At 43.2% G+C, this 72,089-nt stretch overlaps 1 protein-coding gene across 1 annotated transcript; it reads right to left on the minus strand.

Moving 5' to 3' along the window:
* Positions 1 to 1,372: 1,372 nt before the first annotated feature.
* On the minus strand, positions 1,373 to 32,295 carry MYADM (myeloid associated differentiation marker). Its single transcript, XM_088457394.1, has 2 exons — positions 32,223 to 32,295; positions 1,373 to 2,577 (listed from the first exon to the last, which is right to left on the minus strand). Exon 2 carries the CDS (start codon positions 2,564 to 2,566, stop codon positions 1,643 to 1,645), a length of 924 nt encoding a protein of 307 aa, XP_088313520.1. The 5' UTR covers positions 2,567 to 2,577; positions 32,223 to 32,295; the 3' UTR covers positions 1,373 to 1,642.
* Between the last annotated feature and the right edge of the window lie 39,794 nt (positions 32,296 to 72,089).

The following is a 72,089-nucleotide window of genomic DNA, read 5'->3' on the forward strand; positions in this document are numbered from 1 at the left end:
CAGATATAAAAGTGTACATAAAAGTTTAAAAATAAAACATCTTAAAACATTTTTCGTCCAATGTCAACTAACACTTTGCTCGCAATTCTGTGTAAGAAACTTTATATTTGACATATCATGGTAATACTTCAATTATAGACATAACATAATAAATAGCATTATATTATGTGCATTTCATGTTTGCTATAACAATTATAAAGGACAAATAAACCTATAATACAAGTCACTTTGTAGAAACAATTAGTAACAATACCAAAAACATGTATTTTAGTTTAAAGATCTTCCAAGAACTGAAGGTGTTTGGGAGTTTTTTATTCTATTGGGGGGATAACCAAACATAATGACTCTATCGCAAGGCAGGTGCCACTACAGATTTCTCACATCTCACATTACCTCACTGTACGGCTAGTTCTAGGTATATACCTGCAAATGGTAATAGTTATAGGAAAAAATATATTTCTTTGGCTCTTTAATGGCAATTATTTAAGAGTAAATATAAGCAAATATACCCTAACGGCCATGTGTGTGGTGATATTCACAAACAGGATTTTCCTAACTTGGACATTTGCATTTTGGGCCTGATTTAGAGACGGACAGTAGTGCAATGGCAACTGCATTCTCTCACAAATCTAAAACATGCTAATGCCTTCCAAAGCCCAGCCGAGCATAGGAACGCCCACTGCTGCCTACTCATATCTTATACTACGACGTGCGACAACATAAACATTGGTACCATCGACACATAACGGGCAGCCATGTTAAGAACGCAATGACTAATTTATGCACGCCCATGTAACGGCGTTTAAACAGTCAGACGCGCTTGCATTCTTCTAACCACATTACCACCCCCAAACGCTACCTGTCCCTCACTATGCGAACGGTTCCTCTATACAAACGTAGACTCAAAACATTCGCTGTGCTTGCGCAATGTGGCATTCGTGCATGTGCATTAGCAAACAGTCTCTTGTGCTGCGTAAATATTGGCATTGCGTCCGTCTCTGAATCAGGCCCTTTGTTTTTACTGTTGCGTTAACCGAGATGTCTGGAAAACCAATCCTTGAGCACCAGATTTTAAAAAAATATAACTATAACCATTTGGTGACATTTATAAAACTGTTGCGATGGGAAACTGTGCAAAAAAGATGTTGGAACTCATAGAAACCTGATTCAAAAATGTAATATTTCTAAAAGTTTAAGGGGTCTATTTACTATGCAGTGTTAGGAGACAGAGTGAAAAGTGATAAGAAAGTGATAAGGTGCCAGCCAATCAGCTCCCAACTGTCATCTCACAGGCTGTGTTTGAAAAATGACAGTTGGGAGCTGATTGGCTGGCACCTTATCACTTTCTTATCACTTTTCACTCTGTCTCCTAACACTGCTTAGTAAATAGACCCCTAAGAATTGAAAGCAATTGCCCTACTGGGAGATATGGACTGCAGCACCTTTTTTATATGGTTACCAGTGCAGGATGCCGTTAGTTCTGAATAAAAACTTCATAAAAGCTGGACATAGTCCAGAAATGTAATGTTATGTAAATAAATATGCATAGAACTCTCCACTGGAAATGTTCTCTGACTATTGGAATCAATTCTATTTTGGTCAAATAGCAAGCAGACAATGTTTGAATCCAAACCCTAAGCTATCAGTATACACTGATGAAAATCAGTCTTGCTGAATAAACCAGATCTATAATGTAAGCTATAAGATTGACAGCTGTCAGAACAGCAATGGCTACTAATTTATCCCAATCACACAATCCAGACCTAGCAGGACGATTTCTGCAGAAATTTGGACGTGTTGGGGTACCATTGTGCTTTGAGTCAAATTGGAAGATCGGCCAGATGATCAAGGCAGAAATATAAAACACGACAGCAAGGAGGACGTAAGCACTGAGGAACTTCTCAAAAGTACAGGGTAACCAGCCAGTGCACTCCCCGACACATAAAATAATCACCACAACAGACAGGATAAAACAAATACAGTAAACAGACAAGCACCATTTAAGTGCATCATGTTTCACATACAAAGGTGGATCTGAAATGAAGACGAAAATGATGCAGGCAATGAAGCTTTCTATAACTTTCAGAAGTCCAGGAACAGTAGCCATGTATCCAGTAACTTCACCAGGCTGGGCTCTGGTTAAAGACACTTCAATTATATATGCCAGTGTGGTGAGGCAGGAAAACACAATAGCCACAATCTGGTAAGTGCGCCTCTCACTGTTGTAGCTTTTGTCTTCCAGGTGGTACATTGGATACATAACGGTGGCAGATAGGCACATCAGTACAGCAAACATAGCAAAAGTGATGGGGAAATTTTTCCAGGACACTGGCATCCGGTTTTGCACCCCTGCAAATTCCACCACAAGGATAATTATAGTGACTGCGAAACAGAAGCACCAGGAGAACATGCACAGATCTCCGGCTCGACCATTCCAATCTCCTTTGTGCACAACCAAGCTGAACGTAACACAGGCAAAGACGATGGCCAGCATCCGCACAATCCCAACAGGAGACTTTAAGACGAGAGTGTTGCCCTCCACGATTTTCCTGCGTTGGACTGGCATGGTTGCTGTACCTTTGAAAAGAAAGCAAGATGATTTTAAACACAGCAATATCTTATAGTCAATGCTATAAGGTTTTCGAAGGTTATAAAAAAAGAACAGACTTTAATGTAGCAATAAAGCAAAACTTACCCTAAATCTCCTGTTAAATTCATTATCATAATAATTACCTTTATAAAAAAAATAAACTACATTAGTGGCCTATTCATCATCACTTAATTTTTACAAAAGCAGGTGAAAATGAACATTTTCACCTGAAATTGTAAAATTTAAGCTATCGGGCCATTCATCAAGCAGGTAAAGCAGGAGATATCACAGATATCTACTGCTTACCCTCTTCTGGCAGAATGGCTCGCTGTCCCCATACACTAGTATCACAGATATCTCCTACTTACCTTCCTCTGGCGGAATGGCCCGCTGTCCCCATACACTAGTATCACAGCTATCTCCTACTTACCTTCCTCTGGCGGAATGGGCCGTTGTCCCCATACACTAGTATCACAGATATCTACTGCTTACCCTCCAGTGGCAGAATGGCCCGCTGTCCCCATACAAAAACTATCACAGATATCTCCTACTTTCCTTCCTCTGGCGGAATGGCAAGCTGTCCCCATACACTACTATCACAGATATCTCCTACTTACCTTCCTCTGGCGGAATGGCAAGCTGTCCCCATACACTAGTATCACAGATATCTCCTGCTTACTTTCCTCTGGCGGAATGACACGCTGTCCCCATACACTAGTATCACAGATATCTCCTGCTTACCTTCCTCTGGCAGAATGACATGCTGTCCCCATACACTAGTATCACAGATATCTCCTGCTTACCTTCCTCTGGCGGAATGACACGCTGTCCCCATACACTAGTATCACAGATATCTCCTACTTACCTTCCTCTGGCGGAATGACACGCTGTCCCTATACATTAGTATCACAGATATCTCCTGCTTACCTACCTCTGGCGTAATGGCCCGCTGTCCCCATACACTAGTATCACAGATATCTCCTGCTTATCTTCCTCTGGCGGAATGGCCCGCTGTCCCCATACACTAGTATCACAGATATCTCCTGCTTACCTTCCTCTGGCGGAATGGCCCGCTGTCCCCATACACTAGTATCACAGATATCTCCTGCTTACCTTCCTCTGGCGGAATGGCCAGCTGTCCCCATACACTAGTATCACAGATATCTCCCGCTTACCTTCCTCTGGCGGAATGACACGCTGTCCCCATACACTAGTATCACATATATCTCCTGCTTACCTTCCTCTGGCGGAATGGCCCGCTGTCCCCATACACTAGTATCACAGATATCTCCCGCTTACCTTCCTCTGGCGGAATGACACGCTGTCCCCATACACTAGTATCACAGATATCTCCTGCTTACCTTCCTCTGGCAGAATAGCACGCTGTCACCATACTTTAGTATCACAGATATCACTTTCTGAGTTAAAACGATGAACGATTATCGTTCATGCGTGTTCACGTTTGTAGCTTGTAGTTCAGTCAGACTGACCAACTGAACGATTTTCATTATGGGAATATGCAAAAATCGTTTGTAGTTCAAAAAAATCATTCATTACACTTTAAAAAATCTGACAGATAATCTGACAGAAAATCGTTCATAAAATCATTAATAAAATCGTTGGTAACAAAATCGTTGTGTGTGTATGCAGATTATCTGTCAGATTTTTTAAAGTGTAATGAACAATTTTTTTGAACTACAAATGATTTTTGCATATTCCCTTGATGAAAATCGTTCAGTTGGTCAATCTGACTGAACTACAAACTACCAACATGAATGCGCATGAATGATAATCGTTCATCGTTTTAACTTAGAAAGTGAACGATTTTTTCAATGATTGAACAATAAACGATATCGTTATCGATAATCGTTAACAAAATCGTTATGTGTGTATGCACCTTTAGAGTTTGCCAGTTGTGAGATTTCACTTTTTGCAGGTATATTCATTACTGCTCTAACTGATGCACCAGAACATGCCTACCCCAGCCTTATGAAGAACAGCATTCCCATAAAACATACAAATAAACTAGGGGTGAGCGGGTTCGGATTTCTGAAATCCGAACCCCCCCGAGCCCCCCCGATCCGAGTCCGATCCGAGTCAGGCTCGACTTTTCCCGCCTGACTCGGATCTGAAATCGAGGCAAAACGTTATCATCCCACCTTCCGAGTCTCGCGGGTTTTGGATCCTATATAAGGTACCCGCGTCGGCGCCATTTTCTCACTCGGCTGTGGACAGTGAAGAGGGAGGGTGGGAGTTAGGGCTGGCTGGGCTGTGTAGTGTAGTGCTGCTGTTGTCCACTACTTCAAAGTCCATAGGGGCTGGCTGTGTTGTGCTGCTGTTGTTAATAGGGGCTGTGTCCACTACTTCAAAGTCCATAGGGGCTGGCTGGACTGTGTTGTGCAGTCAGTTCTCCATAGGGGCTGTGTCCACTCCAAAGTCCTGTGCAGTGTCCCAGTCCTAAAGGGGTGCTGTAGTGTTGTCCAGGGGGTGCTCTGTCCATCAGGGGTGCTCCCCCCAAGTGCTAAAAAAATAATATATTTTCTGTGTTTGCGAATTGTGTGCGCAGTAACCGCACGTGCATCAACAAAGTAGTGCCAAGCGTGCGCCTGTGTCATAAGTAAAGGGCCGGCTGGCTTGACCATTAAAGGGTACTGTAACCCCCAAAGTACACTCCAGTCCAAACCAAAAAAAAAAATATTTTCTGTGTTTGTGAATTGTGTGCGCAGTAGCCGCACGTGCATCAACAAAGTAGTGCCAAGTGTGCGCCTGTGTCATAAGTAAAGGGCCGGCTGGCTTGACCGTTAAAGGGTGCTGTAACCCCCAAAGTACACTCCAGTCCAAACCAAAAAAAAAAATATTTTCTGTGTTTGTGAATTGTGTGCGCAGTAGCCGCACGTGCATCAACAAAGTAGTGCCAAGCGTGCGCCTGTGTCATAAGTAAAGGGCCGGCTGGCTTGACCGTTAAAGGGTGCTGTAACCCCCAAAGTACACTCCAGTCCAAACCAAAAAAAAAATTATTTTCTGTGTTTGTGAATTGTGTGCGCAGTAGCCGCACGTGCATCAACAAAGTAGTGCCAAGCGTGCGCCTGTGTCATAAGTAAAGGGCCGGCTGGCTTGAACGTTAAAGGGCGCTGTAACCCCCAAAGTACACTCCAGTCCAAACCAAAAAAAAAAATATTTTCTGTGTTTGTGAATTGTGTGCGCAGTAGCCGCACGTGCATCAACAAAGTAGTGCCAAGCGTGCGCCTGTGTCATAAGTAAAGGGCCGGCTGGCTTGACCATTAAAGGGTGCTGTAACCCCCAAAGTACACTCCAGTCCAAACCAAAAAAAAAATTATTTTCTGTGTTTGTGAATTGTGTGCGCAGTAGCCGCACGTGCATCAACAAAGTAGTGCCAAGCCTGCGCCTGTGTCATAAGTAAAGGGCCGGCTGGCTTGACCGTTAAAGGGTGCTGTAACCCCCAAAGTACACTCCAAACCAAAAAAATATATATTTTCTGTGTTTGTGACTTGGGTGCACTGTGGCTGCACGTGCATCAACAAAGGAGGAGCGCCAAGCGTGCGCCTGTGTCCCATAAGTAAAGAGCCGGCTGGCTCATTTCTTAAAGGGTGGTGTAACCCACAAAGTGCACTACTCTCCAGCAAAAATAAAAAAATATTTTCTGTGTTTGTGTGCGCTTTAGCCGCACGTATATATCAATATAACATAAATGGAGGACCAAACTTTCTCCAATAAAAATAAAATAGGGAAAGATCAAGAACCACTTCCTCCTAGTGCTATTGCTGCTGCTGCTGGGAGTTGTTCATCATCCCAGAGAGGAAGTAGGAACATCACTACTTTTACTAAACAATTGACCCTCCAACAGTCCCTAGCGATGAGGATGAAGTACGACAGCAGTCATCCTGAAGCAAAACGTATAACTGAGGCCTTGACTGCTATGTTGGTGTTAGACGTGCGTCCGGTATCCGCCATTAGTGAAGTGGGATTTTGATAATTGATGGAGGTAGTATGTCCCCGGTTCCAAATCCCGTCTAGATTCCACCTGCATCCTCAAAGCAGCAGCGACAAGCACCTGTTAAAAGGTGGTGACTCCCTCAAAGTGTGCTACACAAACAATAAAAATATTGTTCTTTTTTTTTCGGTCTTTGTGAACTGTGTGGGCTGTAGCCGCACCTGCATCCTTAAAGCAGCAGCGACAAGCGTGCGTCTGTCCGTTAAAGGGTGGTGACACCCGCAAAGTGTGCTACACAAACAATTAAAATATTGTTCTTTTTTTTTCTGTCTTTGTGAATTGTGTGGGCTGTAGCCGCACTTGCATCCTCAAAGCAGCAGCGACAAGCGTGCGTCTGTCTGTTAAAGGGTGGTGACACCCTCAAAGTGTGCTACACAAACAATAAAAATATTGTTCTTTTTTTTTCTGTCTTTGTGAATTGTGTGGGCTGTAGCCGCACTTGCATCCTCAAAGCAGCAGCGACAAGCGTGCGTCTGTCTGTTAAAGGGTGGTGTAACCCTCAAAGTGCTCCAAAATATAAAAAACAATTTTTTTAATGTGTTTGTGACTTGTGTGCGATGTAGCCGCACGTGCATCAACATAGTAGCAGCGCCAAGCGTGCGCCTGTGTCATAAGTCAAGGGCTGGTTTGGACATCTGGTCCGGACTGAAGGACGTGCCAACAATTTCTGACAAGTCTACTGTCACTGCATATGATACTGTCCTCAAAGCAGCAGCGACAAGCGTGCGTCTGTCTGTTAAAGGGTGGTGACACCCTCAAAGTGTGCTACACAAACAATAAAAATATTGTTCTTTTTTTATCTGTCTTTGAGAATTGTGTGGGCTGTAGCCGCACTTGCATCCTCAAAGCAGCAGCGACAAGCGTGCGTCTGTCTGTTAAAGGGTGGTGTAACTCTCAAAGTGCTCCAAAAAATAAAAAACTATTTTTTTAATGTGTTTGTGACTTGTGTGCGATGTAGCCGCACTTGCATCCTCAAAGCAGCAGCAACAAGCGTGCGTCTGTCTGTTAAAGGGTGGTGACACCCTCAAAGTGTGCTACACAAACAATAAAAATATTCTTCTTTTTTCTGTCTTTGTGAATTGTGTGGGCTGTAGCCGCACCTGCATCCTTAAAGCAGCAGCGACAAGCGTGCGTCTGTCTGTTAAAGGGTGGTGACACCCTCAAAGTGTGCTACACAAACAATAAAAATATTGTTCTTTTTTTTTTGTCTTTGTGAATTGTGTGGGCTGTAGCCGCACTTGCATCCTCAAAGCAGCAGCGACAAGCGTGCGTCTGTCTGTTAAAGGGTGGTGTAACTCTCAAAGTGTGCTACACAAACAATTAAAATATTGTTCTTTTTTTTTCTGTCTTTGTGAAATGTGTGGGCTGTAGCCGCACCTGCATCCTTAAAGCAGCAGCGACAAGCGTGCGTCTGTCTGTTAAAGGGTGGTGACACTCTCAAAGTGTGCTACACAAACAATTAAAATATTGTTCTTTTTTTTTCTGTCTTTGTGAATTGTGTGGGCTGTAGCCGCACTTGCATCCTCAAAGCAGCAGCGACAAGCGTGCGTCTGTCTGTTAAAGGGTGGTGACACCCTCAAAGTGTGCTACACAAACAATAAAAATATTGTTCTTTTTTTTTCTGTCTTTGTGAATTGTGTGGGCTGTAGCCGCACTTGCATCCTCAAAGCAGCAGCGACAAGTGTGCGTCTGTCTGTTAAAGGGTGGTGTAACCCTCAAAGTGCTCCAAAAAATAAAAAACAATTTTTTTATTGTGTTTGTGACTTGTGTGCGATGTAGCCGCACGTGCATCAACATAGTAGCAGCGCCAAGCGTGCGCCTGTGTCATAAGTCAAGGGCTGGTTTGGACATCTGGTCCGGACGGAAGGACGTGCCAACAATTTCTGACAAGTCTACTGTCACTGCATATGATACTGTCCTCAAAGCAGCAGCGACAAGCGTGCGTCTGTCTGTTAAAGGGTGGTGACACCCTCAAAGTGTGCTACACAAACAATAAAAATATTGTTCTTTTTTTTTCTGTCTTTGTGAATTGTGTGGGCTGTAGCCGCACTTGCATCCTCAAAGCAGCAGCGACAAGCGTGCGTCTGTCTGTTAAAGGGTGGTGTAACTCTCAAAGTGCTCCAAAAAATAAAAAACTATTTTTTAATGTGTTTGTGACTTGTGTGCGATGTAGCCGCACTTGCATCCTCAAAGCAGCAGCAACAAGCGTGCGTCTGTCTGTTAAAGGGTGGTGACACCCTCAAAGTGTGCTACACAAACAATAAAAATATTCTTCTTCTTTTTTCTGTCTTTGTGAATTGTGTGGGCTGTAGCCGCACTTGCATCCTCAAAGCAGCAGCGACAAGCGTGCGTCTGTCTGTTAAAGGGTGGTGACACCCTCAAAGTGTGCTACACAAACAATTAAAATATTGTTCTTTTTTTTCGGTCTTTGTGAAATGTGTGGGCTGTAGCCGCACCTGCATCCTTAAAGCAGCAGCGACAAGCGTGCGTCTGTCTGTTAAAGGGTGGTGACACCCTCAAAGTGTGCTACACAAACAATAAAAATATTCTTCTTCTTTTTTCTGTCTTTGTGAATTGTGTGGGCTGTAGCCGCACTTGCATCCTCAAAGCAGCAGCGACAAGCGTGCGTCTGTCTGTTAAAGGGTGGTGTAACCCTCAAAGTGCGCTCCACAAACAATAAAAATATTCTTTTTTTTTCTGTCTTTGTGAATTGTGTGGGCTGTAGCCAGACTTGCATCCTCAAAGCAGCAGCGACAAGCGTGCGTCTGTCTGTTAAAGGATTACATCGGTGACAGCATCCAAGTAGGCATGTCAGACAGTCCGTACCTGTACTGGCAGGAAAAAGAAGCAATTTGGAGGTCCCTGTACAAACTGGCTCTATTTTACCTGAGTTGCCCCCCCTCCAGTGTGTACTCCGAAAGAGTGTTTAGTGCAGCCGGGAACCTTGTCAGCGAAAGGTGTAGGAGGTTGCTTCCACAAAATGTGGAGAAGATGATGTTCATAAAATGAATTATCAACTCTTCCAGGGAGACCAGCCTCCAGAACGTACAGAGGGACCTGTGGTTCCAGCGGGGACGAATTAATACTCTGTGAGGATGAGGATGTACACACTGAAGAGGGTGAGGAATCGGTGGATGAGGATGACATCTTGCCTCCGTAGAGCCAGTTTGTGCAGGGACAGATTAATTGCCAGCTTGTTTTGTGGGGGCCCAAACGTACCAATCATTTCAGCCACAGTCGTGTGGCAGACCCTGGCGCTGAAATGATTGGTTTGTTAAAGTGTGCATGTCCTGTTTATACAACATAAGGGTGGGTGGGAGGGCCCAAGGACAATTCCATCTTGCACCTCTTTTTTTTCTTTGCATTATGTACAGTTTGGGGCCTAGTTTTTCAAACTGCCATCCTGTCTGCCACTGCAGTTTCACGCCTAGATGGGTCACGTGTTTGTGCCGCCCACTCGTGTCGCTTAGCATAGTCATCCAGCTACCTCGGTGCAACCTTTTGGACATAAAAACACTATTGTGAGGTGTGAGGTGTTCAGAATAGACTGGAAATGAGTGGAAATTAAGGTTATTGAGGTTAATAATAGCATAGGAGCAGAAAAACCTACAAATTCTGTGATTTTAGCTGTTTTTATGCTTTTTTTCAAAAAAATACAGATCCAAAACACAAAACCCAGAACCCAAAGCACGGAAGGGTGGTTTTGGCAAAACCAATCCAGATCCAAAACACGAAGAAAGATCCAGATCCAAAACCAAAACACAAAACACGAAAAGTGGCCGGTGCACACCCCTAAAATAAACAGAGTGTACATACTAAAATCATTCACTTGGAATTGTTGCTATATATATATATATATATATATATATATATATATATATATATAAATAACATGTCACATTAAACTTTTATTTTAGGTCTCCCTAACCTAAACAGATACTAAACATTTGGGCAAGATAACTATTAAGATAAAAAAAGAAATAGCTTTGTATTTGTTGCATGGTAATGTTTAGCGATTAATACAATGGTTCCCAAGCTTTCTTGAATCATGGCTCCCTAGAGTATTGGGGTCATTCCATGTCAAGTGGACCAGGAGTCTCCATCTGACCATCTCCAATTGTGATAAAATGTTATGGTGCATACACACGGTCAGATCTGTCAGATGAACGATGAACGATTGAACGATTTTACAAATGATTTGAACGATTTCAGGCAGTATTACAAAATTAATGAAACCGTCCAAATCTGACTGCAAACACATCAGATGTCAATATCGTTATCTGACATGCGGGAACGCGCATCATTCATCGTTGCAGGCTCACATGTCAGATTTTATTTCAGATATGAACGATTGAACGATTTTTAAAATCGTTATCATTCAGATCTGGCACAAAATCTGACCGTGTGTATGCACCATTACATGAAGGTTGGCATATACAGTATGTCAGACTAACTTTTGGAAATTTTTAGTTCACAATATGCAATAGTAGCAAGATTATGGCCTTCAATGTGGGGGTTGGTGCAATGGTTACTGATTTTGCAGTGCACAATTAGCAGGGAGGATGATCTTCAAAATTGGTGCACTGGATATGGAATGACCGTCTGTATCAGCATTTTATCACCCCAAGGCCAAAAGTTTCTTATTGAGAAATTCAGCAAAATGAAGTAGATTGTGCTTATCTGTCTTGCTTAGTTTCAGGTATGTGGTGGTGGACAGGGTTGTGCTGCTGCTTTTCCACATATTGTATGATTGGAGGCCACCAGCACTGGTTTGCCTATCACATTAACTATAAATGGTTTGATTTGGTACTGGACCGCCAACCCATAGCACCCCTGCAGGTGATCCACTGGATTAATGAATAATATAGTACTATATAGAAAAATAACCTAAAACAATGTCTCTAGCTTACTGTATGCTTTCCTCTGTATTAGGCAAACTATGGCCCTGATTCAGACCCACTCGCAATTGGGCGTACGTACGTTCGGCGTACGTAAAAAAATATTTAAATTCAAGGCCTCGCTCGTATTTTCGAACGCATATAAAAATCCGCCCCAAACTCAGACGACCCCTCCTCTAACTTACGAGCGTGCCAAATAGCGAGCGTACATCCCAGAAATGGCTTGAAGGGAACGCACGCACAAGTACAAACCGGAAGTGGGACTGTCAGATGTCGATTTACCTGCTCCTTTATTCTGCCTACCTCCCTCAATCGTATCATGTCAATCAATGTATCAATTAGCTTCATTGTTTTGTTTTTTTCAACACAATGCAATAAACTTTAATCTTGTCCGTGTTTGTATTTGCTCGCAGAATACGTACGGCTGAAACCTTCGCTTTTATTGTTCAAAAGACATGTTAGCCCCAATTAAACAATTGTTCTATTTGTTTGTCTCCCCACAATTTTTCTGTGGTTCATTTCTTTATTTAAATTTGCTTACGCATGTCACTGCATCAAGCCAATCATAACTCTCAAGAGATTTGTGGCCCTGTCGAACACATGACTCATACACTAACCAATAGAATTTGTCCTGTTAATTTCCCAAATACATTAGCCAATCAAATTTTTTTGGGGTGCTTTATTAAAAATATTTTGCCAAAAAAACACCATTGCCATCATGAGATCCGCCGCATTCACCAGGCGCGAACTGCTGGTGCTGACGGAGGTGATGGACAGGCGGATCACCAGTCAGCCTCCACCCATCTCCAATAGGCGAAAGCGTTCCGCATATGCGGAGGTACGTCGACGCCTGCGCTCCTTCGGCTCACGCCAACATATTGGCCAGCTGGAGCGCAGGTGGTCGGACCTGCACCGGCGGACGCCCCGCTTGCTGGCATGCTTTCGCATGCAGATTGCGGAAAGTACGTTTTCTGGACTGTGGTTTTCAAGTTTATCTTGTGGGCCCTAACTGCGTGTGCATGTTTTCATGTCTGTCCTATTGAGTCATTGTAGTCATATCTGCATGTGCATGTTTTCATGTCTGTCCTATTGAGTCATTGTAGTCATATCTGCATGTGCATGTTTTCATGTCTGTCCTATTGAGTCATTGTAGTCATATCTGCATGTGCATGTTTTCATGTCTGTCCTATTGAGTCATTGTAGTCATATCTGCATGTGCATTTTTTCATCTGTCCTATTGAGTCATTGTAGTCATATCTGCATGTGCATGTTTTCATGTCTGTCCTATTGAGTCATTGTAGTCATATCTGCATGTGCATGTTTTCATGTCTGTCCTATTTAGTAATTTTTTTTTTTTTTTATTATTTTTTTTGGATTCCTGTTGAAACTAACCACAATATTTTTTTCATTTTTTAGGGGCACAGCAAACACTACGGCGGCATCGCCAGACAAGACGCCGGTCCCGGCCCCTCTCTCCAACCCCCAATTCGTCAATTACCCCCTCCTCCCCAGACCCTGTGGCCGAAATTTCAGGCCTACTTCCCCTCCAGCCCAATTCCCCCTCTCCTCCATCCGTCCCTCCTCCAAATACCCCCTCCCAGGATTCCTCAGACACCTTGCCCCTAGGTTTGGGGAATGTAGCCACCTCCGAGGTGGTCCAGGGAGTGGTTTCTGGCTCTGTCGTTTTTGAGAACGGTATGTTTTTAAATTTTATTTTGGACACCACAAACTGTTTGTATGTAATCATGTGTCGCCCCCATTTTTTTTGCCTTTCTGTCGCCTTAGGGTATTTTTGGGGGTTGTCTTTACCTGTTCCTGCTGATGTCACCATACACATATCACACCTGTGTGCCTTTTTTTAGGGCCCTTGTATTTTTGGCCTACGACATTTTGGGGTGCTGGGTTTTATCCGTGTAATGTTTTTTTGGCCCACAAGCTTGTAAGTTTTGGTTTGCTTGTTTTGTGTTTTTTTAGAATGTTGCTTCATTATCGATTTATTAATCCCCAAACTTTTGTCACCCACAGAGGAACAGAGGCGTCGGGAAGAAATATTTAATTGTGTGGGCCGTATGCGGGAGCAGGTCACCGGGCTTATGCAGGGCCTTGACCATCTGTTGGTCCTCCTTAGGAATTATTATTATTATTTTTTTTTTTTCTAATTGTTTCATAATAAATCAGTTTTAAATCAAGCTCTGTCTCATGCGTTTGGAGTAAATCCAAGATTCTTTACACTGACATAAGTAGACTCTTCAAGCAAGGATTGCCACAGAATCTCACTACAGATTGTGTGTTGTATTTTGAATGCAAACAGGCACAAGAAACACCTCCCAGTACCAATGTCATTTTCCTTTTTTGTGGTGGTCAACATGATAGTTTACACCATTTTTCAGGTTCCTATTTGGTGGCCAAACTGCTTAGGACAATCTTACGAAGGCAACTGATTGTACAGGATTCCTTGTTGTGTTGGTTAGTACCCCGAAAACATATTACATTTTAGCTCCACTTGCTTCATTACTGGGTTACCCCTTTGGTAAAATTAACATTTGGGAGTTTGTTTACACTTGCTTCTAACGTGCCCAAAAAGGAAACAAATTACACTCTCCAAATATTTATTCACAACAGAAATCAAAATACAAAGTGGTCACTCACAAACAAAACACACAGTGATAATCAGAAATACACCACATACCAAAAACACGAAACAAACACACAACAAATCAAGAACTGGTTGACGAAGGTCCATGCCCACATGATTTCAAAAATATGGCGTTGCAATATTGGTGTCAGAATATATTCCCGAAGTTTCCACATAAAGGTTTTTGAAGGGTAGCAGGAAGTAGTCATCGTGGGAGTGCCAAAGATTATGCAAACAAACAGAAGATGGTGCAAGAATTAATATCAAAAAAGATGAACGCTAAAAAACCGTAACACATTGGGTATACACACTGTTGTTTGGTCAATAATTACCTAAAATATCGGGCCACCACATCATCGCGTATGGCCCCCCCACATACTGACCTCCGACCAACCTCGGGGGGGCCATCCTCAGGTAAGGCATCCTCTGGCTGCATTGGAACACCACTCCTTATGGCGATGTTGTGAAAGATCCCACACAGGACCACAATTTTCGAAACCATATCCGGCAAATACATGAGCTCGCCACCAGAGCGGTGGAGGCATCTGAATCGGCCTTTTAAAAGGCCGATACAGCGCTCCACCACTTGCCTGGTGGCTGTAAGTGCGGTATTAAACTCACTTTGTGGACCTGGTGTGGGAGCCAAATAAGGAGTGAGCAGCCAGGGCATGCAAGGGTATCCACTGTCTCCTGTGAAAAAGAATAGACAACATCAGGATCACTGTGTATCAAGCTTAACATTGTTATGTACTAAAGGTCTACACTTACCCAGAAGCCACGCATCACCAGCTTGTAGGTTGGTTAATTTGTGCCATATCCCTGATTGCCGGATGACGAAGGAGTCATGTGCACTTCCTGGTAATTTTGCATTCAGGGACAGGATCTGGAGGGAGGCATCACATACCACCATTACATTCAGGGAGTGATAGTGTTTCCTGTTTCGAAATATGGCCTCCAGCCGTGCTGGAGGCTGAAGTGGTATGTGAGTACCATCCACAACCCCTATGATGTGTGGGAAGCCAGCTATTTGGTAAAAATTGGCCTTGGCCACACTAAGGGCACCCATATCCAAAGGCATTTGAATAAAATGATGGAGGTGCTTGAAAAGTGCCTCCATCACTGCCCTCAGGATCCGGGAAAAGGAGGATTGTGAGATGCCCGCCACTATTCCCACCGCAAATACAAGTCACAATAGTAAGTAGTAAAAATGCGCTAATTAGTTTGCAAATACAAGTCACAATAGTAAGTAGTAAAAATGCGCTAATTAGTTCGCAAATACAAGTCACTATACAAACAGAGAAAAATGCGCTAATTAGTTCACAAATACAAGATAAAAAATGGACTTACCAAGAGCAAATATATAAGATTCCAAATCAAAAGGTCTTTGGGTCCGAAATTAATAAAAAGCTAAAAGATATGAAATTATGGATCCAAAAATTAAAAACAAGAAGAAACACAATGAGACACCAATTGAACCAAAGTTAGACTTCACAAAACTTACCAAATCAAGAAACGAGGCAAAAAAAAAATATACCAAAAAAGAGAACGGAAAATAAAAACGCAAATCTAGCAAACAAAATAAACTCCAAACGCCAACTCCTTTATCCGCAAACAAGAAACTCCAACCAAGGTAACCTCCAACAATCCAAAAACGCCACCTCGACTCGAGACACACCAAGCCATAAATAGTGTTTCGTTTCCCGCACAAATTAAGGAGGGATCATAGGAACGCACAATCAATGATGCGGCCGCAAAATAAGGACGCATGTATAAATACGTCACGATAACACATTTAAATTCTGGTGTATTTCTTGTTTGGACCTCAGACATGGCGACAGACCAGGGAAACAATGCCCAAGAGTCAGGCGGTAAGTCTTTTTTATGCATTTTGTATCAATGATTAATTTGAAACATAAGATTGGGCAAGTTGTGAATTTGAGAAATCTGAATATTTACACAAATAGGTGAGGAGGATGACATGGAAGAGGCTGCTGGGCCCAGTATTCCGGCCAAAGCTGCAAAAAAAAAAAGGCAGCCACATTTCACAAGAAAGGAGATGGAGGTTTTGATTCAGAAGTGTGTGGACAGGCAGACAGGAATATGAGTCAGAGGTAGCCGTTGCTGTCAATAGGGTGGGTGATTATGTCCGTCTAGCCCGGGATGTCAAACGGCGGTAAGTAAACACTTGCCCCCCCTAAAAACAAACACCATTTTAAACAAAAGGATAATGGCTTCCATTTTTTCCCACAGATGGGCCGACTTCAAATATCGCCTAAAGCAAAAACTCGCGGACAGGGCTAGGCATGCAAGGGGGACAGGTGGGGGTCCCACCCCCGTGTCATTGGAGTTGACAGATTTAGAAGAGCTGGCCCAGGGGTGTGTGCAGCCTGTGGAGGTGTTTGGCGTGTCCAACATGGATACGGACATGCCAGACTTTGCGGCTCCTCATGTTGTCCCAGGTAAATCTTTTGATGTCACCAACTCTGAAATGTTAGTGGGCCAATATGTAGATTCTAATGTGAGTCTTTTCTCATTTTTCCGAACAGAGACACAGGCGGATGAGTCTGCTCCAGAGGGGAGCCTTGGCCGCCGAATTTCTGCTGGTTCGGCAGGGGAGGAACCAGTACATCCGGCTGAGGACCCTGCAGAAGCCAGTCCAGGGCAATCCCCCTCGCAGGCAGTGTCCCTCCTCACAGAACTCAATTTCAAATCGGATTTCCATACGGAGATTCTGCAGAGGATGGACGCCAGTCTGGTACGGGTGGCTGAGGCCCTGGAGCAAAATGCTGCGGCCAACGTGACCATTGGTCAGGCCCTGGCGGAAAATACCAGGGCCAACATCCGCATCGCCAATGCCCTGGAGCAGCTCGTTCGCCAGCACATGGTGGAGCCGACCTCCCTTCCTGCCGGAACATCAGGATCCTCCACCTCTGGCACAACATCAGCCAATCCTCCAAATGTGCCTAGCCCTGTGCCTAGTCCAGAGGCCACAACATCTGCCTCTGGACAGGCCAGCCCGATGACATCCCGGACCCGGTCTGGCGCCCTCCCTCCCCCATCCAAACGGTTGAAAAAACGGTGACAGCAATGGCGACTTTTCCCACATTCCTTCTGTGCTTGGCTCATATTCCTTTCTGGTCAAAACTTCCCTCTCCTTTCTTGTGAAATGTTTTTAATTTTTTGTTGTACGTTTATGTCTACAGTTATGTTGGGCCAATTTGTTTGATTTTGGGAATGATCTTTGCCAAAAAAAGATGTCCCCAAATTTTTTATTATTTTAGTTTTGGTTTGACCAATAAATTGACGCCAAAAATCTGACATTGTATTGTGACATTATTGTACAAATGGGTTACATTTAATCCTGGCCCAAAAGGCAAAAACTTGCAAAAAACAAACAAACAATTTTTTTAAAAAAAGGGCTCTTTAAGGAACGTTTAAAAATTTACATAACGAGGCAAATTCAACAGGCAAAAATAAAAAGGTGAGAAAATTAAAACATGATGACATTATTGTTACAATAGGCCCTAACCACCAAATTGAGGCCAAAATAAACCCCCACAAATGTACGCAAATTGATTGTGTCATCCTGACATTAGCAGCTCTGATTTCCACCTGCGTACGGTTTTGTGCTATCCCAAAAAACTGATTTCAAAACACATACCAAGCCGGTTTTCAATCCAACACTAATTGCTTTTCAGACCACCCGCGATTAATCGCAACAACATTGTGGAGTCCCGGGACGGAGGAGAAGGCCATCGCCAATGTGGTCGAGTAATCCAGACCCTAAGCTGTGCGAGCATTTTGAAGGGAAAGAGGATCATCCAGTGACGTATGAGTCGGTCCAAACACATTTTACGCTCGCATCTGCTAATGTATGTACACCCCAAAAACGCCTCGCCACGCCTGCGTTTTTCCATCTCCACCCCCGTCAACACCCAAAAACGCCCTGTTCTGTCAATCACATTTGACATGTCACTTCCTGTACGCTATTTGACGAACGAGACCAAAAAAAGCTCGCAATCTGCCGTACGCACATGCGCAGTGTTACACCGACGCATGCGCGGTTAGTCAACATCGGAACGCAACGAGCGAACTGCTGTTTGCGAGTGGCTCTGAATGAGGGCCTATGTTAAGAAACTTTGGGCGTTATAGTACCCTTAATTACATGTTGATTCATAGGGAAGATGCATTTTGAAACATCGATTTGGAAAAGTTGCCTTATAACAGTATATGTACACTGTGTGTAACTTGGCAGACCCAAATTGCCCAGGGCAGCCTCATTTATCACTCAAAACAAGAGATAAATGTAACTTTTTATGATAATCGTGCTCCAGCCAATCAGCTCCCAACTGTCATCTGTTAGAAAAAATCTGCTATAGAAAAAATGGAAATCTCCATAGAGAATGCCGAAGGGGGGGCATGGTATTTAAGGGGCTACACCTCAAAAGCTATTAGAGCTACCGGGCTGAAATTTGGCACGGTCAGGTAGAACTGTTGCTTGGTGTTGCATATCAAATTTCAGGGCAAAAACATAAAAAATGTGGATTTGGGAGTAATTTAAAGTTCCAAATGTCACTTTTTTCTGACACTTTCAGTTAGGACCACTTTTCTGTCTGTTCTCTATGGGGGATTTTTGGGTAGGCATAACTCAGGGTAGGGGGCGAATTTAGACTTGGGGTTTGTTTTATTAGGTAGCTATTGTTCCAGAATAGAGCCTTTCGGGGTTCAGGTAATTGAGAAAGTTACAGTTTTTAAACTATTACCTCACAATTCCGCCATTATAGAGATAGGAAGTTTGAAGTTTGGCTGAACTGTGCAGTGGTAGAGGGGGCCGGGGGGAAGGAAGCCGGCGTTTGCTGCGGCCGGGACCCGGGGGAGGGGGTTTGCGGTCGTTAGCACCTGCCAGGAGCCGGGGATGGTAGCGGGCATTAGCGCTGGCAGTGCGGGTGGCGGTGGTGCAGGCGTTAGGACCAGGGGGAGGAAGCAGCACACAGATGCAGGCTCGTATCTGGAAGATCTGTGATACCTGCATCTGTGTTTAAATAAACACACACAGAAGCACGGACGGGATCAGTGAGACACGTCTGTGCTTCTGTGTTAAAAATAAAACCAGTGTATAAAAAAAAAAAAATGGCGTGGCCCCGTCCCCCAAAAATCAACCAGCTCCCAGCTTTGGAGCCCCAGTACTGGTTGTGCTAAATACAGGGGACAAATTACATAGGGGTTCCCCATATGAAGCACAAACAGCACCAGGCTTTTCATAACCAGTCCTGGTTGCCAAAATACGGGGGACAAATGACGTAGAGGGTCCCCCGTATTAAACGCAACCAGCATTGGGCTTTGAGCCGGTCCTGGTTCTGGAAATACAGGGGGAAAAAATGCATAGGGTCCCCCTGTATTTACCAGAACCAGCACTGGACCCTTTCTAGCGGGGGTGATGCCACAGCCAGGGGAGCCCTTTCACCGGGCCCCCCAGCTGAAGCATCACCCCTGACCGCTAGTCAGCCCAAGTCTACAGGGGCTAAATCAATCACTGACTTGAAGACCATTGATTCCATAGATATGGTTGCACTCACTCGACAGAGTTGGTTTCAGACATGAAACCTTAAACAAGGCTTCGTATGTGCCAAACTGATGGAATGGAATTTATTACTGTAGGCGGTTGCTAATGATGGTGCCCATGTTCATTCTCCCCTAGGCTGCCAAGCAACAATGGCCCTCAATCAGAGCCGCTCGTTAGCGGCAGTACGCTCGTTCCGAGCGATGTTTGCACATCTGCGCATGCGTACGGTTTTTAGTACGCATGCGCGAACCAGTCAGTGCGGCCAAAAATCGTTTGTACGCTATATAGCGAGTGCCTGCTATTTTGAGTGACAGAATGAGGCGTATGTGGGTGGTAACAGGGGAAGGTGCTTGAAAACGGGGAGTGGAGATCCGAACGCAGGCGTGCTTAAAGGTCAAAACGGGCGTTTTATGGGTGTGCATAATTAATACAGCAGCGTCATTGACCACGTCACTGGGCTATTTTATAGCCAGAACTGCTCGCAAATTTGTGGTAGCAAACACCAACCACAAGAATAGCGAGCAGTTCATACGCTGGTCGATGTACTCGATTAATCTAATAAATAGCGGACATGACGTATGGTGCGAGCGGCCAGGGGGCGTTTTTAACAAATAAACGAGCGTATGTTTTGCTCGCTCGTTCAGACTTAGAGGTGTGAACAGACTGCAATTTGCGAACGGATCATTTGAATAGCCACCCCTTGTTTTTGAACGAACGACCGCAAATAGCGAACGGCTCTGAATCAGGCCCAATGATTGACTGGATTCGTATCTGAGAGATCAATTTACTGCATTGACAAATACTGTGCATTACATACTTAATATCACTGATGGCTGGGAAGGGACTAATCAGTCAGAAAGCAGCAAAGTCTTTGCAGACCCACGAAATGGAGATAAGTGATAAAGTAAGGTTCACTGTAGTATTCACCTATATAATAAGTAACAAATAGTCTGGTATGCATTGGAAAGTTGTACTCCTCCTTTACATGTTTGTTTATTATTAACAGATTTGCATATAGCGCTTACATATTACGCAGCGCTCTGCAGAGAATATTTAATTATTGACATCAGTCCCTGCCTCAGTCGAGCTTAAAGTTTGTATTCCTTATTACAGACACATACTGTAGGGTAAATGTTAATTTTGCCAGCCCAATTAACCTACCAGAACGGTTTTTGGAGTGAGCGAGAAAACTGGGGCACCAGGAGCAAACCCACACACACCTGTGAAGAACATGCAAACTCCACACTAATTGAACCCTGGTCAAACCCATGATCCCACTGCTGAGAGACAGCATTGCTAACCACAGTGGCACTGCGGTGCCCAACTTTTTGTGTAAATGTATCCAGTTCAGATTTGTAAATGTATTAGTTTCTCATTAATTAATTGTAATTTATATGAAACAATTTTAATATATGTGGCTATGAAATTATAGAAATATAGCCTTACTGTGCATAAATGTGTTATAAAATATGGTCACTCTAAGGGATAAATTTACTAAAGTTAGAGTTTTTAGAAGTGGACATGTTGCCTATAGCAACCAATCACATTCTAGCTATTATCTTCTAGAAGGTGCAATTTAAATGTTAAGTAGAATCTGATTGGCTGCTATAAGCAACATCTCCACTTCTAAAAAAAACCTCTCACTTTAGTAAATTTACCGTAAAGACCAAATACATGAAGTAATGAAAGGGATTTTAAAGGTCAAAGACTGAAAATTTGCAATGGCCTAATCCAGATCTCTTACGTGCATTAACAGATAGTACGCTCATGTTGCCAAATTTTCCATTGTGAGAAAACCACAGTACACTAGAGACATGTTAACATCTTCAACAGCTTGTGTGACTGAGCCAGCAAGACACTTACTGAAGTGCATGGAACAAAGCCAAATCTCGTAGGGAGGGACCTTATATGGAAGCAGAATTCATTTGTGAACATTTTTTAAACCACATTTGTTAAGAATTCAATGCAACTCATTTGTTGATGTTAATTTTTAGGTTAAAACATGACCTATTGTAATTAACTCCACTGATAATACTTCCCTTTTTAAGTAAACTCATCAAATCAAGCACTGAAAATGGTGTAAAGATAAGTGAAAAGGGCCACAATAAGGACCTCATTCAGAGTCGGTCGAAGCGGCTGCACGGTCGTACGCGAAAAGGGGCCGTATATGCAAATGATTCCCTCGCAAGTTGCGTCCCTAAGTTCGGATCGGTAGTTGGCCGACCAAGGGGAGGAAGCGGTCGGAAGACAAAAAAATACGCCCCCTTCTCGTACGCATTGCACGTCATCTCTGGGCATATAAGGATTAATCGAGACCATCGGCAACCATCGAAACTGGTCGTAGAGCTTAAGGTTGACCATACCCTCTCTTAAGCTCTACGATCATGTCAGTGTAAAAACCTCCCATATCACATGTGCCATGACGCTACTTTGTTAATTATGCACTCCCATAAACCGTATGCACTTCCACAAAACGCCGTCCGCATAATTAGGCACGCCTACGTTCGGATCTCCACTCCCCCGTTTTCAAGCACCTTCTCCTGTTACCACCCACAAACGCCTCAATCTGTCACTCAAACTACCGACCTGGCTGTGTTCAAGGAGAGAGAAATTTCTGATCGTAGCGGCTAGTTTGCGCACGTGCATTGCGAACTGTACGCATGCGCAGTATAGCGAACATCGGTGGCGTACGACCGTGCGGCCGCTTCGACCGACTCTGAATGATGTCCTAAGTTTCTAGTATGAATAAACCAGATTGCAGACAGTTTGTCTCCATATGTGATCACTGAAAGTAGCAGGGTTCTATAGTAGTTTGCTCTGCTGCAGTACCAAGTCAAGACAGCAGCGTAGAAATTAGAAATGGTCAACACCGAAATCCAGCCGGGAGACTTGTCCACCTTTCTGGCCATACCGGGAGTGTAGGCAAGTATAACACAGGCGCAGGGAGAATATACAAACTCCACACAGCTAGTGCGATAGTGGGAATAGACCCCAGAAATTCTAATGGTGGTTGAGGAGAGAGAAGTCACAACAGAGGGAACTCCATTGAAGTCTTTATGAATACTTGCAGTGAACACGAGTAAATAGAACAGGCAGGCCCCAAGATGCTCCATCCTGATTTAAATGTGTTTCCTAGTGTTACACATATTGTTGAAATCATTTATTTGAAGTCAGAAAGCAACAGCTCTATACACTAATTAGTGTTCTGAATCTGTCAAAGTGATACGTAAAAGTGAATGTACATTACTGCCTTTTCTTTCTTTTTTTATAATTATTTATTACTTTCAGGGGAAAAAATGCAAAAACGAAAAAATATTTTTAAATACTTTTTTGAAAGCCGGATGGAAAAGAAACGTACATATGTACTTTGGCAACCAAGTATATGAGTCACATAGGGCTCGTGCTGAAATCATACACTCTGCAGAATGAGGTAACCAGCTATAAAAGTAAAAATACAGAAACGAGAAGGAGCATACTAACTACACATAGGTGGGGCACTTCCTGGTTACCGATCTAGAAGGCCACAATACGTTAAAATTATATAAGTGGCAACATCAAGGAAGTTTGTCACTAACAGACAGAAATTGCAGCTAGTTAAGGGTCAATCATTACTTATTGTATGGACAAGTGTGATCTGGCTACATTTCTGTCAGCATTTGAGGATGTGGGGGATTACACCACTGTATTTTCTCTAGAAAGACTTTTCCATTGAGGCAGCCTCATACTGGCGCAAGTGTAAGCTGTAACATGCAGAGGCAGAACTGAATGTACAGGTAGCATAATAAAGAACAGTTTAACTTTGGACACAAATTAGCTGCACAGTGGCACAGTGGTTAGGTTTACTGCCTCACAATGGTAGGGTCAGAAGTTCAAACAGAGCCCTATCAGTGTGGAATTTGTATGTTCTCTCTGTGGTTTCCTGGGATTTCCTCCCACAGTCCAAAATATACTAAATACTTATCTGTACATTCTGCGCAGTATGGTGGCGCTATATAATATAAATAGTGCTGATAATAATACATTCTAAGCAATACAGCAAACACAAAGCACTGTACCCATCTGTGATTAGGTTACTGTAAGAAGTCCGCCATATTTGGAAAAATAAAAAGGTGCGCAGTAAAACACATAGAAAAGAATATAAGGTATAAGCAGGGCAACTACTACTCCAGCTTACAGTAGGGACCAACTGGGACTTCAGGCCCATCCAGACGACAAACGAGCTCAAGTAAACATAAAAATGTTAGTACTCAGGTATACATTGAATTAAGGTAGGATATGGGAAGTATGAAATAGAAAAATGTGATAAACCCACCGAGGAGGTTTATGGCATGACATATGGATATGTATCAATATGGACAGCAGCAGATATCAGAGATCTATTCTGTGGTCTCACAGCACAGCAGTCCCCATAGGTTTCCATGGGCTGTGATGTGCTCAGTTGATAGCCATATTACTGCGATAAATGATCCGTGATGATGTCTAACCTATATTTAGATAGTAGTGGTTTCTCTTCCATAAATTATAACTTCCATCTAATTTTGTAAGTGATCTATAACTAATTACATAACTGGCAGTGAAGGTAGAACATAACAGGGTAGAAGCACATACTTGATCCCCTTTCATTATCTCAGTTCCAGAAGTTTCTGGAGGGGAGATGTATGATGCCAGTACTGGGGATGGGGCGTCTCCACTGCGCAATGCCGTCAGTCACACAGTTATGCTCCTCACCCCGCCCCATCAGGAGTTACTTTGATGCACTCACCTTGTGGTACATGGAATTAAGGGCCATACTGGTTGTTTCTACTAGTGTTATTAACATAAGATACTGTAACAATGTATGTTTCCAGGGCAGTAACAAGGGGTGTGCGACTGGTACCACAGCACAGAGCGCAGAACTCTATGGGTGGCACTGTCGCCGCCCCATGGCCCTTGGTTCTGGCTAGCATGGTGTCTGGAACGGCACCCTGCAGACAGGATCGCTGCTGTAGTGTCACTGAGCATCCTTTAGACCAGCGGTTTTCAGCCGTGAGCAGTTCTTAGGTGTGCCGCTGGTGATGTGCCCGCCAGTGCGCATTCGCCATTGGCGTTGTGCCTGCCAGTGCGCATCCGCCACCGGCGATGTGCCCGCCAGTGCGTATCCGCTACTGCCAGTTAAAACTTCAGGCCTGGGCAGCGCTGGGCTCTTATGGATTGCTCAGACATGGCCCGGGCCATGACATTTGTCCTGACCTAGAGAAACGCGGCTGCATGACATCATAGGTCATGCAGCCGCGTCGCTGTCCCTCCCGCCTGCAGAGTGCTCACTGCACTGCTGAGCTGCACTGCAGTGAGTGACTAAGCAGGGCTCCAATCACAGTGCTTCAACAACTCCTGCCGCTGAGGGACAGGGACAACTGTGATCGTCTCTGCTATTGGAAGGTAGAGGACAATGTGTTTTTTTGTATTTCTCTGTGGGGGCCATTGTGAATGTGTTTGTTCTATGGAAGGCATTGTAATTGTGCTTTTTCTGTGTGGGCCATTCAAGGGCTGGCTGCCAACTTTTAGCCTGGGGGGCAAGTACAGAACACTGGTCCATAGGTGACGGCCCATCCTTAAATGGTTGGCCCCAGCTCCAGCAGCCCCCCTTTTGTTTCTCCATCCCCAGCAGACCCCTTTGTGTCCCCAGACAATCCAAGCAGCCCCCTTCTGTGTCCCCAGCCCCAGCAGACCCCCTTCTGTGTCCCCAGCAGCACCCTTCTAAGTCCGCAGCCAGTCCCAGCAGCCCCCCTTGTGTCCCCAGCAGCCCCCCTTCTATGTGCCCTGCCAGCCCCAGGTGCAACCCTTCTATGTGCCCAGCCAGCCCCCTTCAGTTTCCCCAGCCAGCCTCAGCTGCCCCTCTTCAATGTCCCCACTCCCAGCCAGCCCCAGTCTTTTATGTCCTCACTCCCCAGCCTGCCCCCTTCTATGTCTCCCACTCCCCAGCCAGTCCCCTTCTATGTCCCCCACTCCCCATCCAGCCCCAGCCTTTTATGTCCCCACTCCATAGCTAGCAGCAGCAGCCCCCTTCTATGTCCCCCACTACCCAGCCAGTCCCCTTCTATGTCTCCCACTCCCCAGCCAGCCCCCTTCTATGTCCCCCACTCCCCATCCAGCCCCAGCCTTTTGTCCCCACTCCATAGCTCGCAGCAGCCCCCTTCTATGTCCCCCACTCCCCAGCCAGCCCCCTTCTATGTCTCCCACTCCCCAGCCAGCCGCCTTCTATGTTCCCTACTCCCCAGCCAGCCGCCTTCTATGTCCCCCACTCTCCTGCCAGCCCCAGCCTTTTATGCCCCTACTCCCAAGCCAGCCCCCTTTTATTTCCCCCACTCCCCCCCTTCTATTTCCCCCACTCCCCAGGGAACCCCCTCCTCCTCTTACCTTATGCACGCGGCTCCTCTGCTCTGTCCTGTCTCTAAAGCGGCTGTCCTGTCCATAGAGCGGTGCGGCGGAGCTTTCAAAGATAAAAAAAAACTTTATTGCACGGCCAGGGCGTGGGCATGTCGGCAGCTGTGAGTGCCGCTCCGCCCACACCACGCGCCCTGTCTTGAAGCCTTGAACTAGGGATGGGCAGAATGATTCACTACACTGAGTTGAGCCACATGGCTCAACTCAGTGAAGTGTCTCAAGTCAGTGTCAGAGTCAGCAGCACTGGAGCCAGCAGGGGAGCCAACGACTCAGAGTGAGTCACTGACAGCTCCGCCCCCTGCAGCCCAGCACTACAGCTCAGGGGGTTCTCGAACTCCCCGAGTCCTGGCTGTAGCTGTGCGACTCAGTGAGTCGCTGACAGCTCTGCCCCCCGCAGCCCAGCTCAAGCCTCTGCACTGACTCGGTGCACTGCCCTGAGCCCTGGCAGTAGCTGCACGACTCAGAGTGAGTCGCTGACAGCTCCATCCCCTACACTGCTGATCTGACACAGTGGAGAAGTATAATCAGGTCGGATCAGCAGTGTAAGGGGCGGAGCTGCCATTCACTAGCTCCCACTGACATGGGTGTCTCGACTCACCAAACACTGAGTGACTCGAATCATTCACTCATCTGAATGATTTGAGTCATTGTGTTGAGACACTCACTCACTAGCCATCTCTACCTTGAACGCTGAATGTGTTGGAGGCTCAGCAGGCGATTCCACCCTCCCCCCCCCCCTTCCTGCTTGGCGTGCTCAGGCTGTCAGCTGTGACTCACTCAGCAGTGAGCACAGCCACAGACAGCAGTCTTCAGGTGTGATATGGCCGCCTATGTGCGGCAGTATCACAGTCTTTTTTACTACATTTTTGTGGAGGAAGCGGCCCAGGACGCTAGGTGACGGTGCGACCCGGGGGGCACATAGCACCCTGCCCCCCGGCCCAGCCCGCCCCTGGTGCCATTGTGAATGTGTTTGTTCTGTGGGGCCATTGTGTTTTTTTCTATGGGGGTGCCACTGTTATTGTTTTTTTTTCTCTGTAGGGGCCATTGTGAATGTGTTTCTTCTGTGGGGGCCACTGTTATTGTGTTTTTTTAATATGGGACAATTGTGATTCTGTTTAATTTTTACAAATTTTAACAGAAATAATAACAAATATCAACATATATTAAATATATGTTGATATTTGTTATTATATATTATATTTAAAAAAAAACTAATGGTGTGCCTTGGCAGTTTTAAAATTTTATTTAGTGTGCTGTGAGTTAGAAGAGGTTGAAAATCACTGCTTTAGACTCTCCAGACAGACAGCCTGTACAGCCGATCGGAGCATCCTGAGGATGCTCTGGTCAGCACTGCACTTCAAGGTGCTGCTGGCCCCACCCCCTCTGCCTGACATAATGGCGTCATGCATGGGACGTCATGATGCTGGGTGGTCAGGGCACGGGCTGGCACAGGCTGCATTTGAATCCTGTGACAACGCTGTGTGTTTCTGCAGGTGTTATAAGCATAAGACCTCCCATAATATAAAAGTATTATACTGGATGAGTAAATAGGTTGTTTATTAAAAAAAAAGAATTTCCCAATCCATGGTCACATGTAACATTAAACATAACTTAAGGGGTGTGGCTAGACACCAGAGGGGGTGTGGCCAGACACCTAGTGGTGAGAGTCTTCATCCACAACTGCAAAACACTGCAGCATGCATGAACATATACCAGATTGATAACACCAGTGCACTCTAGTGAATACACCATAGTCCTGGGAATGCAGTATAATGTAACATATATATAATCAGTAAGGGCATGATGGTGTTCCTGTCTATATATACAACATCATGCTTGTTATAAACTAGAGTGCTCACTTAAAGAATTCATCAGTTCAGCTTAAGAAAAGGGTTTCAAAGATTCACAGTTATAATGTGAGTCAAAAAGAAATAAACAAGAATAAATAAGAAGTAAAGAACCAAGTCTGCATGCAATATATGACTGTGTGGGTCACGTTCCACTATGCTGCTTGTGATGCCTGCAAGGAAATACAGGCGCACAGTTTTCAATTATAAAATTAGTACTATGGGCTCTATTTACTACAATCCGCATAGGGAATGCAGATTGCAGTGTGATATTACCGACAGCCAATATCACAGGGATTTACTAAAAATCCCTTGCAGGGACAGAGCTTGCGATAAAGCTCTGTCCCTGTGAAACACCTCCGCACACTAGTCACGGTATTTTCGGAAAAACTACAGTGACAAGTGCCCGCGCATTATTAGTGTACTAAATAATCACTGACATTATTAGCAAGAAGGAAACAGAATCAAAATGAACACAAAGACCATTAGTTGTAAACCGTCACAGGAATGCAGTAATTACTAACAAACCTTTGTTCTGAAACATGCAGTGACAATGGGTCCTCAGATAACCAAACAGGAAACTACAGTTGATAAGATCACTAAACGTTTACATTAGGAGTTCAGCCAGAATAGATGAGTTAAAAATACTTTTAATGTAGCATACACTTACAACTCATCTGTTGTTAAGAGGTAATATAATATATAATGTACTATCCACACTGAAAAACAAACAGGTAAAAGTCAAACAGTATTTAAGAAACCACACAGCACAGATTGTGAACTCTGTAAAATCAAAGCTATGTTAGATAGGGATGTAGACATGTCAAATGTTGACATTTTCTGTGTGTTAACATCATAAGAGACATTATGGTGTTGACCTTTTGACTGCCGACATTGTAATTTTGGACCAGTCATTTTTTGGGTCACTTATACCCCTTTTACACCAGAGCAAAAACCTGGGTGATTGCTGGGTCTACACGGGTCGCAGCTCAATGTAAAAGGGTCCCTGAAAAATAATCCAGGTCAAGTGACCCGGCAATCCAACCCAGGAAGCTACCAGGGTCAGACCCAGGATGGACCTGGGTAATGGTGCAGTGTAAACGGTGCAACCCGGCTAAAATGAGCTGATTGGTGGTTGTGGAGCAGTCACCTCCCACTTTTTATGACCTCACAAGTTTAGCAGGGCAGAACCAGGTTCAGTGTGAACGGGGCTGACCTGAGAATAACCCAGATCGATGATGCTATGTAAACGGTGTCTGGCCTGGGTCTGACCTGGGTTGGAACCATGCCTGAAAACCAAGGTCAGACCCGAAAAGAGGTGTGTGTCCAGTGTTGCGGTTCTCTGTTTTACTCTGTCTTCCCCCACCTTCCCATCTCTGTCCCCACTCCCTCTCATATCTGTCACTGAGCCACCCCCAATCGATTTCTGTCATCTCTGCCCCCCCTTAGTCTGTATCTTCTATCTGTGACCCCTCCTTGCCCCCATCACTCTCTCTTATCTCTGTTCCCCTCCCTCCAACTCTCTCACTATCATTTCAGTTCCCCTCACCTATATTTATTCATTATCAGGTTTAGACCCGCTGATTATAATTTCTTATTGCCAATATTCGCGGCAATAAGAAATAATGTATCGCCCATATGTATTAAGAAACATATCTAGGGACAGTGGCTCTGATAGGAGCCTGTCCCTGCGATGTGTAATGTAAAGTGATCACTGATGCAATCACTTTACTTTTTGCTGTGGAACCCCATGCGGGACTATGCAAGTGCATGCGGCCAGTGCCGTGGAGGGATCCTACGGAACACTCTACCAGTAAATTGTGCGATATGTAGCCTATAGGCTAAAATGGCTATATATCTACTGGGGCCTAGCTTCGGAATGTGAAGCAGTCCAGAGCTTGGTAAATTTCACAATATAGCAGCCCCTACAGAAACCAATGGGGGCTGCTAATGTGATCAGAAACGGGGGAACCACAACATGTATCTTCAGTATTTGCTGCGGAACTCGCGTCATACACTCAGAATTATTTTAATAAATATGCCCCCATAAGAGAGACCTGTTACCAGGAGATGCTAATAACGTCACAATACATATTTAGGTCCATCAGCTAAACCTGTTGACTAGCAGTTTTTCTGGGAATCCTGCTTCATTTTCTATATTGTGTGCCAAGTCTGCTAGTTGGGGGTGAGTAGCTCCAAAGCAAGCGGATCCTACACATAGGACTGAGGTGAGGGGTTTGTTGGGCACACACTGTGATGTTACAGATAGACCATTATTTGTAACCTACAGTATATATACTCCTGGTGAGACTAATGTAGCATGCAAATGGGAGAAATGGCTCATACAGCTTTGGGATGAATAGACAGACAGTAAAACCCCTTTCTTCAAGTATATGCAACATTGTGATATAATTAAGCATATACGTAAGATGTCACGGCATCCTCGGCTACACCAAGGCAATAGAGATTGCCATTCCAAAATGGAATTCATTGCTTCATTCAGACGAAAAACAATTTACGCAGGGAATTGCAGAACATAGACGCCAGTGCTCCTCAAAGTGGAATTCACATGGCAGACAAATTACTTTCCGTCAAGGTTTTAATTGATTTAAAATAAATGCATATTGCATGTACACACTTTATTCAAATACTTTTACCAATCGAAAACAAATCCTTACTACTTATTTTATAGAAGTCACATAAATTAGTTAGCCTACATTTTGTTCCGTTTGATATGCTGTCCAAGCGATTTTTATTATGCTGTAATGTACAGTATCACATAACTTAAAGCAATACTCATTTATATGGGGAATTGAATATTTGGTAAACATATCGTTCATTACTACATTCTAACAATGTAACAAACAAAAGTAATAAACACATTTTGAACTCTAGTTGTGTGTGGCCCTTTGCCCAGTATCCTAATCGACATAAAGGCAAATCATATAGAGGACCATTGGTAGACACATGCTGCATTGCTTGTCCACTTATGGTCATAATCTTTTTCTGACAGAGCTATTAACAAAGCCAGTCAAACATGGGTGTGTAGAGAGAGGGAGAAACTGTGCCTAGAGCTATGGATATCAGCTACTGCTGAATATAACTTTATCATGGGAAACGGTACCACAGCTGGGTACACACTAGACGATGTGTGTACCCAGCGATGGTAGATGAGACGTCACTATATATCGGGCTGTCCGTAGACACTGCACAATCTGGTGTACGACCGCCTGATATATAGTTCCCCCGCCGCATCCAGAAGCACGGTGTCAGCCGCCGGATCTTCTGATCTGCCGTGCATGCACAGCACATCAGAAAGAACGACGCACGGGAGTTGGCGATAGTGCGTACACGCTGTACGATTTATCATTCCGATTTGCCTTAAAGCGACAAACTGTCCAATATGTATCGTCTAGTGCAGGGGTCTTCAACCTTGGCCCTCCAGCTGCTGTGGAACTACACATCCCAGCATGCACTGCCATAGTTTTAGCATGCTGTTATATCAAAAAGGTGGCAGTGCATGCTGGAATGTGTAGTTCCACAGCAGCTGGAGGGCCAAGGTTGAAGACCCCTGGTCTAGTGTGTACCCAGCTTTACAGTAATTCTACAATAAGCACATATATAAATGATGAAGGTTTTATACAGAAACAAAAGCAATTACTGAACTGCACCTCCCATAGAACTTAGCACGTGTAGTTTAAGGCCAGTAGAGTTCCTGTTACAGTATCTCTACTTTATATACTTTACAAACTACAGTAACAACCTCCAGAGTTGCTGTAGTAGCTGAGCCCCTCCAGCTACACAACGTTTGCCGGCCAGCAAAGACATGGTTCCTAGACCCCATCGGATATGTATTATAAATAACATACAAAACAGCTGTCAGCATTTATGTAAACTGTAAACCCGCAGCCCTCCCATACGACAGCACTAAACCACTGGGAAGTTGTCTGGGAAATAGTACAGTACATTCACACGCTGCACCATGTGTGCCCGCAGCTGGCAACATCTGTAGTAGCCACACCTAGCAGCCAGTAGCCACGTATTATGTTGTTACTTCAGTTGAGCTGCGCAATATGTGTGCGCAATATAAATAAGTGTTAATACATAAATAACTATTGTTATTATCATAGCAAAGTTTGCAAGTTAAAATGTGAAATATGCAGAACACTAAGAAAGCTTTGGATCGTGCAAATTAAAACTGCATTAAACAATTCCATGAGAGCCTATAAAGCATTCTGGGTTATCAGTACCTACCTCTCTATGGCCTGTATTCAGAAGTAGAGAAGAGCTTGCTGTGAGCCAGATAATAAGATGTGAATGACCAGACTACTAGAGAACCAGGAGCTTAGTGGGTGCGGTTCAAAGACACATACACAAAGCTAAGGGATGGAGGAGGAAGTGTGTGTAGCACACAGAACTGCTGCAAGCAAGAGACTCTCAGGAGCTCATGGCGTTCTGAAAAGAAAAACAAATATCTACAGTCCCTTTAGGAGCAGTAGTTAGCTATTACAGATGTTATCAGCAGTGGAATATGTGAAATGTACAGTTTAGGAACAGCCTAAACACTTTTCCTTAGCACTTTTCCAAGATTCTGCTTTTTGTAACTTTTATGCTCAGAACAATATAATTGAATTTTGTTTTGCCTACCAAATATATGCTTTATTTTAAATCTGAATAAAAGAACAGTAGTGTAAGCATGGGAGACAACTTTTTACTAGAGATATGCGCGGACCCCCGTGTTTTGGTTTTGGATCTAGATCTCCCCTGGTTTTGGATCTGGATCTGGTTTTGGGTTTTTGTACTTGGTGTTTTGTTTTTTGGTTTTGGATCAGGATTTTTTCTTAAAATATCATAAAAACAGCTAAAATCACATAAAATGTGCCTGTTTTTGCACCTACAGTATTTTTAACCTCAATAACATTTATTTCCAGTAATTTCCAATCAATTTTGACCACCTTACAATATTATTTTTTTCATCTAGTTATGGTCAAAAGGTTGCATCCAGCTAGCTGGCTGACTAAGCTAAGCAACACAGTGGGCGGCACTAACATGTGGCAGTTCAGCTTCCAAGTTCCAGCACTGATACAGTGTGTTATACAGTGTGGGTTGTATACACCAATAGTGCATTTACTGTGACAGCAGTGTCGGCAGTGCAGGGTGCTGCCGGTGTCCTCAACACGAAAGTGCCAGTGGTGTCCTCAATGCGGAAGTGCCGTCAGTGTTGGCAGTGTGGCGGTGTTGGCAGAGTGGGGGCCCTGGCAGTGTTCTGAGTGCATAGTGCCGGAAGTGTCGGCAGAGCAGGGGTGCCAGCGGTTTCCTCAGTGCAGGAGTGCTGACAGTGTCGGCTGTGCAAGGATGCCCTCGGTGTGGGAGTAGGTGCAGTGCGGGGTCGCTGACGGAGTCCTCAATACGTGGGGAGTGCTGGCAGTGTCCTTAGTGCAGGGTGCCGGTGGTGTTGGCAAAGCAGGGGTACCAGCGGTGTCCTCAGTGCATGTGTGCTGACAGTGTAGGCAGTGCAGGGCTGCCAGTGTAGGCAGTGCGGGGGTTGCTGACGGTGTCCTCAGTACATGGGATGGCAGTGCAGGGGTGCCGGCAGTGTCGGCAGCGGTGGTGTCAGCAGCGGGGGATGCTGGCAGTGGGGGTGCCGGCAGTGTCGGCAGCAGGGGGTGCCGGTAGTGTCAGGCAGCGGTGGATGGCGGGCGCCATCTTCTTTTGCTTCCTGTGTGCATATTAAATGGGCTTAATGCTGATTGGCTGAGAGTCATGACAGATGGCTCTCTCAGCCAATCAGCGTTAAGCCCGCTCAATAGAAAACCCCACGACCCGACAGCGGGACCGCAAGGTTTTGCCTCGGGTGAGGGATTCGGGTGGGTTCAGTTCTAGAACCGAACCTGCTTATCCCTACTTTTTAAGGTTTTTGGAGGCTTTCAGGTTGCATTTCTTTCTTTTATTTTTAAGGAGAAGTGGCTACGCCTCCCTGAGATTTGCCCCCCTCAGTACCCTACCCTGGCCCATGGCAGCTCTTGGTGCCCCTGTGGCTGTAAGATATATAGAATTATAGATATATATTGTTATTAGGGCGATGGCTTTCCAAGGGTGATTGCTGAATGCCTGCAAACAGTGGGGGGCGTGGGCGGGCAATGGGTCCATGTTGGGGGTGGGACCAGGGGCGGAGCCACACAATCGCGTCATCGTGGTCCCACCCCCTCCTCACAAAGCCGAAAATAAAGGCATTGTGAAACAGGAAGCGGAGCCACGATGACGCGATTCAGTGCAAATTGCATCACTGGGCCTAGGTAGTCGGTGAGGCAAGCGGCAGCCGGGAGGCTTGCCTGCCCTTCCGGAGGGTCGGGAGCGGCACCCGATATTCGGGAGGCTCCCGATCAAATCGGGAGGGTAGGCAAGCCTGAAAGAATGTGTTGGGGTTTTTTGTCATGCTGGGTCTGATTCAGAGGTGGATGCTTATGTATGCATGGCTGCGATCCCGTACACAGTTGTTTTGCAAAAATGGGAAACCCACTAGCTGCATCTGAAGTCCTTCAGCTCGTGTGCTCAGGCAGTGATCAGTTGCAAATCGGCCACTGCATTGATGTGCTGCGCAACCCACAGAATGTCTGCCAGAAGTAAGCCACCAGAGCCTTAACCACTGCATACGAATTCGCAGACACAGACGAGCCTCTGAAAAGGTTGCATCACACCTGCGTTACCACCCTACGTTACCTCCCACAAATGCTCCCTGTCTGTCAATCACATTGTGTCCAAGTCCAACTATGCATGCACATTGTGTCCACCTCTGAATCAGGCCGGCTGACACCGGACAAGTCCATTAACTACAGCACATATGATAGGGGACATTTGCCATGTGTCACAGGACATGGCTACACTTTACAGGGGCATGGTCAGCGCCTCCATCTTGCTTGACCACACCCGTCCTGTTCTCTTCCCTTTGGATGCCCCACACACCATGGGTACGGATGGACAGTCAAAGTTTGGCATAAAAAATATCCATTGATGTTGTAGATGGACTTTTCCCCTTCACACACACACACTGTGGGATCAAGCAAGACAATGCCTAATGGATGCCTAACTGAAAACAGCTGGGAGGTTAAATGACTGGAGGCGGGATGCACTATCCTCAAAGATGCGGTCAAACCTCCGAAAATGCCATTTACATCAAGTTTCACTTTCTGGAGCTTGTTCACTATATGCAATGTCATCTATATGGCGTTGCCTAATAGAAGCCTATGGGCTTCCTACTGCAAGCTTCCCTTCTGGTGTCCTCCGCGGTTAATGCATGCGCTGACCGATGAGTGTACATGCACAGAAGGGGTTGGGTACATGATCTTGGCGCTGATAATAATGGCGGTCAGAATCCTGGCAGCGTAATACCAATGGTGGAAATCACGATGCATGCAGGTAAGTAACCTAACCCTAGCCCTCTCATCCCATAGCATAACCCTCTCCCTAGTGCCTAACTCTAACCTCTAACCCTAATATTCATATTCATAGATTGTTACCGGTCAAGTCCTAAATAGATAAAATTATTGTTAATAGACAAGATTATAAATAAGTCAAAGTGTCAGTGAAGTGCTGTATTTAAATACCAGCTTATTGGGTAAAGTCCCAGTAGAAAGGAAGGAGGCATAATAGAAGTTAGACCAAGGAAAGGCAAGCCAGGTCATAATAGAGAAAAGTAGTAAGCCAAAGTCAGTCATGCCCAGAGACAGAACTCCAGACAGCCTCATCCAGCGTTGGCACAGAACCATTTTGTCCAACTCCATCAGTTAAACACTTCCAGAACCACCTTGGGCCATAGCAAAGGATAACACCTACAGGCAGGGCCGGATTAATGGGGGCGCGACAGGGGCGGTCGTCCCTGGGCCCCCACACCCATCGAGGTTAACGTGCGCCGGAGGAGATGGAACCAGTTCCCCCTCCTCCGGCCCCACCTCAGCCTGGCGCCGCAGAGAGGGTCAATTTACCAGGAGCCCGCTGGTAACCAGCGGGCACCCGGCTCTCTCCCCTCAGCAGCAGCCGGATCCGGCTCACTCAGTGTGCACTATGGGAGAGACGTCATGACGTCTCTCCCATAGTGCAGAGGAGCAGCCGAGCGGACCGGACTGCAGCAGCAGATGTGGGAGCGGGGTTTAAGGTAAGTATTAGTTGTTGTTTTTTTTTGTGTGTGCAGGCAGCTTTATTACTGGGAGCTATACGCGGGGGACATTATTACTGGGGACAATGCTCGGGGGACATTAATACCGGGGGGCAATGCTCGGGGGACATTACTACTGGGGCCAATGTTCGGGGGGCATTACTAATGGGGCAATGCTAGGGGGGCATTACTACTGGGGGCAATGCTTCGGGGGCATTACTACTGGGGGCAATGCTTGGGGGGCATTACTACTGGGGGCAATACTCAGGGGGCATTACTACTGGGGGTAATACTCAGGGGGACATTACTACTGGGGGAAATACTCGGGGAGGTATTACTACTCGGGAAATACTCAGGGGGCATTACTATTGGGGGCTCTACTTGGGTGCAGTGCATTACTACTGGGGCACTACTACAGGGGGCACTATTACAGAAGGAGTATTTACTATTGGGGGCACTAATACAGGGCCATTACTACTGGGGCATTTATACAGAGGGCTCCACTACAGGGGGCATTACTATTGGTGGCACTACCACAGGAGGCATTACTACTGGGGGGGCACTACTAATGGGGCATTACTATTCGGGGCTTTACTACTGGGGGCATTTATAAAGGGGGCATTACAATTCAGGGCACTACAATAGGGGGCATAACTACTGGGGACATGACTACAGGTGGCACTACTAATGGGGGTACTGAATAGGCACTGCATAAGGGGCATCACTCCTGGGGGCACTACTAGTCTGGGCTCTACATATGGGACACTACTAATGTGAGCACTGACATTACTGGGGCCACTGCATAAGGGGCACCACTGCTGTGGCCTCTGCATAAGGTCCCCATTGTGCATGCCCCCAGTTTGTCCACATTTAATAGGGGGCCCCACATGTTTGTTGTCCAGGGGCCCCCACAGACCTTTATCCGGCCTTGCCTACAGGACATTATGGCACATTGAGAAGAGATCAGCAGGAAACTTCAAATACTTGGGGCCTCCTTTATCAACGAGTTTTATAACACTTAACGAGTTTTAAAACTCGTTGAGTATGATAAAGGTGCTCCAGCCAAATCAGCTCCTAACTGTAAGTTTTCAAACAGATGACAGTTGGGAGCTGATTGGCTGGAACACCATTATTATACGCAGGGTTGTCTTAACAGCAGTGTGGGCGGTGGGCAAAGCAATGCACTGGGGCCCCTACTCACCCATTCACGGGTAAAAAATGTAAATGGTCAATAAAATTAAACCCTCCTGCTTGCCCATCAGACCTCCCACACATGCAGAGAGACACTGTCTGACTGGTCTGAAGCTGGCGGATGAAGGGAAACTGGGACTGAGGTGAGTACTCGTCACCGGTGGGGATGGGGTGGGGGAGGTTAGATCAGAATACAGTGCACTGGCAGACAGCTTATAAAAATATCACAAATTTACCAACTGGCCGCAGCTGCAGGGCAAAGGGTTGTTGGGCCCCTGCAAGCTTCGGGCCCTTGGACAACTGCCCAACAAGCCCAATGGAAGAGATGGCCCTGATTATACGCAATGAGTTTAGAATGTAAGCTCTCACGAGCAGGGCCTTCTTCCCTCATGTGCTTCTCCTTATACTTTCCTCTACTTTCTCCCCACAAGGGCACCTAACACTTGATTGCTGACTCCCTGCTGCCTATTTTGAGTGTTTTAATTGCTAATGCAGCAATGTGTATAAACCATGCTTGTGCTTGTGCTGCATTATATTGTACTGTAAGTCACTGGTTTCTTGTTCACTTGTTTATGTCTTACTAAGGCGCTGCGTAACACTTGTAGTGCCATGTAAATAAAGGATAATAATAATAATAATAATAATAATAATAATAATAATAATAATAATAATAATAAAAAAACTTGTTGCATATGATAAAACTCTTTGATAAATGGGCCCTTTAATTACTTATTTACAGATGTGTCCTCACACAACTGGGGGTCTATGTACTGCAATCCACATTAAAATGCAGATTGTAGTGTGATATTACTGACTGAATTTGCATTGTGAATTCATCCAATATCACAGGGATTTACTAAAAATCCCTTGCAGGGACAGAACTCCGCACACCTACCACTGTATTTTTCGCATGCTTTGACCGGCTACCGCTCATGGCCCCCCCGTGAACCTCCCCACCCCCCTTAATTACACTTACCTCCGGTGATCGGCTCCGGTGCTGTCCCCCGTGGTTCCGGTCTGCTGGTCTACCATCCTGCACTGTGACCCGATTAGCTGATGACTGGGTCCCAGTGCAGGATGGGAGACCAGCTGACCAGAGGGAGAACATCACCGGAGCCCCGATCTCCAGTCCCTGGACTCAGGTAAGTAATTTTTTTTAAAACTTGTTTTTAGTTTTTTTTAGCAGTGATTAGCATGTGGTCTGAATACTGTATATGTATTTATATTTTATTTTTTTGTTTCCCGATCAGGTTATGGGTGCCGTCTCCTGTTGCAGACAGTAGCACTTTGTCATGCAGCAGATAATTCAAAAGCACACAAGTCAAGTGATTTGCAGCTAGTTTAAGTAAGCAGCACAAAAGTAAAACAAAGCAACAAACTAAATCCTAGCCTGTCCGGCACTGACAAACATAAATCTACCCACTCTAACTTCTAACTCACAAAATAAAACAGGGTAGTAAGATTTTAGCACTTACAAACACCAGCAGTTGTCTCTCTATATAGTCTTCCAGCCTGTTCCCCAGGTAGTGAGAGACGTCCTCATCAAATGAAACACCCTTTTATTTACACCTTACAGGCGCGAATAGCGCTGCTGCCTGACTGGAAAATGTCCACACATACTATATGTGAGAAACCTGGGCTATACTGTAATGTACATACATCCCATTTACAACTTCCACAGTGTTTCTGTCACATATTCCCCCATCCTGTAGGCTGAAACACCTGTAGCCCCCAAACAGAAAACATGGGACAGAGCACCTGCATTGGCAGGTGGGCTCCATATTATCTTCTAGTGAGAATTAAACATTTTGCAAAGCTAAGAACCAAATGGTATCTTACGCATTCCTCTCTGTTTTTCTCAGACATCCATTTCAAAGGAGCAAAGTCAGTGATTAATCAAAATTGTCTTCCCAAGAGATAGTACCTGAGTGGTTCCAATGCACACTTAATTGCTAATGCTTCTTTCTCCACATTGGCATAATTCCTCTCATGTACACTTAGTTTCCTATTCAAAGAACTAATTGGATGCTCTTCCTCAGCTCTATTATGAGACAGAACAGCACCTATCCCTACATCCAATGCATCTTGCTGCACAGCAAACTCCTTTGTTTATAGTAAGGTGTCATCAGCATGGGTTGAGTGCACCGCTCTACTTGTAGTGCCTGAAAGCCTTTTCTGCCTTAGGGTACCACAGACTGTTTTCCCTTGATAAGGTCAGTCAAAGGGACAGCAATGATGGCAAAATTAGGTATACATCTCATGTAATATACCATAATTCCTTAAAAGGCTCTCACTTGTTTTCTAGGGGAAGCAGTCGGGAAGCCAATGGACGGAATCCTGATGGTCGGCTGCCCGACTGTATAATCCCGGCAAGGGTTAAATGACAGGCGTCGATATCCAGACGCCTGTCATTTTTCCTACGCTGGGAGCTCGACACCCGGCTTACCGATCAAAGGTGAGCCGTGCGACGGGCGCAGACAGCCGTGGGGGGGGGGGCTAGGTTTAGGGTTCCCGGGGGGAACTTTAGGTTTAAGCAGCGGGGAAGGGGGGTTAGGTTTAGGGACTTAGAGGGGGGATTAGGGTTAGGCACTTGGGGGGGAAGTTAGGGTTAGACACCCCTCAGGGAGGGTTAGGGGTAGAATAGGTTAGAGAATATTTCGATGATCTGGATTTTCACTGCTGCCGGGATGCCGCTGTCGGGATTTGAGCCGCCGGCCATGCTGAATCCGTTTTCTAGTTAGGGTCAGGCTGAGTTTTGCATTGCCTCAATTTTATTAAGTTTTGGCTTTATCAAACCTCAGCCTATGAAATCTTCATCTTTTTTGCATTGGTTGCAGCCCCGAGAAGCCCTGTAGGGCTGCCCAAAAGGCAGAGAATCAGCCGCTTTCTGCTGATCACAACGCGGACTGACAGTCCCAGGGGGAGAGACACCCCTGGCTGCCTGTCTTCAGCGTGACTGGCAGGTGGCGCTTCCAATGGGAAGCCACCTCCAGTCACAGTGAAGCTGACTCACTGAAGTGGCAGATTTTAATAGGGGGCTGCAGCCTCGCAGCCCCTAGTAAGATCCGCCACTGATAACGATAGGACTTTATTTCAACTATGTGGATAAAGCTGAAGAGTGATAAAAATGATGTTATCATGTTGGCATGTAATGACAGTTGAATGACCACTGACCCCTACCACCATTGTTAGTGATGTTATTTCCCGAGAGTTCCAGCACAACACTCATCTACAGTCTCTAAATATAACACTTCTGTTATTTCCATTACTTATGCTGGCCATACACGCTGCAATTATCGGGACGATCCGCCCGATATCGGCGGATCGCCGCGATAATTGTAGCGTGGGGGGAGGCGACCGAGGGTTAAATATTGCTCGGTCGGGCATGCTGGATTGTCCAGCATGCCCGTCCGATGCGATATTTACCCGGTAACTGTCGGCCGCATCGGGTAGTGTATGCCCAGCGCGGCCGACAGACAGACATTTCCTGTGTTCCTTCCTACGGAAGGAACAGGGAAATGTCTCCTCCCCCGGGGGCGGAGCGCAGATGTCGGGCTATACACTGTGAGATTTCTCTCACAGTGTATGCCGGCGACATCTGCGGCTGGCAGCCGGCCAGATAAAATGTCTGTCGGTCTGACAGGCATTTTATCTTGCCGTGTATGCCCTGCATTAGTCATCACATACCACAAACACTCCTGAATATCTCCCAATAACAACATCACAACATTATCCACAAACAAAAATATATAACAATATAGAAGACAAACAGGTACACAGGGGTGCACAAACCACATACAATGAAGAAAAAATACTCTGTAGAGGAGAAAAGGTAAAGATGTCCTAAAAAGTATAATAATAAGGATGACAAGAAAAAAGGTATTGCTATGTATAATCTATATATTAAAACCAAGGGCTGAAGAGAAATAGATAGGTGAAGTGATATTCAACATCAGGCACTCTTCAGTGATATTCAACATCAGTCACTACCAATATTCTTCAGGGATATTCAACATCGGTCACTACCTATACTCTCCAGTGATATTCTACATCGGTCACTACCGATATTCATCAGTGTTATTCTACATCAGTGATTACCGATATTCTTCATTGATAATCTCAAGCCACTCAGTTGTCTTTCTTATCTCCCTGTCAGTTGCTAATTCCTGGGTCCCTGATCAGAGGGCTGCGGCCTGCTCATTGGGCGCAGCTAAACCCATATCCCAATTAGAAGGGTCACTGGTGAAATCCACCAATGAGTTAGACTCTGCGCCTCTGATAAGGTCTCGTCAACACCCGGAATTAGCCGATGAGGAAGTCGTATGTACTTCCTCCTCGTCTACTGCTGCATCCACACCTAGTCACCCCAACTCCCAATCCTCTGACTAAAAACCTCAAGGGCCAGGTCTTGACAGAAAGAAGTTTTGAAATGTCTATTCTTATTTACAAAAAACCTGTAATACTTGGCACTCTTTGTCTCTGTCTTTATCTATGAAACACTTTATGCACATTACAAAAAAAATGCACTATTATAATTTTTTTATTATCCAAAATCATGTTAAGGTTCTAGCATATAGAACTAACCCTCTTAGTGGAAAATATTTCTAGAATGAGCAATATGATAGACACTAAGGATACAAACTGCAACAAAGGTGTATAGTGGACCTCAATTATACTGTACAGTATAGCATATTATCAGATCACAAAACCACAGGATCAAACCGCTATTTTGTTTCTTATTTAGGCTGACAACATTACTTCTGCATGTCCACTCTTCAGTTCCCTTTGTCCCCACAAGGAGGCACAATGGAGTAGTGGAGTATTGACTTTGCCAATGCTGCTCCAGAGGAAACCACTTAAGTGCAAACTAAATTAATATAATGGTATAATATGGTATGGGGAGTGTGTGTGTGTGTGTTCTGGTATTTATCACTTTGTGGGGACCAGAATCTGTTTACACAGTCACGTCGTGGGGACCTCTTGCGGAGTGGGGACCAAAAAGCTGCAAGACAACTGTGCCACTACTACATTATGCCACACATGTGCCCCAAATTCTTTATATGCCATACAGCAGTGCCACTAATACATTATGCCACACATGTGCCCCAAATTATTGATATGCCATACAGCAGTGCCAATAATACATTATGCCACACATCTGTGCCTCAATACATATTTATGCCACATATCTGTACCCCAATATATGTCAGCACACATTATACCCCCCATTCACCCTGCTAGCCCTTATTAACCCACACACTCACTGTGCCAGCACTCATTGTCCCAAACACATAATTAACCCTGCCAGCACTCATTAACACACACACACTCCCAGCACTCATTAAACCCATCCACATACACACATTAGTAGTGAGTGCTAAAGAGATATATTGGTCTATTAGAATACTATACTAGGTAACTCTATTTAAGCAATTACCAGGTACTATATATCTGTAATGGAGTAGCTTTATTTAATTGTTTTTGGCAATACAGTACCTCTACACAGTACCTTCTTTTTGGCATAAGCTATTTTTCTCTATATATAGCCAATAACTATTTTTGTATAGCAACCAGCATAACTGTTACATGATACTTTGATACATTAGACGAACCTTTCTATATCTTTTGCAATACCATCTATTGATCCGCTCTAATTGGTATATAAATTGTTTTTGTGTCTATAGGCTGATATTGTTTTGCAGACATACCTATTACCTGTACTACTAAACCTTTTATTTGCATTGATTTATTATATTGGTATTTATGGATGGCAATACATATTGTACCATTATTGGATGCAGGGGCTGGCTGGCAACTTTTAGCCTGGGGGGCAAATGCATGCAGGCGGCCCTGGCAGAGGAGTAGCGTGTGTGTCTGAAGAATATGCGTGCTACGGCGCCTCCCCCCCTCCAGTGTTCCAGGGAGGAGGCGGGTCCATATGGGATTAATGTAAGGCAAAAATAAAGATTAGGGCAGCCCCCTGTCGTAGTGCCCATATGCAGTGCTCCCGTGTGCCACAGGAGAGAACACCCTTATGCAGGTCTCCAGTAGTGCCCCCAGTAGTAGTCCACCCCTTGTAGTGCCCCCAGTAGTAGTAGTCCCCCCTTTGTAGTGCCCCCAGTAGTAGTAGTCCCCCCCTTTGTAGTGCCCCCATTAGTAGTAGTCCCCCCCTTGTAGTGCCCCCAGTAGTAGTAGTCCCCCCCTGTAGTGCCCCCAGTAGTAGTCCCCCCCTTGTAGTGTCCCCAGTAGTAGTAGTCCCCCCCTTGTAGTGTCCCAAGTAGTAGTAGTTCCCAGTAGTAGTCCCCCTCCCCCTTGTAGTGCCCCCAGTAGTAGTAGTCCCCCCCCTTGTAGTGCCCCCAGTAGTTGTAGTCCCCCATCCCCTTGTAATGCCCCTATTAGTAGTATTCCCCCCTTTGTAGTATTCCCCCCTTTGTAGTTCCCCCAGTAGTGCCAGACACCCCCCCAGTAGACACACGTAATATAAAAAACAAAATAAAAAAAAACACTTACCTGAATCCCCGCTCCCGCCGCCGCCATCTGCTCCTCCGTCTGTCCTCCCGGGCCGGGCCGCTCTGCATTATGGGAGAGAAGTCATATGACATCATGACGTCTCTCCCATTGCCCACTGCGGGAGCCGGAAGATGGAGCGGCTCCCGCAGTGGGCGCAGCAGCAGCTAATGAGAGTCTGACAGACTCTCATTGGCTGCTGCTTACAACAAACACACAGCTGCCGGAGTCGGCGGCTGTGTGTTTGTCAGTGTAGCACTGACCGAACTCCGTCCGGTCAGCGCTACACACGCGGTGCAGTCTGTGTCACAGTGACACAGACTGCACCGGCCCGCGGCCCGCATGACGCTGCGGCTCGGAGGGCACATAGCACCCAGCCCCCCGGCCCAGCCCGCCACTGATTGGATGGTATCACTATATTTTGAAAAGCTATATATAAATTGTATATGTAGTTATATGTTGGAGATAAGAAGTAGTGAGTGCTAAAGAGACTACATATTGGTCTTTTTGAAGACTATACTAGGTACTATATATTTTCTTTCGACGGATCATATACAGAGAGTTGCCTATTTACGTGAACATGACTGCTGCCTATATTACTGAGTATTTCCACTCAGTAATACCATACTATTTATTATTCATATTTTCGCTGTATCATCGTTTGATACTATTTTATGTGTTGTACGTTGTTTGCTTGTTGTTGCACTTTGTATGTTTGTTGTTAAGATCATTTTAACATACATAATAAAAGTTAGATTTTAATATTTTGTTTAAGAGTGCCCCCAGCAAAGATGAGAGTTCCTTTTCTTCCTTTGTCTTCTTAACTTAAACACATGTACTCTCAGGGGAGCACCTCCACATGAGTGACTATTGTTTATTTATAATAGTAATTCCTCTGCAATTGTGGATAACTATAGCATTATTACATATGAATTGATATACATTTCGGATCAGTTCCAACCCACCGGCCCCCATAAGAAAAACCCTTTTAAATGAATACAGGAGGTATTCTGAAGCTGCTGGTGTGGTTTTTAGCATTGGCCCACTATACATATTTACCAGTCAGAGAGAGAGAGTGTGTGTGTATGTGTGTGTGTACACATAACTACATAGGTGAACTGTACTTTTAGTTGCATGTGTGCTCGAAAACAAATGCTGATCTCCATCTGTATTCAGCCTGTATTGGTTGCACCACACCTACACATCCGCCTGTGAACATACAGTAGCAATCATCACTATCAGTGCACATTTCTATCTGCCCTATTCTTGGGGAAGAGAATAAAACCCCTTTAGTAGCCATACCTGGAAGTGACGTGAGTAAGGGCGGAAGTGGAGATTTCTGCCCACACTTTCCCCCCCCCCAAAAAAAAGTTGGCCCCTTGCAGGCTCGTTTTGCTCGCCATGCTGCGAGCACGGTGGCTAGCTTCACTCGCCACATGAATATATTCCCTCTATGCCCACTTGGATGGTAAAGAATGATGTTGGACACTGGCAGATGACGTCATCGTACATCTACGGAAGGAGATCTATCTCCTCCCCTATTCTTGGTGGAAGAGATCCACTTGAAATTAGTCAGTCCTGTGAGCAGCCCACAATTCCATCTACATATCCAAGGGGCACTTATTCTATGTGCCAACACCCCTTTGCCACCCATGCAGCTGAGATATGACTCTGAATTGCTGGTAGTTGTTAATGTTATATAATCAAAAAGCAGTTGCTAAAACTTGCCAGCTCAGTCTACAAAGTCAAATTGTGTGCAACTCTGAATAAGCTCCATTGTATTGCTGCCTCCTGTATTCCCCCAGCTGCTCTATGACTTGTACTATAGTGTGCAATACTCGAGATAATATTCGAGATACTGGGGGTGATACAGGAATATTAGAGATACTGGGGCTGATGCAGGAATATTAGAGATACTGGGTCTGATGCAGGAAATTAGAGATACTGGGGCTGATCCAGGAATATTAGAGATACTGGGGCTGATGCAGGAATATTAGAGATACTGGGGCTGATGCAGGAATATTAGAGATACTGGGGCTGATGCAGGAATATTAGAGATACTGGGGCTGATGCAGGAATACTAGAGATACTGGATCTGATGCAGGAATATTAGAGATACTGGGGCTGATGCCGGAATACTAGAGATACTGGGGCTGATGCAGGAATATTAGAGATACTGGGGCTGATGCAGGAATATTAGAGATACTGGGTCTGATGCAGGAATATTAGAGATACTGTGGCTGATGCCGGAATATTAGAGATACTGGGGCTGATGCAAGAATACTAGAGATACTGGATCTGATGCAGGAATACTAGAGATACTGGGGCTGATGCAGGAATACTAGAGATACTGGGGCTGATGCAAGAATACTAGAGATACTGGGGCTGATGCAGGAATACTAGAGATACTGGGGCTGATGCAGGAATATTAGAGAAGATACTGGGTCTTATGCAGGAATATTAAAGATACTGGGGTTGATGCCGGAATATTAGAGATACTGGGGCTGATGCCGGAATACTAGAGATACTGGGTCTGATGCAGGAATATTAGAGATACTGGGGCTGATGCAGGAATACTAGAGATACTGGGTCTGATGCAGGAATATTAGAGATACTGGGGCTGATGCAGGAATATTAGAGATACTGGGGCTGATGCCGGAATACTAGAGATACTGGGGCTGATGCAGGAATACTAGAGATACTGGGGCTGATGCAGGAATACTAGAGATACTGGGGCTGATGCAGGAATATTAGAGAAGATACTGGGTCTGATGCAGGAATATTAAAGATACTGGGGTTGATGCCGGAATATTAGAGATACTGGGGAAGATGCCAGAATACTAGAGATACTGGGTCTGATGCAGGAATATTAGAGATACTGGGGCTGATGCAGGAATATTAGAGATACTGGGGCTGATGCAGGAATACTAGAGATACTGGGTCTGATGCAGGAATACTAGAGATACTGGGGCTGATGCAAGGAATACAGAGATACTGGGGCTGATGCAAGGAATACTAGACATACTGGGGCTGATGCAGGAATACTAGAGATACTGGGGCTGATGCAGGAATACTAGAGATACTGGGGCTGATGCAGGAATACTAGAGATACTGGGGCTGATGCAAGAATACTAGAGATACTGTACTGGGACTGATGCAGGAATACTAGAGATAATGTACTGGGGCTGATGCCGGAATACTAGAGTCTAGAGATACGGCGGCTTATTCTATGTGCCAACACCCCTTTGCTACCCATGCAGCTGAGATATGACTCTGAATTGCTGGTAGTTGTTAATGTTATATAATCAATAAGCAGTTGCTAAAACTTGCCAGCTCAGTCTGCAAAGTGCAAATTGTGTGCAACTCTGAATTAGCTCCATTGTATTGATGTCTCCTGCATTCCCCCAGCTGCTCTATGAGGGGTATTCAATATGACAGGTTAACTTCCCTGGCGAAGTTAACGTTTCATATCGGAGTTTTTTTCTGCGTAAAGGTATGGTGCGCGCTCCCGCTTATCCCCGTATTCAATATCAAATTAACGAAAACGGGAAACTCCGAAATTGGATTTGCGTAAAGTTACGAATTTTTCCTTAAAATAATTGTAAGACCCCCCTAAAGTTGTAAAAACATGGGGGAACACTATGGATACCCCCGTTTTAGCCTTTAATTGAAAGTCGGGGCTTTAAATAGCCGCAGCAGGTGTTTTTTTCCCGACAATGAAGAAGTGATGCAGAAGAGCACTTAGGTAATTTTTTTCGTTTTTTTAAGTGGTCCCATCAAATTTGGGGTACATGAAAATGGGTACTAGCATATTTTGGTGTCCCTAAAGTAATTTTTTTTTAATTCTGCATTTGTGCACCTGCCGCTATAATTCTATTCTAGAATACACCTGCCACATACTTGCAGAATAGCCCTGAACCTATTTCCCTATTGTTTAACAATTTTTTCCCATTTTTTTTTTTTTGCACCCCATTTTTTAAATACATTTTTTGGGGTGTCCCTATTTTTTTAAAAAAACTTTTTTTGACACAGTTCTTTTATAAATGTCAATCTCAGGGGTGCAGACTATTTTTTTTAAGCCTGCACCCCTAAACCTCAATTCTGCACTTTTTTCGACACCTATTCAATGGTGAAAACTTATCCCCGTTTTTTAGCAAAGACTTTTCAAAACTGCGATAAGTCTTTCAAATTGAATACGGTGTAAAACTAAAACCAGTGATATTAACGCAAAAAAGTTAAAAAGTGCGATATTAACGCATATTGAATACCCCTATATGACTTGTACTACAGTGTGCAATACTTTGTATTGTTATTGCAAGTTAATGTCAGAAAGAAAGAAAACAGTTTATGTTATTAATTTTTTTTTCATTAACTACTTATTAAATTTAGGCCACACAGAAGAAGCACCTAGCAGAAAGCAAGGTGTCTCTTCGTAGTATTATTAAATTTGAGAATCCAGGAAACACAGAACAGATTATTATATGATATTGGAGCTGATGCAAGGAATACTAGAGATACTGGGGCTGATGCAGAAATACTACAGATACTGGGGCTAATCCAGGAATATTAGAGATACTGGGGTTGATCCAGGCATATTAGAGATACTAGGGCTGACGCAAGAAATACTAGAGATACTGGGGCTGATGCAGGAACACTAGAGATACTGGGGCTAATCCAGGAATATTAGAGATACTGGGGCTGATCCAGGCATATTAGAGATACTGGGGCTGACGCAAAAAATACTAGAGATACTGGGGCTGATGCAAGGAATACTAGAGATACTGGGGCTGATGCAAGGAATACTAGACATACTGGGGCTGATCCAGGAATACTAGAGATACTGGGGCTGATGCAGGAATATTAGAGATACTGGGGCTGATACAGGAATATTAGAGATACTGGGGCTGATGCAGGAATATTAGAGATACTGGGGCTGATGCAGGAATACTAGAGATACTGGGGCTGATGCAAGAATACTAGAGATACTGTACTGGCACTGATGCAGGAATACTAGAGATACTGTACTGGGGCTGATGCAGGAATACTAGCGATACTGGGGCTGATGCAGGAATATTAGAGATACTGGGGCTGATGCAGGAATACTAGAGATACTAGGGCTGATGCAGGATCACTAGAGATACTGAGGCTGATGCAGGAATACTAGAGATACTGGGGCTAATCCAGGCATATTAGAGATACTGGGGCTGACGCAAGAAATACTAGAGATACTGGGGCTGATGCAGGAACACTAGAGATACTGGGGCTAATCCAGGAATATTAGAGATACTGGGGCTGATCCAGGCATATTAGAGAAACTGGGGCTGACGTAAGAAATACTAGAGATACTGGGGCTGATGCAAGGAATACAGAGATACTGGGGCTGATGCAAGGAATACTAGAGATACTGGGGCTGATGCAGGAATATTAGAGATACTGGGGCTGATGCAGGAATACTAGAGATACTGGGGTTGATGCAAGAATACTAGAGATACTGTACTGGGACTGATGCAGGAATACTAGAGATAATGTACTGGGGCTGATGCTGGAATACTAGAGTCTAGAGATACTGGGGCTTATTCTATGTGCCAACACCCCTTTGCTACCCATGCAGCTGAGATACGACTCTGAATTGCTGGTAGTTGTTAATGTTATATAATCAATAAGCAGTTGCTAAAACTTGCCAGCTCAGTCTGCAAAGTGCATATTGTGTGCAACTCTGAATTAGCTCCATTGTATTGATGCCTCCTGCATTCCCCCAGCTGCTCTATGAGGGGTATTCAATATGAAAGGTTAACTTCCCTGGCGAAGTTAACGTTTCATATCGGAGTTTTTTTCTGCGTAAAGGTATGGTGCGCGCTCCCGCTTATCCCCGTATTCAATATCAAATTAACGAAAACGGAAACTCCGAAGTTGGATTTGCGTAAAGTTACGAATTTTTCCTTAAAATAATTGTAAGACCCCCCTAAAGTTGTAAAAACATGGGGGAACACTATGGATACCCCCGTTTTAGCCTTTAATTGAAAGTCGGGGCTTTAAATAGCTGCAGCAGGTGTTTTTTTCCCGACAATGAAGAAGTGATGCAGAAGAGCACTTAGGTAATTTTTTTCGTTTTTTTAAGTGGTCCCATCAAATTTGGGGTACATGAAAATGGGTACTAGCATATTTTGGTGTCCCTAAAGTAATTTTTTTTAAATTCTGCATTTGTGCATCTGCCACTATAATTCTATTCTAGAATACACCTGCCACATACTTGCAGAATAGCCCTGAACCTATTTCCCTATTGTTTAACAATTTTTTCCCATTTTTTTTTTTGCACCCCATTTTTTAAATACATTTTTTGGGGTGTCCCTATTTTTTTAAAAAACTTTTTTTGACACAGTTCTTTTATAAATGTCAATCTCAGGGGTGCAGGCTTTTTTTTTTGAAGCCTACACCCCTAAACCCCAATTCTGCACTTTTTTTCGACACCTATTCAATGGTGAAAACTTATCCCCGTTTTTTAGCAAAGACTTTTCAAAACTGCGATAAGTCTTTCAAATTGAATACGGTGTAAAACTAAAACCAGTGATATTAACGCAAAAAAGTTAAAAAGTGCGATATTAACGCATATTGAATACCCCTATATGACTTGTACTACAGTGTGCAATACTTTGTATTGTTATTGCAAGTTACTGTCAGAAAGAAAGAAAACAGTTTATGTTATTAATTTTTTTTTCATTAATTACTTATTAAATTTAGGCCACACAGAAGAAGCACCTAGCAGAAAGCAAGGTGTCTCTTCGTAGTATTATTAAATTTGAGAATCCAGGAAACACAGAACAGATTATTATATGATATTGGAGCTGATGCAAGGAATACTAGAGATACTGGGGCTGATGCAGAAATACTACAGATACTGGGGCTAATCCAGGAATATTAGAGATACTGGGGTTGATCCAGGCATATTAGAGATACTGGGGCTGACGCAAGAAATACTAGAGATACTGGGGCTGATGCAAGGAATACTAGAGATACTGTACTGGGGCTGACGTAAGAAATACTAGAGATACTGGGGCTGATGCAAGGAATACAGAGATACTGGGGCTGATGCAAGGAATACAGAGATACTGGGGCTGATGCAAGGAATACTAGACATACTGGGGCTGATCCAGGAATACTAGAGATACTGGGGCTGATGGAGGAATATTCGAGATACTGGGGGTGATACAGGAATATTAGAGATACTGGGGCTGATGCAGGAATATTAGAGATACTGGGGCTGATGTAGGAATATTAGAGATACTGGGGCTGATGCAGGAATACTAGAGATACTGGGGCTGATGCAAGAATACTAGAGATACTGTACTGGCACTGATGCAGGAATACTAGAGATACTGTACTGGGGCTGATGCAGGAATACTAAAGATACTGGGGCTGATGCAGGAATATTAGAGATACTGGGGCTGATGCAGGAATACTAGAGATACAGGGGCTGATGCCAGAATACTAGAGATACTGTACTAGAACTGATGCAAGGAATACTAGTGATACTGTACTGGGGCTTATGCAGGAATACTAGAGATACTGAGGCTGATACCAGAATACTAGAGATACTGTACTAGGACTGATGCAAGGAATACTAGAGATACAGTCAGGTGCATAAATATTGGGACATTGACAGAATTTTCATATTTTGGCATCTATTCACCACCACAATGGCTTTGAAATGAAACAAACAAGATGTGCTTTAACTGCAGACTTTCAGATTTAATTTGAGGTAATTACATCCAAATCTATATGTGCCTCCCACTTTTTAAGGGGCCAAAAGTAATGGGACAAACTAAACAATCCTAAAACTAACTTTCACTTTTTAATACTTTGTTGCAAATCCTTTGCAGGCAATTACAGCCTGAAGTCTGGAACACATAGACATCACCAGACGCTGGGTTTCATCCCTGGTGATGCTCTGCCAGGCCTCTACTGCAAATGTCTTCAGTTTCTGCTTGTTCTTGGGGCATTTTCCCTTCAGTTTTGTCTTCATCAAGTGAAATGTATGCTCAATCGGATTCAGGTCATGGGATTGACTTGGCCATTGCATAACATTCCACTTTTTAGCCTTAAAAAACTCTTTGGTTGCTTTTGCAGTATGGTTCGGGTCATTGTCCATCTGCACTGTGAAGCGCCGTCCAATGAGTTCTGAAGCATTTGACTGAATATGAGCATATAATATTGCCCAAAACACTTCAGAATTCATTCTGCTGCTTTTGTCAGCAGTCACATCATCAGTAAATACAAGGGAACCAGTTCCATTGGCAGCCATACATGCCCACACCATGATGCTACCACCACCATGCTTCATTGATGAGGTGGTATGTTTTGGATCATGAGCAGTTCCTTTCCTTCTCCATACTCTTCTCTTCCCATCACTCTGGTACAAGTTGATCTTTGACTCAGCTGTCCATAGGATGTTGTAATGGAACTTTTAGATGTAGTTTGGCAAACTCTAATCTGGTCTTCCTGTTTTGTGGCTCACCAATGGTTTACATCTTGTGGTCAACCCTCTATATTCACTCTTGTGAAGTCTTCTCTTGATTGTTGACTTTGACACATATACACCCACCTCCAGGAGAGTGTTCTTGATTTGGCCAACTGTTGTGAAGGGGTTTTTCTTCACCAGGGAAATAATTCTTCTGTCATCCACCACAGTTGTTTTCCGTGGTCTTCCGGGTCTTTTGGTGTTGTTGAGCTCTCCGGTGCTTTCTTTCTTTTTAAGAATGTTCCAAACAGTTGATTTGGCCACACCTAATGTTTTTGCTATCTCTCTGATGGGGGGTGTTTTGATTTTTCAGCCTAATGATGGCTTGCTTCACTGATAGTGACAGCTCTTTGGATCTCATATTGAGAGTCGACAGCAACTGATTCCAAATGCAAATGTCACACTTAGAATCAACTCCAGACCTTTTACCTGCTTAATTGATATTGAATTAACGAGGGAATAGCCCACACCTGTCCATGAAATAGCTTTTGAGTTGATAGTCCCATTACTTTTGGTTCCTTAAAAAGTGGGAGGCACATATAGAAACCGTTGTAATTCCTACACCGTTCACCTGATTTGGATGTAATTACCCTCAAATTAAATCTGAAAGTCTGCAGTTAAAGCACATCTTGTTTGTTTCATTTCAAAGTCATTGTGGTGGTGAATAGAAGCCAAAATAAGAAAATTCTGTCAAATGTCCCAATATTTATGCACCTGACTGTACTGTACTGTACTGGGGCTGATGCAGAAATACTAGAGATACTGGGGCTGATGCAGGAATACTTGAGATACTGGGGCTGATCCTGGAGTTCTAGAGATACTGGGGCTGATGCAGGAATACTAGCAGGGCCGGCCTGAGCCTAATATTTTTAGTAAGCGAATACACATTATTGCGCCCTCTGGAGGACTTTGCACGTGCCCAAGGTGCGTGCACCTGACAAAGGAAAGGGGTGTGATCTTATGGGAAAAGCCATAATCACGAGCGCCGCCCCATAATTCCAATCATGCTGGGTACATGCCCAGTGCTCATGGAGCTGCTGGGCATGCTCCTTGTCCCTTTCTCCAGGCAATAGATGCCACATATCCGTTATGCAAAATTTATTGAAAAAATTGGCGCTGCTAGTTATAGTGTGTTTAGAACAAATAGAAAAAATACTTATCCGTGTAGATGCTGTAATAAACGTCAGTTCTAATATTCTTTCTTTGTCTTTACCCAAAGTTCCGAGATCATGGGGAAAAAAAGAATTATGTATATGACGTCAGTGTGAGATGTAGTAAGAGTTGGTAATAGACAATGATTCTTCAAAATAAGGTGGAAAAATAAGGCGTCCCCCAACTCACTAAATGCAGAGATGGGGACACTCCTATCATGATGTTTTAATACAACACAAAGTGTATGCACACACCTAGAACTTACAGTCCTATCAGGTGGTGCTCAGCATATAAAGGTATCTTTGATGTAATATGGAAATGGAGGAGCGTACCCGTACTCACAAGGCTACGAAAGATTGTCTGCTCATAAAGGTATCTTTTCAATCCTCCATACTCAATAAAAGATCTTTTTCTTTGTATCAAAAAAGTGGTTTATTTTACAAAAACTCAAGACGACAATCATATAAAAATATATAGAGCATTCTCCAAGATGGAAAAGCTGCACTGTGAACAACTGTGGTATAAATGGTGTGGAGGTGAGAGGGGTCCGGATCCCAAAAAAAGTGTGGGTGAACAAATAAATGCAACACCTCTCCGCACCTACCTCTAGTATATTCACAGTGACAGCAGTCCAGGTGAGAATGTCCCCTTCTTAGCCAACGCGTTTCGAGACGGAGTCTCTTTTTCAAGGCATGAAGGTAAGTGTTAAGATTCCTGCTTTTATACCCCTCTTCCTGGATTTTTCAAGATGGCCGCATCAGCACTTCCGGTCCGCACGGAATTAGGTTCCCCTCTTTTCCGCTGGTCTTTAAAGGACCCCCCCGCTCAACTTATTCTCCACTTTATCCTAAAATGGATCAGTCCCCCATGTTGAATCGGCATATCAGCGGATCGCCGGAGTGTGATCTCCGCGGCTTAACTGGAAGTGCTCATCCGGAAGCTGTAATCTGGTTACAGGGCTTCTGGGGGATGTAGTTTTTTCCGTGTATGATCTCAGTGGCTCTGACGGAGGCAGAGAGACGGAAGCTGCGATTAGAGCCTTCTAGAATTCTGGGAAATTTAGTATTTTTTCAAGCTTAGAGTTCTCCTACGAATAGCCTTTAGGTGGATTCTGGCAGATGTAGTTTTTTAGACAGACGTTAGGATGAATCTGTCAAACAAAATTAAATATTAATGGAGGATGTTAAAAAAATTTTTTGAAAAAATAACATCAAATAAACTAAAAATAATGTTATTAAAATTAATGTTATTAAAATCATTTTAATACACAAGAAATTCAAGTGGTATTTTAAGTGATATTTTAAAAGGGTTCAATGTTTTACAGGAACCATTTAATCTCGAAGTCCTGGTTAAGTCCTCCGGGATGCAGAGTTTTAAGGTTGAATATGGTCTTCATTTCAATTCTTGCAAGATTTTGTTCAACATTTTTATCCCTCCAGGATGCTTTGACATGAATTAATCCTACAAAACGTTTAATAAATGAAACTGAACAGTCATGTGTAGATTTAAAATGATTAGATAAAGAGTGCGTAATAAGGCCTTTTTTGATGTTTCTCAGGTGTTCGGATAATCGCACCTTCAGAGACCTGGTAGTCCGTCCTATATATGCCAGACCACATGCACATTCTATTAAATAAATAACATTAAATGTATTACATGTTAAAAAATCATGTATTTTGAAATTCACACCATTAATTTGAACCTCTGTGTATTTCATGTTGTTATCCTTGACATGCCTACAGCCCATACAGAGACCACACCGATGGAAACCCTTTGTTCGTATCAGATTTTTCATAGGTACAGGTAGCATACTTTTTACCAGGAAGTTTTTAAGGTTTTTAGATTTGCGATATGTAAAATTAGGATGATCTGGAATGATATCTTGTAGTATAGGGTCTCTTTTTAGGAGGTGCCAATGTTTCTGGAAGATTTTTTCTACTTGTTTATACTGCGAATCGTAACCAGTAATAATTGCCCACTTGGATTTTTCGTTTCTGTTGACCTTTTTCTTCACTCTAGTGGTACCATATAGATTCGATCTTTCCTTTCCCATTGTTGTCTGTATAGCTTCGTCCAGTTCCTTTGATATGTATCCTTTCGCCATAAAGTCTTTTTTCATCTGATCCATTTGATCTTTGCATATGTCTTCTTTGCTACAGTTGCGTTTGACCCTTAAAAATTGACTTCTTGGTACTCCTTTTAGCCAATGTTTATGATGTTGACTGTCTATTGGAATAAAAGAGTTGATATCCGTAGATTTTTTAAAAGTTTTTGTGTGAATCTTATTCTCTTCTATATAGATCGTTAAATCTAAAAAATTAATTTCTAATTGGCTATATGCCAAAGTGAGATGTACATTGACGTCATTGATGTTCAAAGAAGAAAAGAATTGGATAAGGTCATCTTCTGTACCCTTCCATAACAATATAATATCGTCAATGTAGCGGTACCATTTAATGAGGTTTGTGCCCCAAGCTATGCCACTGTATACATGGGTCTCTTCCCAAAAACCCATGATCAGATTGGCATAGCTTGGGGCAAATTTGGTCCCCATCGCTGTTCCTGTGCGTTGAAGAAAGAATTCACCGTTGAAAAGAAAGTAATTGTTTTCTAAGATGAATCTAATAGCTGTTACCACAAAATTCTTCCTTTCTAATGAAAATTCTGACTTTGTTAGAGACCATTCAATCGCTTCTAAACCTTTTTCATGTAGTATACAGGTATACAGAGACGTAACATCGGCCGAGGCCAACCAAAAATCCTCTGCCCAGGTGAAATCATCTATTTTCCTCAAGATGTCTCCTGTGTCTCTTAAATAGGAAGGGTTGGCAATAACTAGTGGCTGTAGGATATTATCTATAAGTGATGACAAATTGGAAGTCAGACTGTCTGTCCCTGCTATAATTGGTCTTCCCGGGGGGTTTGTAGCATTTTTGTGTACCTTAGGTAGTACATACATCGTGGGAATGATGGGATTCTCAATGTTGACATATTCAAATTCATCTTTCGTGATTCCTCCTTTTTCCAGGTGGCCATTGATGAGTTTCAAAAATTCTTCCTTAATGCGATGGGTGGGGTCATTTTTAAGCTTTGTATACGTGGAGGCATCTGACAATTGTCTCTCCACTTCTTTTATATACTTAGCTCTGTCCAAAATGACAATCCCTCCTCCTTTATCACAAGGTTTTATGACTATATTTTCATTTTCACCAAGATTTTTGATAATCTCCCTTTCTTTTCTTGTTAAATTGAAATTAACTTTAGGTTTTTTCATGGTCTCCAACTCTTCCAGCACTACTTTGGAGAAAGTGTCTATGAAATTTCCTTTCACATGAGTAGGATAGAACGTGGACTTTTTCTTATGCTTATTATAGTTTTCCTCTTCTGACATTCCATGTGTTTCATTCTTAATTTCTTCCTTTTCTTTAATTGCAAAAAAATTTTTCAAACAGATTTTACTTATAAATTTATGGATGTCCACAAATTTTTCAAAGTGGTTGCTGGTTGAAGTTGGCGCATATTTTAAACCTTTTTCTAGGACTTTTTCTTCTTCTTTAGACAGAATGCGACTACTGAGATTGAAAATTTGTATCCTACTTCCAGATAGTTTTTCTGTTTCTTTCTCTTTATTATCACTCTTTTTGAGTGAATCCCTCCTCTCACTTTGTTTTTTCTTTTTCGTCCCTGCCCTACAACCTCTTCTTATTTTCTTCATTTTGTTCTTATTTGATCTATAAGGCTTTTTTACATCTTTAATCTTCTTCTTGGGTTTTTCCTTAACCTTTGGCCTTTCCGTGTCCATCTTTCTTCTAGAAAAGGGGAAACTTCTCTTGCTGGTCGTTGTTCTTGAAGTAAAGGGGTGTAGTTTAAAGGCTTTGGAGACTCAAAGGCATTACCAGCCAGGAAAGCTTGTGAAGTTGAGGGATCGAATTCACACTCTATACACAAATCTGGATTGTTGGTCGTTTCTATATCCATTTTTGACAGTCTTAATCTCTCATCTTCAGTCCTAGAAGAGTACTTTTGTACTACTGGAGATTTAGCTCTCATTTGCCAGGAATTTCTTCTTATGTATCTTGATCTTCCATATTTCCCATATCCAGTATTTCTTCTCGGCTTCATTCTTGAAGAGTCACGTCTAGTTCTCGCACTAAGTCCTAATCTGGAGGTACTTCTGTGCCGTTCTTCACTGATCCTTCTATTGTAGGGAGTCTGTCTTCTATTTCTAAAGAATGGACTATATCTTCCCGCATTCCTTAGATGATCACTCTTTTTGTGATTTTTATAATTTCTATCTCTTTTTTCTTCCTTATGGACATACATTCTGCGCCTTTTTTGGGAGGCTCTTCTGTGAGGGGATTCTCTAGCATATGCTCTTTTTTCTTCCTGGTACCGACGATGATATTCGTGTTTGTCATAAATTTTATTATGATATGGTCCCTTATACAAATCTCTATTATCTGGTCTGTCCGGCTTTGTTTGGCTCATAGTATTTCTTTTTTTCTCATACTGTGCTCGTATTTTTCGAGCAGAGTTTTCTCGCCAATTCTCTTTTATGTTCTTTCTAGGGTCCTTTATCTTCTCTTTAGTAATCCCAAATTTATAATAATCGAAGTCCCTTTGTAGTTTCCCTTGTTTCTTTTTTATAAGGAATTCCGTGTTTTTCCTTATTTTTTCTGCAATCGATTTCTCATAGATCGCAAAGGTAGGTATTTTTTTAAAAGGATCAATGAGAGTTTTTAGTATTTCTATTCTTTCATTTATTTCTCGCAATTTAATTCTCCTTTCTTTTAATATTAAGCACATAAGCGAGAATGAACAAGTGTCTAAAACACCATTCCATTCATCATAGAAAGAGTCTGGTGCGTCTTGAAATGTAGGAGGTTTATTCATTCTAAGCCCCTTCGGGATTATTTGTTCTGCAGTATATTTTTCCAACGTGGTTACTTCCCACCACAACCTGTTCTCTTTAATAAGCCACTCGCCTAGGCGTTCCATGGCAGTTTCCAGGTTATCATCTGTCATCTCGATTTCTTCTTCACTAAAATTGATTCTAAAAGCTTCTTCTGTTCTCTTTAATCTCTCTTCTCTATGGCTAAACATGATGCTGCCCTTCCTTTCTACTGGATATGGGAAATATGGAAGATCAAGATACATAAGAAGAAATTCCTGGCAAATGAGAGCTAAATCTCCAGTAGTACAAAAGTACTCTTCTAGGACTGAAGATGAGAGATTAAGACTGTCAAAAATGGATATAGAAACGACCAACAATCCAGATTTGTGTATAGAGAGTGAATTCGATCCCTCAACTTCACGAGCTTTCCTGGCTGGTAATGCCTTTGAGTCTCCAAAGCCTTTAAACTACACCCCTTTACTTCAAGAACAACGACCAGCAAGAGAAGTTTCCCCTTTTCTAGAAGAAAGATTGGCATGGAAAGGCCAAAGGTTAAGGAAAAACCCAAGAAGAAGATTAAAGATGTAAAAAAGCCTTATAGATCAAATAAGAACAAAATGAACAAAATAAGAAGAGGTTGTAGGGCAGGGACGAAAAAGAAAAAACAAAGTGAGAGGAGGGATTCACTCAAAAAGAGTGATAATAAAGAGAAAGAAACAGAAAAACTATCTGGAAGTAGGATACAAATTTTCAATCTCAGTAGTCGCATTCTGTCTAAAGAAGAAGAAAAAGTCCTAGAAAAAGGTTTAAAATATGCGCCAACTTCAACCAGCAACCACTTTGAAAAATTTGTGGACATCCATAAATTTATAAGGAAAATCTGTTTGAAAAAATTTTTTGCAATTAAAGAAAAGGAAGAAATTAAGAATGAAACACATGGAATGTCAGAAGAGGAAAACTATAATAAGCATAAGAAAAAGTCCACGTTCTATCCTACTCATGTGAAAGGAAATTTCATAGACACTTTCTCCAAAGTAGTGCTGGAAGAGTTGGAGACCATGAAAAAACCTAAAGTTAATTTCAATTTAACAAGAAAAGAAAGGGAGATTATCAAAAATCTTGGTGAAAATGAAAATATAGTCATAAAACCTTGTGATAAAGGAGGAGGGATTGTCATTTTGGACAGAGCTAAGTATATAAAAGAAGTGGAGAGACAATTGTCAGATGCCTCCACGTATACAAAGCTTAAAAATGACCCCACCCATCGCATTAAGGAAGAATTTTTGAAACTCATCAATGGCCACCTGGAAAAAGGAGGAATCACGAAAGATGAATTTGAATATGTCAACATTGAGAATCCCATCATTCCCACGATGTATGTACTACCTAAGGTACACAAAAATGCTACAAACCCCCCGGGAAGACCAATTATAGCAGGGACAGACAGTCTGACTTCTAATTTGTCATCACTTATAGATAATATCCTACAGCCACTGGTTATTGCCAACCCTTCCTATTTAAGAGACACAGGAGACATCTTGAGGAAAATAGATGATTTCACCTGGGCAGAGGATTTTTGGTTGGCCTCGGCCGATGTTACGTCTCTGTATACCTGTATACTACATGAAAAAGGTTTAGAAGCGATTGAATGGTCTCTAACAAAGTCAGAATTTTCATTAGAAAGGAAGAATTTTGTGGTAACAGCTATTAGATTCATCTTAGAAAACAATTACTTTCTTTTCAACGGTGAATTCTTTCTTCAACGCACAGGAACAGCGATGGGGACCAAATTTGCCCCAAGCTATGCCAATCTGTTCATGGGTTTTTGGGAAGAGACCCATGTATACAGTGGCATAGCTTGGGGCACAAACCTCATTAAATGGTACCGCTACATTGACGATATTATATTGTTATGGAAGGGTACAGAAGATGACCTTATCCAATTCTTTTCTTCTTTGAACATCAATGACGTCAATGTACATCTCACTTTGGCATATAGCCAATTAGAAATTAATTTTTTAGATTTAACGATCTATATAGAAGAGAATAAGATTCACACAAAAACTTTTAAAAAATCTACGGATATCAACTCTTTTATTCCAATAGACAGTCAACATCATAAACATTGGCTAAAAGGAGTACCAAGAAGTCAATTTTTAAGGGTCAAACGCAACTGTAGCAAAGAAGACATATGCAAAGATCAAATGGATCAGATGAAAAAGGACTTTATGGCGAAAGGATACACATCAAAGGAACTGGACGAAGCTATACAGACAACAATGGGAAAGGAAAGATCGAATCTATATGGTACCACTAGAGTGAAGAAAAAGGTCAACAGAAACGAAAAATCCAAGTGGGCAATTATTACTGGTTACGATTCACAGTATAAACAAGTAGAAAAAATCTTCCAGAAACATTGGCACCTCCTAAAAAGAGACCCTATACTACAAGATATCATTCCAGATCATCCTAATTTTATTTATCGCAAATCTAAAAACCTTAAAAACTTCCTGGTAAAAAGTATGCTACCTGTACCTATGAAAAATCTGATACGAACAAAGGGTTTCCATCGGTGTGGTCTCTTTATGGGCTGTAGGCATGTCAAGGATAACAACATGAAATACACAGAGGTTCAAATTAATGGTGTGAATTTCAAAATACATGATTTTTTAACATGTAATACATTTAATGTTATTTATTTAATAGAATGTGCATGTGGTCTGGCATATATAGGACGGACTACCAGGTCTCTGAAGGTGCGATTATCCGAACACCTGAGAAACATCAAAAAAGGCCTTATTACGCACTCTTTATCTAATCATTTTAAATCTACACATGACTGTTCAGTTTCATTTATTAAACGTTTTGTAGGATTAATTCATGTCAAAGCATCCTGGAGGGATAAAAATGTTGAACAAAATCTTGCAAGAATTGAAATGAAGACCATATTCAACCTTAAAACTCTGCATCCCGGAGGACTTAACCAGGACTTCGAGATTAAATGGTTCCTGTAAAACATTGAACCCTTTTAAAATATCACTTAAAATACCACTTGAATTTCTTGTGTATTAAAATGATTTTAATAACATTAATTTTAATAACATTATTTTTAGTTTATTCGATGTTATTTTTTCAAAAATTTTTTTTAACATCCTCCATTAATATTTAATTTTGTTTGACAGATTCATCCTAACGTCTGTCTAAAAAACTACATCTCCCAGAATCCACCTAAAGGCTATTCGTAGGAGAACTCTAAGCTTGAAAAAATACTAAATTTCCCAGAATTCTAGAAGGCTCTAATCGCAGCTTCCGTCTCTCTGCCTCCGTCAGAGCCACTGAGATCATACACGGAAAAAACTACATCCCCCAGAAGCCCTGTAACCGGATTACAGCTTCCGGATGAGCACTTCCAGTTAAGCCGCGGAGATCACACTCCGGCGATCCGCTGATATGCCGATTCAACATGGGGGACTGATCCATTTTAGGATAAAGTGGAGAATAAGTTGAGCAGGGGGGTCCTTTAAAGACCAGCGGAAAAGAGGGGAACCTAATTCCGTGCGGACCGGAAGTGCTGATGCGGCCATCTTGAAAAATCCAGGAAGAGGGGTATAAAAGCAGAAATCTTAACACTTACCTTCATGCCTTGAAAAAGAGACTCCGTCTCGAAACGCGTTGGATAAGAAGGGGACATTCTCACCTGGACTGCTGTCACTGTGAATATACTAGAGGTAGGTGCGGAGAGGTGTTGCATTTATTTGTTCACCCACACTTTTTTTGGGATCCGGACCCCTCTCACCTCCACACCATTTATACCACAGTTGTTCACAGTGCAGCTTTTCCATCTTGGAGAATGCTCTATATATTTTTATATGATTGTCGTCTTGAGTTTTTGTAAAATAAACCACTTTTTTGATACAAAGAAAAAGATCTTTTATTGAGTATGGAGGATTGAAAAGATACCTTTATGAGCAGACAATCTTTCGTAGCCTTGTGAGTATGGGTACGCTCCTCCATTTCCATATTACATCAAAGATACCTTTATATGCTGAGCACCACCTGATAGGACTGTAAGTTCTAGGTGTGTGCATACACTTTGTGTTGTATTAAAACATCATGATAGGAGTGTCCCCATCTCTGCATTTAGTGAGTTGGGGGACGCCTTATTTTTCCACCTTATTTTGAAGAATCATTGTCTATTACCAACTCTTACTACATCTCACACTGACGTCATATACATAATTCTTTTTTTCCCCATGATCTCGGAACTTTGGGTAAAGACAAAGAAAGAATATTAGAACTGACGTTTATTACAGCATCTACACGGATAAGTATTTTTTCTATTTGTTCTAAACACACTATAACTAGCAGCGCCAATTTTTTCAATAAATTTTGCATAACGGATATTTCTTTGGATCTTTGGGGAAAGATCTTTATTGAAAAGGCTGCAGCATAGTTTTGAAGCGCCCAAGACTTTCTTCCACCTTGTTGTTGTATTCACTTTGTAAATTTCCCCTAGGGGAAAGGAAGGGCAGCATCATGTTTAGCCATAGAGAAGAGAGATTAAAGAGAACAGAAGAAGCTTTTAGAATCAATTTTAATGAAGAAGAAATCGAGATGACAGATGATAACCTGGAAACTGCCATGGAACGCCTAGGCGAGTGGCTTATTAAAGAGAACAGGTTGTGGTGGGAAGTAACCACGTTGGAAAAATATACTGCAGAACAAATAATCCCGAAGGGGCTTAGAATGAATAAACCTCCTACATTTCAAGACGCACCAGACTCTTTCTATGATGAATGGAATGGTGTTTTAGACACTTGTTCATTCTCGCTTATGAGCTTAATATTAAAAGAAAGGAGAATTAAATTGCGAGAAATAAATGAAAGAATAGAAATACTAAAAACTCTCATTGATCCTTATAAAAAAATACCTACCTTTGCGATCTATGAGAAATCGATTGCAGAAAAAATAAGGAAAAACACGGAATTCCTTATAAAAAAGAAACAAGGGAAACTACAAAGGGACTTCGATTATTATAAATTTGGGATTACTAAAGAGAAGATAAAGGACCCTAGAAAGAACATAAAAGAGAATTGGCGAGAAAACTCTGCTCGAAAAATACGAGCACAGTATGAGAAAAAAAGAAATACTATGAGCCAAACAAAGCCGGACAGACCAGATAATAGAGATTTGTATAAGGGACCATATCATAATAAAATTTATGACAAACACGAATATCATCGTCGGTACCAGGAAGAAAAAAGAGCATATGCTAGAGAATCCCATCACAGAAGAGCCTCCCAAAAAAGGCGCAGAATGTATGTCCATAAGGAAGAAAAAAGAGATAGAAATTATAAAAATCACAAAAAGAGTGATCATCTAAGGAATGCGGGAAGATATAGTCCATTCTTTAGAAATAGAAGACAGACTCCCTACAATAGAAGGATCAGTGAAGAACGGCACAGAAGTACCTCCAGATTAGGACTTAGTGCGAGAACTAGACGTGACTCTTCAAGAATGAAGCCGAGAAGAAATACTGGATATGGGAAATATGGAAGATCAAGATACATAAGAAGAAATTCCTGGCAAATGAGAGCTAAATCTCCAGTAGTACAAAAGTACTCTTCTAGGACTGAAGATGAGAGATTAAGACTGTCAAAAATGGATATAGAAACGACCAACAATCCAGATTTGTGTATAGAGAGTGAATTCGATCCCTCAACTTCACGAGCTTTCCTGGCTGGTAATGCCTTTGAGTCTCCAAAGCCTTTAAACTACACCCCTTTACTTCAAGAACAACGACCAGCAAGAGAAGTTTCCCCTTTTCTAGAAGAAAGATGGACACGGAAAGGCCAAAGGTTAAGGAAAAACCCAAGAAGAAGATTAAAGATGTAAAAAAGCCTTATAGATCAAATAAGAACAAAATGAACAAAATAAGAAGAGGTTGTAGGGCAGGGACGAAAAAGAAAAAACAAAGTGAGAGGAGGGATTCACTCAAAAAGAGTGATAATAAAGAGAAAGAAACAGAAAAACTATCTGGAAGTAGGATACAAATTTTCAATCTCAGTAGTCGCATTCTGTCTAAAGAAGAAGAAAAAGTCCTAGAAAAAGGTTTAAAATATGCGCCAACTTCAACCAGCAACCACTTTGAAAAATTTGTGGACATCCATAAATTTATAAGGAAAATCTGTTTGAAAAAATTTTTTGCAATTAAAGAAAAGGAAGAAATTAAGAATGAAACACATGGAATGTCAGAAGAGGAAAACTATAATAAGCATAAGAAAAAGTCCACGTTCTATCCTACTCATGTGAAAGGAAATTTCATAGACACTTTCTCCAAAGTAGTGCTGGAAGAGTTGGAGACCATGAAAAAACCTAAAGTTAATTTCAATTTAACAAGAAAAGAAAGGGAGATTATCAAAAATCTTGGTGAAAATGAAAATATAGTCATAAAACCTTGTGATAAAGGAGGAGGGATTGTCATTTTGGACAGAGCTAAGTATATAAAAGAAGTGGAGAGACAATTGTCAGATGCCTCCACGTATACAAAGCTTAAAAATGACCCCACCCATCGCATTAAGGAAGAATTTTTGAAACTCATCAATGGCCACCTGGAAAAAGGAGGAATCACGAAAGATGAATTTGAATATGTCAACATTGAGAATCCCATCATTCCCACGATGTATGTACTACCTAAGGTACACAAAAATGCTACAAACCCCCCGGGAAGACCAATTATAGCAGGGACAGACAGTCTGACTTCCAATTTGTCATCACTTATAGATAATATCCTACAGCCACTGGTTATTGCCAACCCTTCCTATTTAAGAGACACAGGAGACATCTTGAGGAAAATAGATGATTTCACCTGGGCAGAGGATTTTTGGTTGGCCTCGGCCGATGTTACGTCTCTGTATACCTGTATACTACATGAAAAAGGTTTAGAAGCGATTGAATGGTCTCTAACAAAGTCAGAATTTTCATTAGAAAGGAAGAATTTTGTGGTAACAGCTATTAGATTCATCTTAGAAAACAATTACTTTCTTTTCAACGGTGAATTCTTTCTTCAACGCACAGGAACAGCGATGGGGACCAAATTTGCCCCAAGCTAAGCCAATCTGTTCATGGGTTTTTGGGAAGAGACCCATGTATACAGTGGCATAGCTTGGGGCACAAACCTCATTAAATGGTACCGCTACATTGACGATATTATATTGTTATGGAAGGGTACAGAAGATGACCTTATCCAATTCTTTTCTTCTTTGAACATCAATGACGTCAATGTACATCTCACTTTGGCATATAGCCAATTAGAAATTAATTTTTTAGATTTAACGATCTATATAGAAGAGAATAAGATTCACACAAAAACTTTTAAAAAATCTACGGATATCAACTCTTTTATTCCAATAGACAGTCAACATCATAAACATTGGCTAAAAGGAGTACCAAGAAGTCAATTTTTAAGGGTCAAACGCAACTGTAGCAAAGAAGACATATGCAAAGATCAAATGGATCAGATGAAAAAGGACTTTATGGCGAAAGGATACACATCAAAGGAACTGGACGAAGCTATACAGACAACAATGGGAAAGGAAAGATCGAATCTATATGGTACCACTAGAGTGAAGAAAAAGGTCAACAGAAACGAAAAATCCAAGTGGGCAATTATTACTGGTTACGATTCGCAGTATAAACAAGTAGAAAAAATCTTCCAGAAACATTGGCACCTCCTAAAAAGAGACCCTATACTACAAGATATCATTCCAGATCATCCTAATTTTATTTATCGCAAATCTAAAAACCTTAAAAACTTCCTGGTAAAAAGTATGCTACCTGTACCTATGAAAAATCTGATACGAACAAAGGGTTTCCATCGGTGTGGTCTCTGTATGGGCTGTAGGCATGTCAAGGATAACAACATGAAATACACAGAGGTTCAAATTAATGGTGTGAATTTCAAAATACATGATTTTTTAACATGTAATACATTTAATGTTATTTATTTAATAGAATGTGCATGTGGTCTGGCATATATAGGACGGACTACCAGGTCTCTGAAGGTGCGATTATCCGAACACCTGTGAAACATCAAAAAAGGCCTTATTACGCACTCTTTATCTAATCATTTTAAATCTACACATGACTGTTTCATTTATTAAACGTTTTGTAGGATTAATTCATGTCAAAGCATCCTGGAGGGATAAAAATGTTGAACAAAATCTTGCAAGAATTGAAATGAAGACCATATTCAACCTTAAAACTCTGCATCCCGGAGGACTTAACCAGGACTTCGAGATTAAATGGTTCCTGTAAAACATTGAACCCTTTTAAAATATCACTTAAAATACCACTTGAATTTCTTGTGTATTAAAATGATTTTAATAACATTAATTTTAATAACATTATTTTTAGTTTATTCGATGTTATTTTTTCAAAAAATTTTTTTTTTAACATCCTCCATTAATATTTAATTTTGTTTGACAGATTCATCCTAACGTCTGTCTAAAAAACTACATCTCCCAGAATCCACCTAAAGGCTATTCGTAGGAGAACTCTAAGCTTGAAAAAATACTAAATTTCCCAGAATTCTAGAAGGCTCTAATCGCAGCTTCCGTCTCTCTGCCTCCGTCAGAGCCACTGAGATCATACATGGAAAAAACTACATCCCCCAGAAGCCCTGTAACCGGATTACAGCTTCCGGATGAGCACTTCCAGTTAAGCCGCGGAGATCACACTCCGGCGATCCGCTGATATGCCGATTCAACATGGGGGACTGATCCATTTTAGGATAAAGTGGAGAATAAGTTGAGCGGGGGGGTCCTTTAAAGACCAGCGGAAAAGAGGGGAACCTAATTCCGTGCGGACCGGAAGTGCTGATGCGGCCATCTTGAAAAATCCAGGAAGAGGGGTATAAAAGCAGGAATCTTAACACTTACCTTCATGCCTTGAAAAAGAGACTCCGTCTCGAAACGCGTTGGCTAAGAAGGGGACATTCTCACCTGGACTGCTGTCACTGTGAATATACTAGAGGTAGGTGCGGAGAGGTGTTGCATTTATTTGTTCACCCACACTTTTTTTGGGATCCGGACCCCTCTCACCTCCACACCATTTATACCACAGTTGTTCACAGTGCAGCTTTTCCATCTTGGAGAATGCTCTATATATTTTTATATGATTGTCGTCTTGAGTTTTTGTAAAATAAACCACTTTTTTGATACAAAGAAAAAGATCTTTTATTGAGTATGGAGGATTGAAAAGATACCTTTATGAGCAGACAATCTTTCGTAGCCTTGTGAGTACGGGTACGCTCCTCCATTTCCATATTACATCAAAGATACCTTTATATGCTGAGCACCACCTGATAGGACTGTAAGTTCTAGGTGTGTGCATACACTTTGTGTTGTATTAAAACATCATGATAGGAGTGTCCCCATCTCTGCATTTAGTGAGTTGGGGGACGCCTTATTTTTCCACCTTATTTTGAAGAATCATTGTCTATTACCAACTCTTACTACATCTCACACTGACGTCATATACATAATTCTTTTTTTCCCCATGATCTCGGAACTTTGGGTAAAGACAAAGAAAGAATATTAGAACTGACGTTTATTACAGCATCTACACGGATAAGTATTTTTTCTATTTGTTCTAAACACACTATAACTAGCAGCGCCAATTTTTTCAATAAATTTTGCATAACGGATATTTCTTTGGATCTTTGGGGAAAGATCTTTATTGAAAAGGCTGCAGCATAGTTTTGAAGCGCCCAAGACTTTCTTCCACCTTGTTGTTGTATTCAATAGATGCCACATGCATGCGCATGGCATCTATTCACCGTCCCCCCCATCCATCTGGGACACTTTGTTACCAAAATAGGGATGGTTGGGAGGCATGCTAAAGGAAAGGTATCAAAAGTAAAGGGCGTGGTCACACAATAGCATCCCCAATTCAAATTACACCAAACAATAGCACAATCTTATTCACATTACACCACACATAGTGCCCCACATTACACGATATAGTAGTGTCCCTTATTTATGTTCTGACACACAGTTGTGCCCCTTTTACACAATGCCCACATTAGTGCCCCTTATACACAATGCCCACAGTAGTATTGCCCCTAGTACAATGCCCACAGTAGTAGTCACCCTAATACAATGCCCACAGTAGTAGTGACCCTTCTACAATGCCTATAGCAGTAGTGGCACTTACACATAATGCCAACAGCAGTGGTGTCCCTTCTACAATGCTCCCATTAGTAGTGGCCCTAGTAGTAATGCCCCCTGTAGCAGTGCCCCCAAAAGTAATGCTCCCTGTATTAGTGCCCCCAGTAGTAATGCCCCTGTAATAATGCTCCAAGTAGTTAGCCCCCAGCTATAGTGCCCCCAATAGTAATGCCCCTGTAATAATGCTCCCATTAGTAGTGCCCCTGTAATAATGCCCCCAGTAGTAGTGCCCATGTAAAATTTCCCCCAGTAGCAATGCTCCCTGTAACAGTGCCCCCAGTAGTAAGGCCCCTCTAATATTGCTCCCAGTAGTAGTGCCCCTGTAAAATAGATCCCAGCAGTAATGCCCCCTGCAAAGGTGCCCCTGGTAGTAAGCCCCCTGTAGTAAGCCCCACAATAGTTATGCCCCTGTAAAAGTGCCCCCATTAGTAATAACCCTGTCAATTTGCACCAAGTAGTAAGGCCCCTGTAACAGTGCCCCTGTAAAATTGCCCCCAGTAGTAATGCCCCCTCTAAAAGTGCCCTCAGTAGTAAGGACCTATAATAGTGTCCCCTGTAAAAGTGCCCCCAGTAGTAATGCCCCTGTAATAATGTCCCAAGTAGTTAGCCCCCAATAGTAATGCCCCCAGTAGTAGTGCACCTGTAAAATTGCCCTCAGTAGTAATGCACCCTGCAAAAGTGCAAGGAATACTAGAGATACTGGGGCTAATCCAGGCATATTAGAGATACTGGGGCTGATGCAAGAAATACTAGAGGTACTGGGGCTGATGCAGGAACACTAGAGATACTGGGGCTGATGCAAGGAATATTAGAGATACTGGGACTGATACCAGAATACTAGAGATACTGGGGCTGATGCAGGAATACTAGAGATATTGGGGCTGATGCAGGAATACTAGAGATACTGGGACTGATTAAAGAATACTAGAGATACTGGGGCTGATGCAAGAATACTAGAGATACTAGGGCTGATGCAAGAATACTAGAGATACTAGTGTACTTCGCTTTCTACGGCTAAATCTAGCAGTTTAGGAACCCCCATAGAGACTTATGGACATTGGCATATCTGTTATGGGTACAGAGTGTGAGGTGCATACAGGGTAGGGATGTGCACCGGACCACTTTTGCTGTGGTGTGGTGACTGGCTTTGGATTTGGATTTTTACAAAAATGGACAAAAAAAGCTAAAATCACAGAAATTGGGATTATTTTTCTTCCTAGAGTATTATTAACCTCAATAACATTAATTTCCAGTCATTTACAGACAATTTAGACCACCTCACAACTTATAGTATTGTTTTCACCATTATTGGCCAAAGGCTGCAGTGAGCTGACTGGTTACTAAGCGACAGAGCAGCGATGTAGCGGCACAAACACCACAATTTAAATCACATCTATGACACATTGCCACACAGCAGTGGCAGAAATGAAAGGTAGTGCAAGATGGGAATGGTCCTTGGACCCTCCCACCCACTCAGTGGGGTACGGCCAGCAGAGTCACAGTACTTGTTTACACGGGCCGCGGCACAAGGAGTCACAGTGCACAATCTTATTCACATTACACCGCACATAGTGCCCCTGATCCACATTACACCATAAAGTAGTGTCTCTTATTTATGTTACGACACACAGTAGTGTCCCTTTTACACAATGCCCACAGTAGTGCCCCTTATACACAAAGCCCACAGTCCCTTATACAATGCTCACAGCAGTAGTGCCCCTTATACAATGCCCACAGCAATAGTGTCCCTTACACAATGCCCTCAGTAGTAGTGCCCCCAGTAGTATGCCCCTACTAGTAGTGCCCTTAGTAGTATGCCCCCAGTAGTGTACCCGGGAAGCAGTCGGGAAGCCGACGGACGTAATCCCGACCACTGGGTTTCCGACTGTCTAATCCCGGCAAGGTACTAATGACAGGCATCGAAATCCTGACACCTGTCATTAGACCTATACCGGGAGCCTGACACCCGACTTACCAATCGAAGGTAAGCCGGGTGCCAGGCGCGGACAGCCGCGGGGGGGAGGGTTAGGTTAGGGGCTCCCAGTGGGGACTTAGTGTTAGGCATCCCCCGGGAGGTTAGGGTTAGGCTAGGGGAAGGGGGGGTTAGGGTTAGGCACCCCGAGGGGATGTTAGGGTTAGGCACCCCCCCAGGAGACTTAGGGTTAGGCTGCGGGGAAGGGGGGTTGGGTTTAGGAACTTAGAGGGGGGTTAGGGTTAGGCACTTGGGGGAGGTTAGGGTTAGGCACCCCTAAAGGGTTAGAGTTAGGGGGTAGAATACGGTTAGTTAATACTTACCTTTTTACGTTCGGGATCTTCAACCCTGCCGGGCTTCCGCTGTCTGGATTTGAACCGCTGGCCATACTGATTCCGTATACCCCAGTAGAATGCCATTAGTAGTGCCCCTAGTAGTATGCCCCCATTAGAAGTGCCCCTAATAGCTGTGCCCCCATTAGTAGTGTCTAGAGTAGTATGCCCCCATTAGAAGTGCCCCCAGTAGTTGTGTCCCTAGTAGTATGCCCCCAGTAGTATGCCCCCATTGGTAGTGCCCCCAGTAGTATGCCCCCATTAGTAGTGCCCCTAGTAGTATGCCCCCCATAGTATGCCCCCAGTAGTAGTGTCCCCAGTAGTATGCCCCCATTAAAAGTGCCCCTAGTAGTTGTGCCCCCATTAGCAGTGCCCCTAGTAGTATGCCCCCATTAGAAGTGCCCCTAGTAGTTGTGCCCCCAGTAGTTGTGTCCCTAGTAGTATGCCCCTATTAGTAGTGCCCCCATAAGTATGCCCCCATTAGTAGTGCCCCTAGTAGTATGCCCCCATTAGAAGTGCTCCCAGTAGTTGTGCCCCCATTAGTTGTGCCCCTAGTAGTATGCCCCCAGTAGCGCCCCCTTACACACAAAGAAAAAAAAAGGTAACTGAATCCCCGCTCCTGCCGTGACCGCAGCCGTTCGCTCCTCTCTGCACTATGGGAGAGACATCATGATGACGTCTCTCCCATCACCCGCAGTGGGGGGAGCCGGAAGGAAGAGCTCATGAGTGAGCTCCAGCGGCTCCCTCCGTGAATGCAGCAGCCAATGAGAGTCTGTCTGACTCTCATTGGGCTGCTATAACAGCTGGCGGCTGTTTGTTTGTTTCTGTGGAGGGTGGGACTTGACATCGGATTCTCTTGTGAGGATATGACGTCAGGAGGCTGCCGTTCGGCCTCGAAGTGGGATCTGAGTCAGGCGGAGAACACCCGAACAGCGTGCAGTGCAGGAGAGCGAATAACTGAAAAATTGCTCTATTCAGTTAAATAATGGCCCACGGGAGTCATTGCTTTTTTTGCATTACATTTCAATTGAACCCAATAACTGATTAATATTCTCATTGCAAAAAAGCTTTTGCAATTTTATAAAGTGGCGAGAGAGTTGTGTTGGGTGCCCAGAAATGACAACTCTTTAATACAGCAATCCCACATATAATAGCAAATTAAGTACATTTTACGCAT

The sequence above is a fragment of the Taudactylus pleione genome, unplaced genomic scaffold (genome assembly GCF_031769625.1).
Source record: "Taudactylus pleione unplaced genomic scaffold, aTauple2 ptg000041l, whole genome shotgun sequence".
NCBI classification, from domain to species: domain Eukaryota; kingdom Metazoa; phylum Chordata; class Amphibia; order Anura; family Myobatrachidae; genus Taudactylus; species Taudactylus pleione.

Bases quoted from the DNA above. Each gene is read 5' to 3' on its own strand.
- MYADM (XM_088457394.1), bottom strand. From the start codon at position 2,566: ATGCCAGTCCAACGCAGGAAAATCGTGGAGGGCAACACTCTCGTCTTA.